At 36.1% G+C, this 72,089-nt stretch overlaps 2 protein-coding genes, 3 long non-coding RNA genes and 2 pseudogenes across 7 annotated transcripts in view; 5 read left to right on the top strand and 2 right to left on the bottom strand.

Moving 5' to 3' along the window:
* Positions 1–1,029, bottom strand: part of LOC145800318 (UPF0481 protein At3g47200-like) — a 15,094-nt gene extending 14,065 nt beyond the window's left edge. Inside the window, exon 1 of the mRNA XM_082889973.1 lies at positions 626–1,029. Coding sequence (XP_082746099.1) covers positions 626–1,029 — 404 coding nt within the window. The remainder of the gene's footprint in view (positions 1–625) is intronic.
* Positions 1,030–16,737: 15,708 nt separating this feature from the next.
* Positions 16,738–34,550, top strand: LOC145801075 (uncharacterized). Of its 2 annotated transcripts, XR_014341955.1 has the most exons (4): positions 16,744–16,925; positions 27,011–27,102; positions 33,955–34,094; positions 34,421–34,550. It is a non-coding gene; the product is annotated as an uncharacterized LOC145801075 (long non-coding RNA). The 2 variants fall into 2 exon arrangements; XR_014341954.1 differs by lacking the exon at positions 27,011–27,102 and having other exon boundaries at positions 16,738–16,925; positions 34,421–34,548.
* Positions 27,804–32,145, top strand: LOC114257231 (DExH-box ATP-dependent RNA helicase DExH3). Its single transcript, XM_082891281.1, has 4 exons — positions 27,804–27,999; positions 29,184–30,523; positions 30,658–30,768; positions 31,206–32,145. The coding sequence occupies exons 2-4, from the start codon at positions 30,338–30,340 to the stop codon at positions 31,686–31,688; spliced, it is 780 nt and encodes a 259-aa protein (XP_082747407.1). The 5' UTR covers positions 27,804–27,999; positions 29,184–30,337; the 3' UTR covers positions 31,689–32,145.
* A 4,708-nt stretch (positions 34,551–39,258) lies between the features above and the next one.
* LOC114276435 (uncharacterized) lies at positions 39,259–39,864 on the bottom strand. Its single transcript, XR_014341953.1, has 3 exons — positions 39,776–39,864; positions 39,582–39,666; positions 39,259–39,384 (listed from the first exon to the last, which is right to left on the bottom strand). It is a non-coding gene; the product is annotated as an uncharacterized LOC114276435 (long non-coding RNA).
* A 14,875-nt stretch (positions 39,865–54,739) lies between these two features.
* LOC145801603 (uncharacterized) lies at positions 54,740–55,291 on the top strand. The gene is made up of 3 exons (XR_014343230.1): positions 54,740–54,810; positions 54,924–55,014; positions 55,217–55,291. It is a non-coding gene; the product is annotated as an uncharacterized LOC145801603 (long non-coding RNA).
* A 307-nt stretch (positions 55,292–55,598) lies between these two features.
* Positions 55,599–57,841, top strand: LOC145800317 (protein argonaute 16-like; annotated as a pseudogene). The gene is made up of 5 exons (XR_014341453.1): positions 55,599–55,810; positions 55,938–56,137; positions 56,239–56,375; positions 56,484–56,581; positions 56,667–57,841. The product of XR_014341453.1 is annotated as a protein argonaute 16-like (transcript).
* LOC114305753 (galactinol synthase 1-like) lies at positions 57,047–62,256 on the top strand (annotated as a pseudogene).
* Positions 62,257–72,089: the final 9,833 nt, after the last annotated feature.

Below are 72,089 nucleotides of genomic sequence, written 5' to 3'. Positions count from 1 at the left end.
CCGGCGGGTGTGTGCTGGAAACCTCTCCGATGCCTAAGTCAGAAAACTTGACAAATAGACAAAGCCTAATGTTCTCAGGAAGCAAAATTATGTTGTGTTCTGTTACCTCTTCCAAGTTGATGTTTGTGAGCTTTTATAAGTTTCGAATGGCACAATCCTAGTAGGACTTTTATTCCTCCATGCAGAGTCCTCCTAGGATTCATACTCCTAAGGATAATGCTTATCCTTTTACACCCCCCCTGCTTAAACCAAGTGGGATGGTTTTTACTACGACCGAACTACCATTTGACCGTAGTAAACTGGCTAAGCTTAGCCGCGAGATAGTTCGGCCCTTCTTTTTACCTCTTATCTCGGTTCTCCCTTGCATGAACCATGATGTGTTGGGACCGGTCTACCGAATAGCAAGGTCTTGACCGACCTATCTAGAATACGCTGCGACCGGACTAACTCTGAGACCGGCTTAACTCCAAGTTGCCTCCGGACCGGAGTAGCTTTACTCCTCCTCGGGCCGGAGTAACGATACCTCCCTGGGCCGAAGTAACATTTCGGCCTTTTCACCTAGTCCTTGGCAATTTGGGCCACAAAGCCCATCACATAGCTCGGCCCAGCTTTTACCAAAAATTACCCTCTCAGTAATGGTTGTGGCACATTGTCTTTTATAATGTCTAACAGAGTCTCCAGAATAGAAAATGGAATCTGGTTCTCAAGTAATGCCAAATCATGTTGAAGAGTTGCAATAGTCCGAGCATTATTGATAAGGGGGTCCTCAACTTTGTCCTCCTCGTGGTTCTCAATATCTGAATATCTCAAAAACAGTTCGAGTAAGAAGCAGCCATTAGCTAGCAATATTTCAGCTAACTCATACTCGTCCAAGCCTTTTTTTTCTGAATAGCATCTTCGAGCTTCTTCTTGCAATTCTAGTATGGCAGTGGCACAACCCTGGAGGGTAGATTTGACTTTTTCAGCTCCAGATATTCTCATAAAAAGATGTAGCATGTACCGCCGTTTGTGCTCTTCAAAAGCTTGCATCGCTTTGTTGTTATGATGAAAAGGTCCGATGGACACAACACAATACTAGGTGTATAGGCATCTTCCTTCAGTTTAAAAAGTTTGTTCGGAACTTTATCTATACTCAACTTCGACTTTTTCATTGTAGCTAGCGTATTGTTAGTCGAAATTATCCAATTGCGTTTCTTTTCGACTTTTACATTCTCGTTGGCTTGGTTATCATTCGACATCGTGCAGAATAGTACTGCATATTCAAAACCAAGAACAAGAAAAGACAAAGAAATGAAAGGAGTCACATGAAAAATCATAAGTGAAACTTGGCGCGTCACATGAAAAATCGCATAAGAGGTAAAAAATTTCAGTGAATATATTCGTGGGATGATTACATGTCAGGGATATCAATACAAAAACATATATAAATTTATGAAAAAAATTATAAATTTTATTATTAATATATATCAAATTTATGTTTTTTTTTTTTTTTGAAAAGTTACAATGTTTTGTAATTTTCTCAATATTCATCCTTCCAAGTTCTAAAAGCACTATAAAGGCTACTCCAATCCTAACCATCACAAATTCTCATAAGGAAAATGTTTGAGGGCCACAATTTTTGTGGTCACAATGGCTCAAAACTGCCAAAACGACGCCGTTTTGGGTGCAAAACATGCCAAAACGACGTCGTTTTGACAGTTTTGAGCCATTGTGGCCACAAAAATTGTGGACCTCTAGCATTGTTGTTCTCATAATTTGCAACCAAAATAGCAAAGTTTCACAATTAGAGCATATGAAACACACATTTTAAGGAATATGCAGTATAAGATTTTTTCACATTGAAAACTTTGGAAACTTACATATCTTATCACGAGAAATTATTTAGTAATCTCGAAACACCACGTGGTTATAGTCCATGTCAATCATCAATTACTTAACTCTCATGTTGTTCTCTTATCCCCAACATAAATCGTGGGCCTCTATCCCTCTCTATCAATCAAAACCTTATGGAGCACCACGTGTTCATACTCCGGAAATATTGGCCTATTTTGGGAAGTGGGTTAAAAGCCACTTCCCAGCTTTTAACTCACTTCCCTCTCTCACAAAAAAATCAAAAAAAAAAAAATCAAAAATCAACTTTTAACCATCTTCCCAAAACATCTCACTGAACAATCACCCTCTTACACCTGGGCCATGTTTGGCATAAGATTTTTGAGCTAAAAAGTTAATAAGACAAAGGCCCATTTTGGAAACATGGGTTAAAAGTCAAAATCCAGCTTTTAACTCATTTGGGTCACATCACCTCTCACAAAAAAATAAAAAATAAAAACTTAAAAAGTCAGTTTTTAACGATTTTCTGAAAACACCTCAAAATATCATATCCAAATTATAATTATTTTTTTGTCTCACAAAAGTAAAAAAGCCAAAAAGTCCAAGGCATTTTAGCCTCCGGTTAAAATAACCAAAAATTCAAAAAATTAACACACATCCCAAATGATTTCTTATTTTTAAATGAATACCTTTGTCGATTCTAAAGAATTCTGAGCAAAATAATATCACCAATGCTATGTACTTAACAAAATATTCAGAATTTTTTCAAAAATTTTATACATTGATGTAGCTTTAGAGTGTGGGCCACAAAAAGAATGAATTTAATTCATAAATTTTAAATTTTAAACTTAAAATTATATTTTTTTGATAGGTAATAATATACAAATAATATAACAACATAATTTTTATAAAATAATCTTATTTAACATGATATAACAGCAACATTCATCACACTTTAAAATTATGAATCCCAAAAGTTTTTTTATTTTTAAATAAGTGGTCCACAACAACAAGACACATCCATCATTTTATCTTGAATAAATTTGATGATTTGTTGACTTTAAGAATTGCACATATCTATCTTATAATACACGAGATGCGTGTCAAATTTTAAAAATCTGTATGGCGGAGAGTACACTAGGGTGTAAATATTTTATATTAGAAATGCTTTGTAATTGAAATAATAAATTATCAAGTTAATTAATAGTTCTTAATAATATTAAAAATGTATTTTAATTAATAATTAATGTAATTTTATTGTTATAGTTTTTAGAAGATTTACTTTTTCGGTTAATTTTTGCTAAAGTAAAAAATTCTAATATGAGAGTATTTGTAATTTTCCTAATCACATGGAGCAATCTGCATTTTAAACAAATCTCATGAGTTATATTTGTAATTTACCGATATTATTATTATTTGGGATATTTTTAAGGGAAATTCTATGCACACCCTCTTTAGATAGTGTATCATATGTCCAAGTTATGGCATTTGTAGCTTCTGATTTTGACCTATTGCGATGCTAGTTATAACTTGATATGTCGATTATAACTTGGTTATGGCTTACTTATACATATTGTGATGTTAGTTATGACTCATTTTCATATTGGGTATAATATTAGTTTGATTACACTACAAGAAAAGTGGGCTTAAAAGACAGAACTATTTGCGACGGCACATTTGCCGTCTCAAAAAAGCAGAGTATTTGCAATGGCACCATTTGCCTTCTTAAAAAAGTAGAGCATTTGCGACTGCACCATTTTCCGTCTCAAAAATGCAAAGCATTTGCGACAGCACAATTTGCTGTCTCAAAAAATGAGAGTATTTGCGACGGTATTTTTTGCCGTCGCAAATACTTTCTTTTTTTGAGACGGTATTTTTTGCCGTTGCAAATACTCTGTTTTTTCACGACGGCATTTTCTGGCGTCGCAAAACGTGACTTTCGTGTGTGTTTTTTTTTTTAGTGAATATTTTTAAAATTTTAAATTTTTTTTTAGATGCACCTTACTTAGATGTATCTAAAAAATAAAAAATTTATGAAAAAATATTTTTAAAAATTAATAAATACATAAAAATATAAAAAAAATGTATTGAATTATTATATTTTTGGTATTTAGTGAATTTTTAAAAGATTTTTTTTACAATTTTTTTACTTTTTAGGTGTATTTATGTTAGGTGTGTCTAAAAATTAAAAAAAAAATTTTAAAATATTAAAAAAATTTAGTAAAAACAATATAACATGGAAAACAAGAAAGTATAATTTTCTCAAAAGAGTTTTTGAAAAACTCTAACCTAGCATAGTGATTGTGGTTTTGAGACAGCTTCATATACATACAGTCACAAAATGATTTGAATAAATTCAACAATATTTTTCTGTTGCAAAAAAAAATTAAAAAAAACGATGTCGTCTTACTCTTTTGATATAACATATCTCTTTTCATTCATTTTTTCATCTTCCTGTCTCTCTGTCTCTGTCTCTGTCTCTTCTCTTTATCTCTTTCACTCATCACCCTTCTTTCTTTGTCTGTCTATTTCTCTCTCTCCTTTTTCTCTCTGTCTCTCTCGCTCATCTCTCTTCTCTCTATCTCTCTCATCTGTCTTTTCTCCCTGTCTCTCTCGCTCATCTCTCTTCTCTCTATCTCTCTCATTTCTTTTTTCTCTCTCTCTCTTATTTTTCTATCTCTCTTTATCTCTCGCGCCATTTCTCTTCTTTCTCTGTCTCTCTCTTTTTCTGTGTCTCTCTCTCGTTCATCTCTTTTCGCTCTATTTCTCTATCTTTTTGTCTATCTCTCGGTCATCTCTTGTTTCTCTCTCTTTTTCTATCTCTCTCTCTCTCTCTCTTTCTCTCTCTATCTCTCTCTCTCTCTCCCTATCTCTCTCTCACTCTCTCTCACTCATCACTCTTCTCTCTCTCTCTCTCTGTCTACTTGTCTATTTGTCTATTTCTCCCTCACTATGTTGGCCTTGCTCACTCTCTCCCTCTCATCTTCTCTATTTATCGAGCTCCTTCTCGATTTATCGATCCACTATAAGAAAATACACTTCTAGCAACCACTTTGTCTCTCTCTCGCTCATCACTCTGTCTTTGTCTCTCTCCCTATCTCTCTTCTTTATCTGTTTCTCACAAAATTAAAATATTTAACTATGACCACCACCACTACTGCCACTACTACTACCATTACCTCTCATCCACCATCGCCACTCCATCTCCTCTACCACTACCACAACTTCACCACTAATCTCCTTCACTACCATCACCACCACCACCACCACAACCATCACCTTTTATCCACCACCTTCACTGTCACTCTCTTTCCTCTACCACAAAAAATTAGTTCCTGGTTTTTAGTAACGAATAGAAAAATGAGCCGCGGAAAAATTTTTTTTATTAAAATATTACCCCTACTTCTTCAAAATAAAAAAATAATAATTTTTTTTCATTAAAATAAAAATGAAACAAATAAATTTTCAACCTTAGTAATTAAAAAAAATGGAAAATAAAAAAAGTTCATTAACTACAAAAAATAAATTTATTTTAACCAAAAAAATTTCATTTTCCCACTCTTTAATTCCCTCATTTCTTTTCCCCCTTTTGTTTCTCACGATCTCAAATCATCAATCTCCAATCCCTTAAATAAAAAATTCTCAATTTCAACAATTCCCCAAAAATTACCCCTACTTCTATCAAATAAAATAATAATAATAATTCTTGCTTGTTTTCATTTTTCAGAAAACACTTTTCAGAAAATTCTACATTCTTATTTTCCGTGTTTTTTTGTTTTTACTGACTTTTTTTAATATTTTAAACAATTTTTTTACTTTTTAGACACACCTAACATAAATACACCTAAAAAATAAAAAAATTGTAAAAAAAATCGTTTAAAAATTCACTAAATACCAAAAATACAAAAAAAAAACAAGAATTCAGTACATTTTTTATATTTTTATGTATTTATTAATTTTTAAAATATTTTTTTACAAATTTTGTACTTTTTAGACAGATATAACTAAGATGCATCTAAAAATGTAAAAAAAAATGTTTAAAATTTAAAAAATATTCACTAAAAACAAAAGAATACAAAAATCAAAAAAGTCAATTTTCAAAAAACTTAATCCAGAAAACTCAAACCAAACACACTGAATTTTTTTTTATTAAAGCAAAAATTAACCCTACATCTACCAAATCCCCCTCTTCTTTTTCTTTTTCGTTTCCCGCTCTTTCTAATTCCCCCCTTTCTTTTCCCCCCTTTTGTTTCTCAGTCACGATCCCCAATCCCCAATCCCCAACCCCTTAAACAAAAATATCCCCAATTTCAAAAATTCCCAAATACTCTTTCTCTCTCTCTCTCTCTCTCTCTCTCTCTCTCTCTCGACTGCAAGCAGCGGCAATGGGGGGCGACTATGGGCAACGAGGTGAAGGTCATTCAAATGGCTGGAGAAAGTACAGAAGCTGTTGGTGCTGGTGTTGGAGGGGGATCTACTAGTGGCAATAAGATGACAACACTGGAGGAGTATGGCACTAACTTGACAAAACTGGCAGAAGAGGTAGTTTGAGATTAAATTTTGTTAGGTTTTTATTCTTGGCAATCCCGGTTGACAAAACTCCTTTCAGTTGTACTTGCTTTCGCACTTTTTATTTCAGTGAGGCTATGAGTTTTTAGATGCGAATCCAACCCGAATTATGCCTTGTAGAGAAGTTTGTGATGTTAATACTTTCAAGATTGTCACTTCGCTGATTATGACGGGGATCGAGCTGCCTGGTCAACTCACGGGGGTCGAGGGGGTAGCGCCCCTTGACGGGTCCGGGGCAGCGCCCAGTTGGGGTCGAGGGGCAGCGCCCCCGAAGCAAAATGCAAAATTGCATTCGAAGTTGCCTGTCCGCCCTTGCACGCTCGAGCGAAGGAGTTCTCGCTCGAGCGAAGAGTGCGTCTGTACAATAACCTGAAAGTGATGAATGTATGCTAGAGCGCAAGTTGTTTTGCTCGAGCGAAGCCGCTTATGGAAAACACGCGTTTTTTGTTCCTCGAGAGAGAGAGAGAATCTTCGCTCGAGCGGGCTTCGCAGTCCCAGATTTCTATAAGTATTTGTTTTAGTCCGAAACTAGGATTACTGCTCCAGATCTACTTTTTGGATGTTAAGGTTTATATCTGGGGATATTTTGCTAGTTTTTCTTTGATGTTTAATTGAGTATTCAACTCATGGGTTAAGAAGAATACATCAAAGGTTTGTTTGTTCATTCTATACAAAAGAGAGAGTTGTTCTTTGGTGGATTCTGAAGAATTTGAGCCTGAAGCTTTGGTGGATTCTAGAGTAGCTCATCGTCAAGACAATTTCGAGGTGAAGACGGGGTTGGAAGAGACACATAGCGGTGGGTTCAATTTGGGCGTGGATTCGCTAGGTAATTGAGAGTATACCCATGTAATTCCTTTATGTCTGTTTAGTAGATTGTTTTGTGACTTTTGCCCGTGATTTTTTTTTATCACAATTGGAGGTGTCCAATTATGGTTTTTTCACGTAAAATCGTTGTGTCGACTTATCTTGATTATTTTATTGGGATTGTTGTTTACTGCTTAAAATTGATACATAATCACAAATTAACATCTAGGGGATTTCTAGATTTTTCAATTGGTATCAGACCAGGTCGCTCTATTTTTTTTTGTTTTACAAATCTATTAGAGCGAGATCTTGTTTGATTTGTGATAATGGATACAATTCGTGAGGAAAATTCTATGGTTCGACCACCCCTACTTGACGGATCCAATTATTCTTTTTGGAAAGCTCGGATGAGATCGTTTTTAAAATCTATTGATGAAAAAGTTTGGCAATCTGTCATGTATGGGTGGACTGAACCAACGTTTACCGTTGATAGAGTAACTTTCCCCAAACCAATTGATAAGTGGGACACAATTGATTACCAAAATAGTAGCTGGAATAGTAAAGCTATCAATTCTCTTTTTTGCGCTATCACACCTGAAGAGATTCGTCGTATTTGAAATTGTGAAGTCGCAAAAGAGGCTTGGGATATCTTGCAAACTATTCACGAGGGCACTCCTTCTGTTAAACGCTCAAAACTTCAAAGGCTCACGTCTAGTTTCGAAAACCTTTCAATGGAAGATGGTGAGACCTTTGATGAATTTTATGCAAAGTTGAGTGACATTGTTAATTCCAGCTTCGATTTAGGTGAAAAAAATACCAAAATCCAAAGTTGTGGGAAAAATTTTGAGATCCTTGCCTGATCAGTTCCAACCAAAAGTTATGGCTATTGAGGAGGCTCAAGATGTTAACAACCTCAAGCTGGATCACTTGGTTGGAAATCTCCAAACTTATGAGGCATATAGGAATTTCAAAAAGAAACAAAAAGATGCTATTGCTTTTAGTAGTGCTCATAGAGTTGGAGAGGTTCTGATGAGGATTGTGAGATAGATTCCAAGATTACGGCTGCTTTTGTTAAACAATTTAACAAATCTTTTTTGAAAAAGAATCCTAATCTTTTGGAATCTACTCATACTTATAAATCTAAAGGCAGAGATAAACTCAAAATTAATTCTATAGCCAAGAAGGAGAAAGGAAAGATACAAGGGAACTCTGAAAGAGTCCAATGCTATGAATGCCAAGGATTTGGCCACTTTGCTTCAGACTGCCCCACTCGTTTGAGGAAGAAGAAAGCCCTCGCTATCACGTGGGATGATGAATCAGAATCGGATGAAGATAAAAGTGACAATGAACATCAAGGTGAAGAGGGACATAAACAATTCCTTGCTTTCATGGCAGCTTCCGAAACTGAAGGATGAATAGAGTATCCGAAGAGGTCAGTTGAGAATGCCACTGATGGTGAATCCTCGGAGAGTGATGATGAAGAGCTTGAGCAAGCTTATGAAAAGTTGTATAAGGAGTGTCTTAACTTATCCAAATTGAATGACAAACTCACTACGAAACTCAAAGCATGTGAAAGTGAGAATGTCAAATTAAAGAAAGAGATTTTCGAGGCTAGGAATGATGCCCTTAAGATTTCTAATGATCGACAAGCTCTTTGTGCAAAACTCTTGACTTGTGAGACAGAGAGGAATGAGCTACAACAAATCTATGCAACATATGAAGAAAAGATTGAAACTCTCGAGATGTCTCAAGTTGCTTTGGAAGAACTAATGATCAAGAAAGAGGAAGAACTCAAGTGTGCTATGGCTACTATTGGTCTTTGGAACAGAGGATCAAAGACTTTGGACAATATCATTGGGTCTCAACAAATTTGTTATCACAAGAGTGGCATTGGCTTTGTTGGTAAGAAAGAGCAAAATAGAGTGCTTCCACATCTCATGATATAAGAACTCAAGGAAATGGAGAACAAAAAATTCAACATAAGGATGGACTTCTCAAACTTCCTAGAGTTGGTAAGGTAAAAGAAAAGAAGGTACACCCTGTACACCCTGTTTTTATTTGTCATCATTGTGGTATGCATGGTCATATTCGCCCTTATTGTTACAAGTTACATGGGAGAGTGTATTTGCCTAGACCTAAAAATAGGAAGTTGGAAACCAAGTCGAGACGGGTTCCCATTGCAGGGAAAAGGAACCACAACGTCAAGACACCACCCAAGAACCGTAATTCTTACAACTTTGTTCATACTAAAGCGGTTTGGGTGAGAAAACTTGACTTGTGCTAATTTGTTTATTTATTTTAGTTTTTAGGTTTCTGTGTGTTTTTTTTTTTTTTTGAGGGGGGGTTCATTTAATGTGTGCCTATTCATTTTCTGTATTACTTTGTTTAGAAAAAAAAAATCCAAAAAGATTTTCTTAGTATGGTTTTACAAGCTTGAAACTTTTGAGTGGTCCTTGGTGCATATTGGAATTGATAAGAATATCCATTACATGTTAATATGTGTGTGCTTTCTTTGGTCATTACTCATTTCGGAGTGTGTGTTCTTTGATTAGTATGTCTCATTCTGTACACACTCTTGAATTAGCAAATATCGGAGTCTTCTGCCTTAGTGATTTTTTTTTCTATGGACTTCTAGCATTACATCTTTTGCTTTTCTAGAGGAATTGACCTATACTAGTATATCATGGGTGATGTTGAGTCTCTTAACCACCTTCCATCCTTTTGCACCTCCATGGCTTTCCCCTCAATTCTTTGCAGTCTAGCCATGAGGAAAAGGCTACCTTAGAGTCACCAACCAGGCCATCCTTATTATATCCATGCTTCTCTGGTTCGGTTTCCATACTCTTGAGCGTGTCAGCCGCCAATGAGTATGCAAAAGAAAGAAAAAAATGTGAAAAAGAAAGAAAAAATGTGCAAAAGAAAGAAAAGAAAAAAAAACAAGAAAAAAATTCATTAATTGAGGGGGAACATCCGCTTTTACTCACCAAATACCCCGTGATTCCTAGTAGTTTGACTTTCCTGTGTTGTGCTTAAATTCTCTAGTCGGAGGTCCAGCTTTCATATCACTACTAGGATTTGAATCTTGTGTTTGTCGAACTCCAAGAGTCACACACACACTTTTATCATGGGATCTATGTCTTTCACATAATGCATCACTTTCTTTTATGAGGAATCTTCTAGAGACTGTGCACATTGTGTTTTCAAGTAATTATGCTTCTTGGATAATCTTATGTGTTCTAAGGTACAAATCTAAGATTTCTTGCTTGCTCCACCATATTATTTTTGTCGGTTTCTTCTTGGTCATTGTTTTCTGTTCAGTGTTTGTAGGTGCTTTTAGTGCGGGGGAGTGTAGACGTCCCCGAACGTCCCGGGAGGAAAATCCCGTTCTGTTCATTTGGGCTCACTACAGCTCAGGACTCAATGTCATGGTCATGTATCTAATCTCGCAGAGTGCAATGCAAGACCAACGAATCATCAAAGAGTCCAAATCCGGCAAATCGTTTTGAAAACAGATTTTTGAAAGAACTGCCAAACATGGACTACTTTGCCAAATACAGAGTCGCCACCTAAATATTTTATTTTGGGGGAATTTAGGAAACCCTGACTCGTGCCTAAGGCCATGTGTCCGTCATCACCAAAGTTGCCTCGGCTCGGGAACTTGGGTACAATTGGGGAAGGTCACTTCGTGAGCACTCCCGCTCGCCCGATCAAAGATCGACCTCTACTAACCATGATATCGAGTTTTGAAAACATTATGTGCTCTTATTCCGGTTATTAGCCTAGAATTACTATGTGATGCGCACAGTATACAAGTATAGACTGGGTCGCCTGAATTGGAACAAAACATCTCATGTTCGTTTTGAAAAATGGTTTGAAGGTGCTATTCGCAAGTAGGCTAAGATGTGGATTTTGCCACCCTCGGGTGTGCTTAAAAGACATGATTTTGCCACTCTCAAGTGGGCTTAAAACTCTCATCCAATGCATTATTCCTATTCAAATAACCCAACCTCCACCTACAGGCATTCAGGCAGTTATATCACATAAGCAAATAGCCTCATGGTAAGCATGCTATCATGGCAGTCACTCACACGCATGCAAGGATGCTAAAGCATAAACACTTACCGAGTACTCCGAGCCAAAGAAAAAAGCTAATTAGAAATCATGCATGAATCCTAACTATGCTAAGAATGCCTAATGCAACACATGCAAAAATACAACTACAATAGGCTCGACTATTCTAAGATGGCATATGAGATGCAACAATCGATACATGTATTCAACTTGGAATTGAAATACAATACAGTTAGCATGATGCACCGAGCCCGGTGCATGCAATACAGATGAATGAATGCAAACATGCGAACATATAGATGCTAATTGACACATGCCCTAATCTAACCATCATAAACTGGTAAATAAAAGGGAAAAAGACGTGGGGTTGGAAGACATACATCACACACACGCACACTTATTACAATTGTGCCCTCGCTCAGAGGGTCCGAAAGAATATTACACAACCAAAATAAATAACGAATTATTACACAATACTAATTACTTAACAAATGAATTAAGTAAGCAAAGCAAACTAGCATGCTATGCTACGTGCAATGGACTGCCTCAGCTCTGTTCCGAATGATGAAGGATGCATGCATACTCGGGTCACCTTGTCGAGAAATTCCATCGCGACGCCTCGTCTCGCCTTTGTTTGCAATTGATCTCAGAAACTTGCACAAAGCTCCAGAAGGCTGAAACTCCACCTTGGGAAGGCCACCAACCAGTTATTAGCACGGGAGACCACCTGCCGACCACCCTTTGTGGTGGAGACCAAAGAGGGTGGTCGGCCTGCCAGAAAATCTGGTCGGCCGACTAGTTTCCACCTCTGGTTTCTGGTTTTTCTACAACAAAGGCAAGAGGGAGAAAAGGCAATGTATTTTCAACAAATGTGTGCATGACCACTCTCTCCGTCCTTGCACAAGCTCAAGGGAGTGTAGTCCTCGATCCTCGCGCCACCAATCACGCATCTCGATGTATGATGGCTGAGAAGTCGAATTGCATGACTCGATGTGAAATGAATGCACATATAAGCAAGTAAAGCCAACAACTCTATCATGGACAGTCAAGAGTATCGGCAACCGAGAATCGAGGCACGTTTTGTCACTTGGAGTACGAAACGTCTCTTGTTTCCTGTGCTCGGACTAAACCCTACTCCAAACACAATGCAATGAGATGGCATACACAATGCGACTAACATGCAACCTAGCATACGCAATGCTATGGGCTAAAATGGCATACACAATGCACGTGACATAACATGACATACACAATGCACTTACGAAGACTATCATGTGCACATGAACTAAATGGCATATACAAATGTAAGATGGACTTACACCAATATGAGTATACCTCAGCCACACTCACATCAGTGGCCATATAATGGAAATGAGACAACCGAAATACATGCAAACATGCACGGATGCAAAGGACCGATCCTAAGGCACAACATGCAACTCTAACTAAGCATGCCAAAGGATGAAGTACGGCATGCAAACACACATTTTCCAGCTCTGAAACATATGTACAATGGTCCCGAATCATGCAAATATGTCACACAATGCATGCAAGATGGCTCGAATACCGAAACTAGTGAAACGAGTTACACTAGAGGTACACAAAGCAATGTATAAATGGAAAAACTAGCCCCAAACAGACCCTAGGCAGGTCTGAAATAGTGGGAAAATGGCCCAAAATGATGACTCAACATGCAAAGAAACGAAGCTCATGCAATGGTCCGAAAACAAGGCATTTATGCACAACTCTCAAACACGTTTAAAGAGTGGAAATCATGGAAATACGGCATTCATATAAGCTCTGAAATATGATGTATAATGACCCCAAAGCATGAAAACACCTCAGCATATGCATGCAATAGACCTCAAATCTCAAAGCTAGGCATAGATATTGAACAACAAGCATGCAAAACAAGCATCATTCAACCATGAGACCCAAAAATAGAGTTAAGGCAATCCAAAACATGCACAAAATCAGTTTAAGGCATGGCCAAAAAGTGCTAACATGAAGGGCCAAAACAACATGCAGCATAGGCTAGTAAGCATAGTTTACATTACATGTATATGAAGCACATGAGGGACCACCAAACTAGCCAAAAAAAGAAACATGGCATGCCAAAATATGGTCAAAAACCCACTGAAACTCGGCCAACACATGTTAGAATGAAGTGTTCCCTTGAAAGGACAATAAGAGGGTTGTTCTACACATGTATGATGGACAAACAAAATGGCAAAACTACCTCTGGACAGAGGTTATGAGGGCCCTAAAACTCACTGAAAATGGCCTGAAATGAGTCTAGGAAGCATGCAAGTAAAGGCCCCTTTAGAAGGCCTTGAAGGGGATTACTCTACACATGCATAATAGACATTCAACATGGCAGAAAGGGCTCTGGACAGAGCCTACACAGGTCACAAAACTCACAAAATGTGGCCTAAAACATGGCTTTGAAACATGCAAATAAGACCAACAAAGCTAGTAAACAAAACAAGGGGTGAGAGGGTCACCCCTCTCTGATTTTGAGGCTCAAAAACACATGTTAGTCATTGAAAATCTACTGGATTTCAGTGGCTAAAAGGCCAAACCAAGGCCAACACAAATGCTCTAATGCATAGCTCAAAACGAGAGGAAATGAAGCATGCATGGAGGTAGATGACCCCCAACAGAAAAATGACCTTAAACAAACATGTTTAAAAGCTCAAAACAAGAATTTTTCATTTTATGATGAAGCCCAAAAATGCTTGCAAACGAGGCTAAGAGATGAAGCAAAATGAAGACAAAAGGAGGGAAAAAAGTGTTACCCTTGTAGAGAAGAGAACCAGCAGTTTCTGGACCAATGTAGTAAGCTTTCAACCTCTGAAAAATAGCTCCAAGGTGCTTAGGTTGATAGTGGAGGTGTTGTGCTAAGGGTTGGTGTGCAAAGGGCCAAGAAAAATGGAGTTTTGAAGCTTGGATTTAGAGATATAGAGGGAGAGTGTATGTATGCCTTAAACCAGGTTCTGAACCCTTGCAATGGGAGAGGGGCTCTTCCTTTATAGAGGAGAAGGTCTAAAGCTTCTCAAAGAAGCTTCAAAGCTAGGCCAAACATCCTTCATACACATGTATGGAGGATGCACCATATGCCTCCCAGCTGGCACAGCTGGAACACACTCAAAGAGACAAAAAAGCAGATGGCTAGCCGACCAGTTCAGGTGGTCGGCCGACCAGGGGTCCAAAGGTTCAAGTTGAAATGGTGGTCGGCCTACCCATATTGGTGGTCTCCCAGGTGAATGCAACTCAATGGTGGTATGGGAGACCAGAAATTGTGGCTCAAAAGTGAGGGAGACCACTTACCTGTCAAGAAAAATTGGCCGACCGGGGAAAGGTGGTCTCCAAGAAGAAAAGGTGGTCTCCCACCCTACCACCACCTTCCTAACAATGAAACTAGGGTCCATGCCAAAAATGAACCCACACCGATGCAAAACGAAGGTTCGGGGGCCAAAACGCGCAGCCAAGGGCCCCGAAAACTGACTATTAAGCATCGAAAGTGGCGTGCGACCACGAAGGTGGTCTCCCAGGCCACAGTGTCCCTCTAAGGAGAGAAAACAAGGTGTGTACCAAAAACCGGAGCAAAAGGAGGTAGTTAAGCAGTCCCGAACCAAGGCGCACGGCCGACGGCTCCGAAAATCAGAAACTGGTCTCCAAACGGGAAAAATGGCCTACGACCACGAAACGTAGCCTACGGCCACTGAGAGATGGTCTACGAGACCTCTCCCTCCCTTCAAGAAGAGAAAACAAAGAAAACAGGATCTGGTTCACAAACCGAGGCAAGGTACGAAAAGGTTTTGAAGCCTAGAGGCAAGGCTCTCAGCCGAGACGAGCACAATATGCAACATCACTGAGCGCTCAGTTGGTGACGTCTGAGTCTTAAGGTCAGTCAAAAATGGGGTGTCTGCAGGGAGTTTGGTTTTTCATTGTAAGCGTTTGTTAGCATGAACTTTTTGATTATTTCCTTCTTGCATGCTATAGTTGTTTGAGCTTCCTTTGTCAATTCGTGACAAAAAGGGGGAGTTATGTTGTGTCGGGTGCGGGTGCATGTGTCTTAGTTTCCATCTAGTCATGCTACATGTTCTTAAAATCTCCAAGTCACATTTATTCATGTTTTTCATCTAATGCTTGAAGATAATCTAGTCATATGCTTATTGCTTTTTCATATACTCTTGTGGCACTAATAGCTGTTTTGCTGATCATGACCTTGAGAAAGAAGTTTGTTTTTTTTGGCTGTAATAGGTTGGGGTGATTAGGATTTTATTTGTTAGGTGTGTTTTGTCATGACATTGCCAAAGGGGGAGATTGTTAGGTTTTATTCCTGGCAATCCCGGTTGACAAAACTCCTTTCAGTTGTACTTGCTTTCGCACTTTTTATTTCAGTGAGGCTATGAGTTTTTAGATGTGAATCTAACCCGAATTATGCCTTGCAGAGAAGTTTGTGATGTTAATACTGTCAAGATTGCCACTTCGCTAATTATAACGGGGATTAAGCTGCCCGGTCAGCTCGCGGGGGTCCAGGGGGTAGCGCTCTTTGGCGGTCCGGGGCAGCGCCCAGGCGAGGTCGAGGGGTAGCGCCCCCGAAGTAAAATGCAAAATTGCATTCGAAGTTTCCTGTCCGCCCTTGCTCGCTCGAGCGAAGGAGTTCTCGCTCGAGTGAAGAGTGCGTCTGTACAAAAACCTGAAAGTGATGAATGTATGCTCGAGGGTAGGTTGTTTGGCTCGAGCGAAGCCGCTTATGGAAAACACGTGTTTTTGGTTCCTCGCTCAAGCGAGAGTGTCTTCGCTCGAGCGGGCTTCGCAGTCCCAGATTTCTATAAGTATTTGTTTTAGTCCAAAACTAGGATTACTGCTCCAGATCTAGTTTTTGGATGTTAAGGTTTATATCTAGGGATATTTTACTAGTTTTTCTTTGATGTTTAATTGAGTATTCAACTCATGGGTTAATAAGAATACATCAAAGGTTTGTTTGTTTATTCTATACAAAAGAGAGAGTTGTTCTTCGGTGGATTCTGAAGAATTTGAGCCCGAAGCTTTGGTGGATTCTAGAGTGGCTCATCGTCAAGACAATTCTGAGGTGAAGATGGGGTTGGAAGAGACACATAGGGGTTGGTTCAATTTGGGCATGGATTCGCTAGGTAATTGAGAGTATACCCATGTAATTCCTTTATGTCTTGTTAGTGGATTTTTTTGTGGCTTTTGCCCGTGGTTTTTTTTATCACAATTGGAGGTGTCCAATTGTGATTTTTCCATGTAAAATTGTCATGTCGATTTGTCTTGATTGTTTGATTGGGACTGTTGTTTACTGCTTAAAATTGATACATAATCACAAATCAACATCTAGGGGATTTCTAGATTTTTCAAATTTATATGTTATTCGTATGAATGAATTTGCTCCTATTCATGAGTAGTTTAGTTAGCCAATTCTCTTACATTGTTAGGGTAAATTGGATCCAGTTGTTGAAAGACAGCCGCAAATAGAATGTGTGACTCAAATTTTGGGTCGACGGACGAAAAATAACCCCTGCCTTATCGGAGAGCCTGGTGTGGGGAAAACCGCTGTTGCAGAAGGCCTCGCACAACGAATTGCAAATGGTGATGTTCCAGAAACAATTGAGGGGAAGAAGGTGAGTGGGCGTTTGTATTGATTTTAAGGCAAAGAGATTGATATACTATTTTCTGTTATAAATGGTGTTACACAGGGTTCAATGTCATGACCCAAACCCGCCCCCGTGGGTTAAAGACATAACTGGTCAGTACTCATGGGATTACCTACGGCCTCAAACCAAACCAAACGTATTTTAACAGAGTTAATGGGGGCCAAACGGAAGTAATTAAAAACTTTGTCCATAGAGCTGTGCTTACATGGCACATCATACAAACCACACATATGCATATTAATAACTCACAACAAAATATGTACTACATAAGGTTCTGTACATACAGGATCATATAAGTCTAAGTAAACTCATCACGACTATATACAACAGATGCAAAGTCTTCGCCAACATGACAGAATATAAATACATAACAAAAGGGCGAAGACGGGTCTCGTGCGTGAGACACAAGGGCTGACTCTCCCAAAACCTGTACTGTTCCACATAAACTTCTCTGGGGCTGGGTTTGGACTTCTCTTAGCTCACCTACAAACACATGAATGAGCGTGAGCAAAAGCCCAGTGAAAATATCAATTAAAGAAGCTATACAGACGATATGTAAAACAATGTGCTTCAAACGGCCTTGGGCCCAATTCATATTTCTATTTAACATATATACACAATTTAGGTCAAGTGACTGCGGCTCCAAACAAACTGGCCTATGGCCCATTTTGTGTCAAAACGGCCTTTGGCCCATTCAGATGACAAAATGGCCTTTGGCCCATTCATTCGTTCATGTCGAAACGGCCTCTAGCCCATTCATTCATGTCAAAACGGCCTTCAGCCCATTCATTCATGTCAAAATGGCCTCTGGCCCATCCATTCATGTCGAAACGGCCTCTGGCCCATCCATTCATGGCAAAATGGCCTCTGGCCCATCCATTCATGTCAAAACGGCCTCTGGCCCATCCATTTGGTATAAAAAACATTGTCCACCAATTGAATCAATGAACTTATAACACTTACATAGAAGTAAGCAATTGGAAAACAACATATTTCAGATATCTCTGTTAAGATATTACTCACAGTGATCGGTTGGTTGGTTTGCCCTGAAGCTCGACCATACACATTCCATGAACACAAAAGGGTCACAAACAATTCTATCCGTTCTAAATTTACATTTTTCTCTTTAGGCTTCATTCTTATCTCTTTAACTCAATTACAATGCTCAATGCATGCCTAAGAGTACTTGGAAGTGAAAGAGAACAGAAAATGAAACACAGAATGTCTTTTCAAAATTTCTAAAAACAAGGTCCCCGCTCGAGCGTGGACTTCCCCGCTCGAGCGGGCCCACGAGGCCTGCAAAAGTACTGGATATGTCAAATTTACGCTCGATCGCGAACACTGGCGCTCGAGCGGAAGGCCTCTCTACATGGCTTCCCGCTCGAGCAGACACCATGTCTGCAGAAAATACTGGGAACACGAATTTCACGCTCGAGCGGCGGTTTCCCTGCTCGAGCGGACACCAAAATTCTGGAAAATCCAGAACATGTTCTTAAGCTTCAATTTGATGTTCAAAGGTTCCAAATGCACGATTTTGGCTCAAACTTCACATATACATATTCTAACATGGTGTAAACACCAAATTACAACACAATGAAGCTCAATTTCACAATTTAATCACATGCATGTCTCAAATTAACTCAAACTCATCAGCAACACACTAGATTCAAACATGCAAGGCTCAAACTTCTATGATTTGCACTTGTATGTAAAATATACACTATAACCTCAACTTAATTGGTGAAGAAATGATCAAATACATGGTCATTAATCAAAACTCAACATGGATTACATACTTTATGCTCAAACATGGAAATTTATGGCAATTTCTTACATTCATGTGTTCTAAGACTTCAAATTCAACAAAACTAACCCAATTTCATCATAATCAATCTAACTCATGTTCTTAACCATTAATCAAACTTGAATTCACAATTTACAACATTAAACTCATGAATTCCCTTACCTAGGAGCTCAATCTTCCAAACTATAGCAAATCCTTGAGTTTAATCTTCAAATTCCCCAAACCTTGAGCCAAGATTACACAATTCCTTCCCCTCCTCTCTCTATAGTCGGCCCTCTCTCTTGTTTGAGTTCAAATCAGCCAAATGAAGCTATAAAGAGAGAGTTGAGGGTATAGTGCCTAATTACAACAAACCCCACTAATTCCAATTTAATAATAATAAAGTAATTAGGCACCAATTCATCAATGTAATCTGATCCGAATCAATTTCCAACCAAATTTCACCGTAGGCTCTAAAAATTACGCTAATCACAATGGTGCAATCAATTTTGGTTTCGGTGGCCGATAGGGCCCTCAATTTAGTTCCCAAAGCAGATAATCAAACAGATATTCCTACGGTGAACAGATAGAAATTCAAAACCACATATTTTCACATAATGGCACACAAAATCATATTAAACACATAATCATACTCATATTAAGGACCAATTAACATATTATGGAACAGGAATATCACAGTCTTTCCCCCTTTAGGAAGTTTGGTCCTCTAAACTTATTTTACCTTCGTCGGAAAACAAATGTGGATATCGCAGGCGCATTTCATCCTCTTTTTCCCACGTGGCATCCGTCCCATAGTGTTCCTTTCATTCAACTTTCACCATTGGGATGGACTTGCTTCTCAATTGTTTCACTTGCCGGTCAACGATTCGTTCCGGCCATTCGGCGTATTCCATATTTTCATCAATAGCTATCCGGTGATAATCAATCACACGGAACGGGTCTCGGAGGTAACCCCTCAACATTGACACATGAAACACATTATAGATTTGTTCGAATCCCGGTGGCAAAGCAACTCTGTAGGCAACTGGGCCAAGCCTTTCCAGGATCTGAAACGGCCCAATGTAACGGGGCGACAACTTGCCCTTCTTTCCAAACCTGACTTGGCCCTTCATCGGAAATACACGGATGAACACATGGTCACCAACCTCATACTCAAGAGGCCTTCTCTAAACATCTGCATAATTCTTTTGTCGGTCCTGAGCTGTTTTGAGCCTTTGCCGAATAATCTTGATTTTCTCAGAAGTGTCTTGCACAATTTCAGGCCCAAGTAAAGCTCTATCCTGGACTTCTGTCCAACAAATAGGTGATCTACACCTTCTACCATACAAAGCCTCGTATGGTGCCATACCGATGCTGGAGTGGAAGCTGTTATTGTATGCAAACTCTGTAAGTGGCAAATAGTCTTCCCAACTCCCTTGAAAGTCCAAAGCACACATCCGAAGCATATCTTCCAAAGTCTGTATTGTTCGTTCTGATTGTCCATCGGTCTGTGGGTGGAATGCAGTACTGAATCTTAGTTCTATCCCCATAGCTTCCTGCAAACTCTTCCACAATCTAGATACAAATTTCGGATCTCCATCCGACACAATGGATACCGGAACTCCGTGTAAACGGACAATCTCATCAACATAAATGGTAGCCAGTCTATAAGCATTAAACGTGGTTCTAACTGGTAGAAAATGTGCAGATTTAGTCATTCTATCAACTACAACCCAAATAGAATCCATACCTCGAGAAGCCTGAGGTAGGCCAACAACGAAATCCATAGTCACATGCTTCCACTTCCATTCAGGAATAAGGAGAGGTTGAAGTAGACCGCCTGGTTTCTGATGTTCAGCTTTGACTTGCTGACATTAAAGACACTTGGACACATATTCTGCAATCTCTTTCTTCATTTTAGGCCACCAATAGGTTTATTTCAAATCCCGATATATTTTATTATTACCCGGATGCATAGCAAATACGGATCTGTGGGCTTCATCTAAAACCCTCTTCTTTAGTTCCGGAATGTCTAGGACACACATTTTGTTCTGAAATCTCAACACTTCATTTACAACGCCAAACTCTGCTTTCGGACTTGTCTCAAATTCATCTATCACCTTCTTGAGGAATTCATCTTCTTTCTGTTTCTATTTGATTACATTAATGATTGCCGGCTCTACTGTAATAGCTGCTATCAATCCGTCCTGTTCACACAGTACCACTTCAGTTTCAGAATTCTCAAAATCTTGCAAGATCTTTTTCTGTTCAGTAAGCAAACAAGCCATACTCCCCGTTGGTTTTATGCTCAAGGCATCAGCAACCGTGTTAGCTTTCTCGGGGGGATACTGAATCTCTAAATCATAATCCTTTATCAGTTCCAGCCATCTCCTCTGTCGCATATTCAACTCCTTCTGCGTGAAGAAGTATTTCAGACTTTTGTGATCCGTGTAGACTTCACACTTTGCTCCATACAGATAATGCCGCCAGATTTTCAAAGCAAAAACAACTGCGGCCAATTCTAAGTCATGTGTTGGATAATTCTTCTCGTGTGGCCTCAACTATTGGGAAGCGTAAGTAATAACCTTTTCGTTCTGCATTAACACACAACCCAAACCCTTATAAGACGCATCACTAAAAATTACAAAATTCTCCATACCTGAAGGTAGTGTCAAAATTGGTGAGGTGGTCAATCTTGTTTTCAGCTCATGAAAGACAGATTCTCTTTCTTCGTTCCATTCAAACGGTTTCCCTTTTCGTGTCAATTGGGTAAGAGGGACAACTAATTTCGAAAAGTCCTTCACAAACCTCCTGTAGTACCCAGCTAAGCCCATGAAACTACGGACTTCTGTCACATTGGTCGGTGTAGGCCAACTGACAACCGCCTCTATTTTCTGCAGGTCCACTGAAATTCCTTCCTTGTTGATTACATGCCCTAAGAAAACAACTTCATCCAACCAAAACTCACATTTCTTTAGTTTAGCAAATAATTTCCTCTCCCGACGTATTTGTAGGACAGTTCTCAAATGATGTTCGTGTTTAAGTCTATCTTTAGAATATATCAAAATGTCATCGATAAAAACCACAACGAATTCGTCAAGGTAGGTTTTAAAAATTCGATTCATTAAGTCCATAAATACTGCCGGAGCATTAGTCACTCCAAATGGCATAACAAAAAACTCAAAATGCCCATAGCTCGTTCTGAATGCGGTTTTCTCAACATCCTCTGCCTTAACTTTCAGCTGACGATACTCGGATCTCAAATCAATCTTAGAAAACACCTGTGATCCCTGCAACTGGTCAAATAAGTCATCAATACGGGGTAGGGGATATTTATTCTTTGTTGTTACCTTGTTCAATTCCCGATAATCGATACACAAGCGTAGGGTTCCATCTTTCTTTTTCACAAACAGCACTGGTGCACCCCAAGGTGAAGTGCTAGGTTAAATAAACCCCTTGTCAAGCAGGTATTGCAACTGTTCTTTCAATTCTTTCATTTCAGCAGTAGCCATTCTGTAGGGAGTTTTAGAAATGGACTGGGTGCCTGGCATAGTAAACTCTATTTCCCTATCTAGCAATTCCGCTAGTAATTCATTTGGAAACACATCTAGAAATTCTCTAACAATAGGGATATCATTCAATTCATCATTTGCAGATGGTTCAGACAACACATAGCACAAATAACCCTGGCACCCTTTCCTGATCAGTTTACATGCTTTCATTGTAGATATCAAATAAGGTGGAGGCACTACCCAATTACCCACAAACACAATCTCTTTCTGTTCTGATGGTTTAAATACAACCCGTTTTGTCACACAATCAATGGTGTCACAATATTTGGTCAACCAATCCATGCCCAAAATTACATCAAAATGTCTAAAATTCAAGGGCAACAAATCCACATATAGGATAGCATCCTCAATACGCATATCACAAAATCGGTATATAGATTCACACAATACAGATTCCCAAGATGGAGCAGACACACATAGCAGATATGGCAGTAATTCTAAAGGTCTATTCAGTCTAGATGCAAATGCACATGTCACAAAAGACTGTGTGGACCCGGAGTCAATTAACACGAAAGCATCCTGATTACATATAGAAATAGTACCTGAGACAACTGCGTTGGCATTCCGTGTATCGCCCGGAACAAGCGTAAAAACTTTCCCTTGTCTCACGGTATCCCCGGTGATGGCAGGTCTCATAGTATTTCCCGGCTTCGGGATTGATGCAGTTGAGCTAGCAGCTAGTTTCCCACTGTTCTAATTACAATCTCGGGCCATATGCCCTTGTTTCCCACATTTGAAACAGGCTCCTGATGCATGGTAACAAACTCCACATTTCCTTTTGCTACAAATGTTGCACATGGAAGCCGTGTCTCGAGAAGAATTCGAAGTATTTGAGGAGCCCATGTTTTGCTTTTTTGAAAATTTCTTCTTTGACAAAAAGCCTTGCCTTTTGTTACTTTTCCAGTCAGTCGTTGACTTAGTCTGTCTAGCTATGTTAGCCTCTGATATGATGGCCCTGTCTAGCACCCCAATGTAGGTCTCTAGCTTCAAGATATTCACCCTTTTTAAAATGTCACTTCGAAGCCCACCTTCAAAATACCTAGCTTTCTTGTAATCGGTATCAATCACATGAGGTGCAAACCTGGCCAATTCCATGAATTTGGCTTCATACTCAGCTACAGTCATATTGTCTTGCCTTAGTTCCATGAACTCTGCTACTTTTCTGTCCCGAACACGCTGCGAGAAGTACTTGTCATAGAAAATTTCCAAAAATTTCACCCAATCAACATTCTTGTGATTTTCTCGCATTAACATCCACCATCTTCTTGCCTCGTCTTCTAGCATAAAAGTGGCTAGAAGTATTTTCTGTGTCTCTGAACACGGGAACACTTCAAACAGTTTCTCAATCCCGAGGACCCATGCTTCGGCTTTTAACGGATCTAGTCCCCCGTGAAACTGTGGTGGTTTCATTTTCTTGAATTCTTTAGTGAGTGCTATTATCCAGTTGTCATTCTGATTATCTGGCACCGGAGGTGCCGGAGGTGGAGGTGGAGGGTGTGGTTGTTGCCACTCTTGTTGTTGCCTCAACATTTCTGCCATTTCCTGAATCAATCTTTTCATTCTGTCTATTCTATCAGTAGAGGACTCCTCTATCTCATCACCTCTTGTTCTCACCATCTGATTAAATTTACATTATACTTTATACAAAAATTCCACAAGTATGTATATACTAGAGAGCATATGTAGTCAAATAATTTGCAATGCAAGTAAATCACAACTCATAGCACATAATTGTTCAAATCAAAACACTTGAGCATATTCTTGATGCTTCCAAATTCATACTTATCACATGAATGCATCCTAGATCTTTCCTAGACGCTTATTGCTCTTTTGGACAAGTGTGAGTTATTAACCCGTGCTCTGATACCACTCTGTCATGACCCGAACCCGAACCCGCCCCTGTGGGTTAAGGACATACCCAACCAGTAATCATGAGATTACCTACGGCCTCAAACCAAACCAAATTAATAGAGTTAATGGGGGCCAAACGGAAGCAATTAAAACTTTGTCCATAAAGCTGTGCTTACATGGCACATCATACAAACCATACATATGCATATTAATAACTCACAACAAAATATGTACTACATAAGGTTCTATACATACAGGATCATATAAGTCTAAGTCAACTCATCACGACTATATACAACAAATGCAAAGTCTTCGCCAACATGACAGAATATAAATACATAACAAAAGGGCGATGATGGGTCCCGTGCGTGAGACACAAGGGCTGACTCTCCCAAAAATTTTGCTGTTCCACATAGACTTCTCTAGGGCTGGGTTTGGACTTCTCTTGCCTCACCTACAAACACATGAATGAGTGTGAGCGAAAGCCCAGTGAATAATATCAATTAAAGAAGCTATACAGACGATATGTAGAACAATGTGCTTCAAATAGCCTTGGGCCCAATTCATATTTCCATTTAACATATATACACAATTTAGGTCAAGTGACTACGGTTCCAAACAAACTGGCCTATGGCCCATTTTGTGTCAAAACGGCCTTTGGGCCATTCAGATGACAAAATGGCCTTTGGCCCATTCATTCGTTCATGTCGAAACAGCCTCTGGCCCATTCATTCATGTCAAAACGGTCTTCGACCCATTCATTCATGTCAAAACAACCTCTGGCCCATCCATTCATGTCGAAACGGCCTCTGGCCCATCCATTCATGGCAAAATGGCCTCTGGCCCATCCATTCATGGCAAAACGGCCTCTGGCCCATCAATTTGGTATAACAAACATTGTCCACCAATCGAATCAATGAACTTATAACACTTACATAGAAGTAAGCAATTAGACAACAACATATTTCAAATATCTCTGTTAAGATATTACTCACGGTGATCGGTTGGTTGGTTTGCCCTGAAGCTCGACCCTACACATTCCATGAACACAAAAGGGTCACAAACAATTCGATCCGTTCTAAATTCACATTTTCCTCTTTAGGCTTCATTCTTATCTCTTTAACTCAATTACAATGCTCAATGCATGCCTAAGAGTACTTGGAAGTGAAACAGAACAGAAAATGAAACACAGAATGTCTTTTCAAAATTTCAGAAAACAGGGTCCCCACTCGAGCGTGGACTTCCCCGCTCGAGCAGACCCACGAGGCCTGCAAAAGTACTGGATATGTCAAATTTACGCTCGATCGTGAACACTGACGCTCGAGCGGAAGGCCTCTCTACATGGCTTCCCGCTCGAGCGTGAACTTCCCTGCTCGAGCGGACACCATGTCTGCAGAAAATACTGGGAACACGAATTTCATACTCAAGCGGCGGTTTTCCCACTCGAGTGGACACCAAAATTCTAGAAAATCAAGAACAAGTTCTTGAGCATCAATTTGATGTTCAAAGGTTCCAAATGGACAATTTTGTCTCAAACTTCACATATACATATTCTAACATGGTGTAAACACCAAATTACAACACAATGAAGCTCAATTTCACAATTTAATCACATGCATGTCTCAAATTAACTCAAACTCATTACCAACACACTAGATTCAAACATGCAAGGCTCAAACTCCCATGATTTGCACTTGCATGTGAAATATACACAATAACCTCAACTTAATTGGTGAAGAGATAATCAAATACAAGGTCATTAATCAAAACTCAACATGGATTACATACTTTATGCTCAAACATGAAAATTTATGGCAATTTCTTACATGCATGTGTTCTAAGACTTCAAATTCAACAAAACTAACCCCATTTCATCATAATCAATCTAACTCATGTTCTTAACCATTAATCAAACTTGAATTCACAATTTACAACATTAAACTCATGAATTCCCTAACCTAGGAGCTCAATCTTCCCAACTATAGCAAATCCTTGAGTTTAATCCTCAAATTCCCCTAACCTTGAGCCAAGATTACACAATTCTCTCCCTCTCTCTCTCTCTCTATAGCCGGCCCTCTCTCTTCTTTGAGTTCAAATCAGCCAAATGAAGCTATAAAGAGAGAATTGAGGGTATAGTGCCTTATTACAACAAATCCCACTAATTCCAATTTAATAACAATAAAATAATTAGGCACCAATTCATCAATTTAATCAATTTAATCTGATCCGAATCAATTTCCAACCAAATTTCATCGTAGGCTCTAAAAATTACGCTAATCACAATGGCGCAATCAATTTTGGTTTCGGTGGCCGATAGGGCCCTCAATTTAATTCCCAAAGCAGATAATCAAACAAATATTCCTACGGTGAACAGATAGAAATTCAAAACCACATATTTTCACATAATGGCACACAAAATCATATTAAACACATAATCATACTCATATTAAGGACCAATTAACATATTACGGAACAGGAATATAACATTCCAGTTTCATGTGTGGGACATGATAGACACTATATATATAATATGTTTTATAGGCAACATTCTAGACTCTATTGAAGTTATATGAAATCACTTTATTTCAGTCTGCAACGTTGGTGTTTTGCTAATAGAAAGTCCCTCTAGCATTGATTTTTTTAGGATAGCGTTGAGGTAGGAGCCCAACGTATTCAACATAGATAGTGTCCTGTTTTTTAATAAGTTCAGATTGATGTAAAGCAAGGTGCATTGTTGTAGGCGTGTAGAACTTGGGAAATGTGATAAAAAAAAATGTTGTGGAAATGTGGGATTTGATGACTAACAAAAAAAATGTTAATTATGTGTGAACCTTGTAATGGAACAGGGTGGTTGCTTTGTGATTTTTGTGAAGGGCAGAAAACCAATGTGAAAGCTGCTAACAATCGGATCTATCGTCGGTGTCCATCTTGTAGAGCTGTAAGTGGCTCATTAGTTTACCTTTTTGATTTACTTCACCTATGCAAATTTCTACCAATGCTTAATTTTATTCATCAAAGCTCACCCAATCTCCATCGAGATAACTGCCTTACACTACAGGCAATATATGATTTAACGGCGTTTATTTAATGGCGCTTTTTAAAACGTCATTTTTTTAATATTTAATGGCATTTTATAAATGTCATATTTTATTTTAATTAAAACAGTGTCGTTTAAGTAATGAAGTCGTTTGAAAATCGCCTTCAAATGTGTTAACAGTGTTTCTCTCTTTCTCTATTCAAACCCTCAAATCTCTCACTCACTTATTTTAATCTAAGAAACCCTAGAGTCTCAGAGAAACTGATCCCTCAAATCTCTCACTCTCTCTCTCTAAACCCTTCAACTCGATTCAACCTTCTTCAGCTCGGTGATTTATCATTTGGTCGATTCAATCTCAGAATGATTTTGATTTCGAAGCTCCACCGCCATTGCCACCGCCACCGCCACCACCATCTGCCTCTGCATCTGCATCGTCTACTAACCATCTGCACGATTTCAATTTCAATCCAATCTCAGTTTTGTCGATTCTTCTCTCTCTCTCTCTCTCTCTCTCTCAATCTCTATCTCTTTCTCTATCTCTATCTCCCTCTCTCTGGATCTCTCAATCTCTCTCAGAATGATTTTGGTTCTGTTGACAAATTTTGTAACAAAAATTGGGGATTTGTGGCTTTCATCATCTATTAGCACAAGATTGTGGAGCTTTAACTCCCATCTTTGCATTCGATTGCTGGTTAGATGGTGATTTGCTGTGGTTTTTTATTTTGTTTATTTGTTTATTTTTTGTAGTGGTATTTTCTGGTAGATTGAAGATACTTATACATTTGTCAAAGAAGATAGGTATATTTTAGCTTTTGCAATTGTATTTTTGCTATATATTCAATGTCATTACTTGTAAACATGTATTCAGGATTGTTCTTTGAATTTTTTAACTTATAAATAGAGGAAAATCTTCCTAAATCATTTCTTTAAATTTTTGCTAAAGTTTATCATTGATACTATATTCTTTGTTCAGTCTTGTATAGGGAAAACCTTTGTTCAGTCGTTTCGAGCATGGATGCTATGCCATTCTGCTTCATTTGTTGTGAATTGAGATCTGTGTATATAGATAGTGTTGAGTATAATACATCATTACTATCGGTGCTATCTCCTGTCTTTTTGTATTCTTTTGCATCGTCTTGATGCGCTCTCAATAAAGTTGCTTATTTATAAAAATAAATAAATAAATACATTTAAAAACTATTGGGTTACATGTGGAGATAGTATTTTCTTATATTCTTTCCAATTCGTTGATGAAATTACATGTCGTGTTACCGACCTACTTCATTTGATGAGTTGTTCCTCTAGTTCGCAATATGAGGCTGACTACTTTATTTAAAATTCTTGCTACTGTTACTGAAGGATGCCAGCCATTACCCTTGTTTCAATAGTGTCATTAGTCAATGGGTTTAGTGGCAGTTTGGCTTAGCTGATTGTATCCAGATCAAATAGATATTCAATAATTATTAACCTCGAGGCTGTGGGTTCGAACTTGAGGGCAACTAATTTGTGCAAATTATGAGAAGGTTTAGGTTAGGACTCAATATATCCCTTCCAGACCCATATCCAATGGGGACTAAACTAGTCATACACACAATCATCAGGTGATATGGTGATCATTGCTCATAAATGAACATCTAGCACTGGATTTGATTTTGCCCTGGCCATCATTTTGTCAACTGTTACATATGATGTCCACTGTTATTTTGATGGTGTGAGTAAGCCCTGCTTTGGAAGCAATCAGTGGTTCAACAAGCATAATTGAAATATAAACCACTGATTTTGAGTTCTTTGTTGCTAGTAAATGCTAAATAGTAAATATAGTCACTCTTTAATAGTTTGTGTTTTTGCATGTGCATGTGTTTGCTAGCATTTAAATTAGAGTTTTTCCCATTTGTTTTGCAGAATAAAACATAGTACATAATTTTCTTTTATTGAGCAATATATACATTTGATTTTGATATATTTTGCCTTGATAATTTTAGGTCTCCAACAATTATTTCCATTCCAAAGTCATCTGACAGTGTCTCCTCTAGTTCATCACGAAGCAAGACTCGGGGGAGGTTAACTCGCAAGTTAGTATATGTTCTTGAAGTTGTTAAGTTGTGTCATGGGTGGATGTATCTTCGTCATCTTTTCTGGTTTGATTGATTAAGTTGGCTGATTTAGTGGACTAAATACTTGATTTTTGTCTTTTTCTCAAGAGATCTGCGGTTGCACAAGTTGGTATTTCAGGATGATGCACTGCTTGATGGAACTGAACTAGCTTATTTTGTTCGTGGGCAGGTTGTTAAGATGAGCACATACACATTATTATTTTGGTTTAAGGAAATGTTTATGTTGCTTTTTATAAAGATCAAATGTATTAAACAGTTAACATATTTTTTTTATTTTTGTGGAAGCAATGCTTTCCCAATGAAGCACCTTGTTGTGATATGTATTTGTTTTTTGATTACTTGTCATCTACAGAAATGCGCAGAAGGTTATAAGAAATTCTTAATAGTTTCTCTTTAGAAGCTTAAGCTGTCTCTTAATAGTTTACATAAGCCTTCACCAATAGAAGGCTCTTGAAAATGGTTCCACTAAATGGAAACATTTTTCAATTTGGTTATAGAAATTCTTGCCTCCCATGGACCAAATGCATGCAAAAACTTTGTTGTGTGGTGTCTTTTTGCTAAATTCTGCAATTCAGTTTTGTCTCTTTCTCTTTAATTTATTTTTTTATTTCGTAATCAGCATTTGTGAGCTTATAGTTTTCTACACATTGATGATGCATGCAGGGGCCATGGTTTCAAAACTGTTAGTTTCCATTCTAGCTTTTATTTTCATTCTTCAAACAGTTCTTTTTTTTCTTTTTCTTTTTTTAAAGTTTTTTGCTTTGGTCAATTAAGTGTCCCTGGAGTTCCATCTAAATAGTGCTCTCTTAATATGTCAATTAACTAGCTAGAACTGATTGGTATTTATCATTACAGAACAAAGAGAAGTCTACATCATTGAAAACAATGGAGGATGGTCAGGTACTTCTGTACTCGGTAAGTTTCTCATCTTTTTTGGTATGGTGTTTAGCAAGGCATCATCCATAAACATGTTTTAATATTAAAACAATCATCAGATTCAGGTATTCTATTTTTGAGTTCTAATGTGGATAGCATTATCTTTTTCTTTCTCCCAAAATTCTGTGAACGCCCAAGAACCCAAAATTCCATACCCTTGGTTGGTTTTCAATGACAAGGTTAAAGTGAATTCAGTATTTCTCCAGGATTCAACTGCGGTATCTGATTCCGTGCTTCTCTTATTTGGAGGAAAGATTTCTAGAGGCGGCCTGGTAAGTTTCTTTCTCCATCTGTAGTCAATACTATCAGCAATATCGGTTCTTGCAACATATATCCATGATAATTAATTTTCTTTCATTTTATTGTGCCATATATTTTACTGGGATCATTTCCTGCTTTTGCATAGGATGGACACTTGAAAATGTTGGGAGGATACTTGGAGTTTTTCATGAAACCTTCCTTGGCAGATACATATCTAAGATTGAACGCTAAGCTTGAAGAACTTATTCAAATGAAAGTAAGTATTTTGCAACACAGTTATGTTTGGCACAAGGGATGGATAAATATGGGCAAAGAGAAAGAGGGATGACAGAAGCATCCCCTAAGGAATATGTTTAATGTCGTTTTAATACCCTTATTTTGGAAAACGAACGAAAACCTATTAAAAAAGTGAAGTGCATTTTACATATTAAAATAGACGAGTTCTTAGTTCCCTCTTGCCTGTACGGTTTTTGGTGGCCTGGGCAGATTTGTATCCTCTTCCTTTCCCTTCATTTTCTTATTTCTTCCCTTTCCATCATTCTCTAATCTTTCCTTGTACTAAACATGATGTGGCCAAGTTTTCAAGGCTGAATCTTTCTCTCACTCACACTTAATTTGAAGTGAGAAATACCCGCAATTTGATGTTGATTGTTTTATTTATTTGATTTATCGTTCTGTATTTTGTTGATGCAGCTTTTGAATTCCAAGCTGGAAATAAAAAATCACAATGAGCTCCTGTCAGCGGTAAGACTATTGGTATCAGAGGATCAATGTGAAGGTAGATTTGTTTTTGGTCGCCAGGTTCCAACATCTTCAAAAAAGATCACAAAAGAGATGCTGCCAAGCACGCCCTTGAGAAGTATTGATGGCGGTGGTGATAATTCCAAGAACGAGCTCCAAACATTGCTTGCCAAGGCTGGACACGGAGCACCCACCTACAAGACAACCCAACTGAAAAACAACAAGTTTCGTTCTACTGTGATTTTTAACGGATTGAACTTTGTTGGCCAGCCTTCCAACAATAAGAAACTTGTAGAAAAGGGTGCAGCGGCTCAAGCTCTACAATGGTTGACAGGTGATGAAACTCGGTCACCTCAGGAAGCTGTTGATCATATGGCAATGCTTTTAAAGAAGAGCAAAAAGAAACGTCAAGTCAATGCTACTAAGTGGAGGTAGTTGCTGCAAAGAATTAGAACAAACAATATAATGTCATGATTGCTTTGCGAAGAAAGATGAGTTGTGGAAGTCAATATTTCTCGTCATTTATTTATAAGCCAGAAGGGAAGTACTAGATCAGATGTAAGATTGTTCCCGGTCCTTTCCAACCCTGGACAAAACCACCCTTCTAGAGAGGAAACTCGGATTTTTACCTTTGCCATTACAGACATGGAAGTCAATGTTTGGATGCAGGCGGCACCTATTTCAGCTCGAGGATGAACTTGGTCCAGAATTACTGCCGCGTCAGGTAGTTACTGTTACTTCTTGTATCATATATTTATTCTTACTATGAAAAAATAGAAGATAGGCCCTCACAGAAGAGAAGAGTTAGCTAGATATTGTTTTTGTATAGAATGATTGCTAGCATTCTGCAAAGATTGTTGCATTTTATATAGCATTTCTTGCTTCTAAGAAACCTTTGTCATCAATTTATGGATTTCAGCAATTGAAATTTTCACTTATCAACTGAGTTAATGTTGGGGACAGTTGGTAGCTGCCGTTTTTCTAGGCCTTCCATGATTTTTGTTGATGTTTCACTGTCTTGAACATGAAAGAAATATTGTCACAGGAGCACTAATAAGTTCTTTTATTTCATGGTTGGACTTTAGGATCGGTTTGACCCAATAGACAATGAATGAGGCTTGCCAAATTGGTTGGGTTAATTTGGAATCAAATATTCCTGGGAACTTTTTTTAAAAAATGGAATGCCCTTTTATACTTTTTTTTTTTCTTCAGGTAGGTCTCCATGTGATACCCTTTTAGCATATCTTTTCTGTGTGTGTGGGGGTGGGTGTGCATGTATGTATTTACTTGTCTGCGGTTTCTGATTTATGAATGAACAAGAGTTATGTACAATAAGAAAATGACTTGGGACTGGATGTAGTAGATGCTACAACTTACTCTTTATATGCAACCAATGCTGTTATGACTATGTATATTCATTATTCATATACCTATTGTAGGGATGAATCACTACTATGTTAAGGACTTGCACTAAATGATGACTTGCAGCGACTAGTAGCCAAACATGAATACATCACCTCAAGAATTTCTGTGAAAACAGAGAAACCGAAGCTCAGACCTGTTCAAGCACTGGTGAATCTGGATACTCCTCTAATTTTTATTCTTTGCAATATTCGTGTTGGCTAATATCCTTGATACATCAGTTATTGTTGGAATTGGTCTTTTAAAAATTTATATTGGGTATAGTTCATAGATGTCAAAACATTAGTGTTTATGTTTTGCATAATTTTTTTAGAAAGCCAATGTCTAGACAATTGGGAAATTAGAATTAACTTTGGAAGACTTATGCAATGGATATCTAGAACTTGAGTGAGTTTATTCTCATTCTAGAAGAGATGCTTTGACTTTCTATTTTGTTGAATTAGTGGGGTTCTTTCCAGGGATTTTTGTATTTATCTACTGCTCTATTCAGGAACTTATATTCTACAAGAGAGAGTCAATTTGTATTTTAAGACAATTTTAATTGCCTTCTATATTAGATTGTTGTTGGATGATGTTAAACTGTGCATGAGATGGCTGCTTGGTTTCTTGGGATTGAACTTATTGGATTTTTTTCTTGAAGGATGTTGTATTTGGTACTATTATAGATGTGAGAGAATAGTAATCTCACCGAAATATGTCTATACAAAGTTTTATTGGGTACAAAATTAGTAGTTTAAATAAATAAATAAAATAAAAATTCTATTGCGGCGTTTTTCAAAATGCCACTATAGTTATATTTTTAAAAAAACAAAAAGCTATTACGACGTTTTTGAAGCGTCGCTGAATGCCTGTGTGACGTCATGTTACCGCTGGTTGCCACATTTAGCGGCGTTTATAAAAACGCCGCCTATACTAATTTTACAACGTTTTTAAAGCGTCATAAACTTACAGCGACGGCCGCGTCCTCGGCGTTTGGTGGTAAGCGTCACTAAAGGAATTAGCGGCGTTTTTCAAACATATAGCGGCGTTGCTAAAAGTCATTTTTCCAGCAATGTTAGCCCTGTCCTATCATTCGTATGATGGAGTTTGTTATTTTAATTCATTGAAAAAGGCAATTATTTTAAAAATACAATAGCTGGAAACTTTTCAGTCTTCGTGATCAAATATAAGTGGGTAGTCCTAATATTTCTTCATTCACAATATTCTAATGACATGGACCCCTTTCACAAAAACATGAAGTCAAGAATGCTAACTATTTTACCTTATCTTTTGGCCGCAGATTGGATACATCCTGTGTTCGAAGTGCAAATTTTTCAAATGCGTTACCTTTCCTAATTATAGTGACGGTGAGGATGTAACCTTTTAAGTCTACTGTTAGATGCGACTGGCATTCAACTATTCTCCTGTTGGATGCAGCAGGTCAGTTTTTTTATCCGGGTGTATTTTGAAACCAATGAAGGTGTTCTTTGAGAGGCATTTATGTACTTGCATATTTCGAGTGATAGATGCTTAGCTTATGTGTCATATGACCTATATTAATTCTTTGTTATTCTAATTAGAGCAATATGCAATTGGAAAAAGTATAGAATGGCTTCTGTTCTTGATTGCTGAATTTATTTTCTTGTACTTAACAAGGACTATTGGTGTAGAAAAAAACAACAGACCTATAATTCAAGCTTAGCACTCTCATTTTCAGCTTTGAACTCCCTCATTTTTAACTAATGCTTTCTGGTCCCATTTCTTAGTTTTTGCCCAAGACTAAAGGAGGAATTGCAAATGAAACAAGTGGAAATAATTGCAAAAATATAGATGTGCAATTAGATCTGTGCTCTGGTGTAAGTGAAAATTGTGACCTTATGTAGGACTTAGACTATGCATTTTGTGTTATTATGTTGCTCAATAGTTAATTGTGTCAATTTCATTCTCCAAGTATTACATGAGTTAAATTGGTCTCTATGAATAATGTCATAGTATTTATCATTAGAATAAAAACAAAAAATTACCGTTTTTGAAAAAAGTAGCCTTTTACAGATTGACTTAATTAAAATATTATGGATCAAAATGACCCAAGATACATTTTGAACCAAAAGTGTAATTAACATTCTTTTGTTGCAATGTAATTTCTTTATTTGATGCTAACAAAAAAAATGTTGATGTGGGATTTGATGACTAACAAAAAAAAATTTGTATTTGATGTTATAGTAGTTAAACTTTTATGTTTTTTTGTAATTAACATTAACACATAATTATATTGTCATTAATTATTTTTATTTTTATTTTTCAAATATTTCCCATGTAGAAGTGTGCTTCTTGTGGAATGCATGCCTGTGGAGAATGTGGCTAACTTTTGTTTTTGTTATCTACGAAGAATGATGAGAAAAACATTTAATTTTGGTTTATGTTATTTTGAATTAAGAACAAAATCATGTATTTAAACATTACATATGTATTATGGAACATTATGTAGTGGAATAATTTTGTTGATGTGTAATTATGAATGGAAGAATATTTTATTATGGAGATTATTATTTTTATACAGGAATTTTTATATTATTATGCAATTAGTATGGAGAAATTTTAATATTTTTAATAATTTTATCGCATGATGTTTTTTTCTTTTTTGTGACGGACTACACCATTGTAAAAAACAGAAAATTTTAATATTTTTATTGATTTTGTTACAGGTTTTACTTTTTGCGACGACACTAAACTGTCGCAAAAAGTAAAAATTTTATTATTTTTCTAATATTTTTTGCCACGGCACCACACCGTCGCAAAAACAGTGTTCTCGCCGTTGCAAAAAAAGACTATTAGCGACGACATTTTTTGCTGTCTCAAATAACATTTTTAGTGACGGTAAAATAGTGCCATCGCAAAAAGTCAAGAAATTTTAAACATTATTAGTGACTGCAAAGTGCCGTCGCAAAAGGCAAAAATGCCTTCGCAAAAGGCAAAAATGCCTTCACAAAACATTAGCGACGGTATTGTGCCGTCGCAAAAACTCTTTTGCAGTGCCTCCAGTTGCGACCCCCCGCTTGCCGTCGCAAAAAGTCATTTGCTATCGCAAAAAGTTTTTTGCCACGGCATTAGGAGTATTAGCGACGGCATTTTACCGTCGCAAAAAACTGAAATTTTAGTAGTGTTAGATTGGTTATATCTTATATGGTGTTTGTTTATGATTTTTTTTTCTTAATTATGATTGAAAAAATTTAATTATGATATTTATGATCATTAACTCCTAAATAAATGTCATAACTTACCTATGATAATTTAATCAGTAATGATAGAGACCCCCACAACCCCAAAATGATCTTAACCATTCTAGGAAAAGAAAAATTTCAAATGCAGCAATGGTTCATACATCAATAAGGGTCGTAAAAGTCCTCCTTGTGGGGTCCCAAACATTTTCTTAATTTTTGATCATCTTTTTAACACTTCTAAGTTAGGATAATGTGGGGGAGATTGGCGCAAGCACTGCTGGAAAATCTGCTTTTAGCGGCGTTTACAAAACGCCGCTATAGGTACAACAAACGTCGTTAATTCTTTTTGTGACGTTTAATGTCAAGCACCGATGCTGCGGCCGTCGCTATAGCTTTATGACGTTTAAAAAACGTCGTTATATGACTATAGGCGGCGTTTTTAAAAACGCCGCCGAATATCCCACCAAAGGTACTATGACGTCACTATCATTTTAACGACGTTTTCAAAACGCCGCCATATCTTTTTAAAAAAACTTACCGTTAACTTTTAGAGTTTTAGGTGGCGTTTTCAGAAACGCCGTGATATCCCCTTTTTTTAATTTTCTTAAATTTTAAATTTAATATGAACAAGGACCTATTGATGTAATAATGCATATGTACGGTTTTAGAAACACACAAATGAAGAAATATAAGCTCAAAGCATTAATCTTTACATGCTTACAAACTCCAAAGGCCTTGTTACATAAAGATTTAAAAAACAAAAAACAAAAAGTTGGGTCAAGAGGGTCTCATCAGAGAGTAAAATCAATTTTTCTGGTGTAGCCAATTTTGGGGTCGGGTAGTTATCTGCTGTGGGAATCCTGATGATGCTGCAGCAGTTGCAAACAGTTGCGGAGGATTGATGAACGGCCTTTGCTGATTGTTGCTCATTGACAGGGAGAGGTGATTGCCTTCAGTGGTGGCTCCAATTTGACCTCCATTGCTGCTGCTGCTGCTGCTAAGATACTGAACCTACAACCACACGATTAAAACAATTTATTAGCCGGTCTAATTAATTAACCCAGTTATACCCAACTCATGAAATGGGTTTCAATACAGACTTCGCTCAGTATTAATTTATCTCTGTTCACCCTTAAGAGCCTGAGACCAGAACAACAATTATATCATGTTTAAAATCTATTATATCTTCACTTCTCTCCAATCTTATACAGAACAAGGATCTAATATGAAATCTATATTGGTATCACAATCAATAGTGCATTGAGCCATTAAATATTAAAAGCAGAAGTACTGAATAATAAATGTTAAACAAATAAAGCTCCAAAAACAAACAAACAAACAAACAAAAAATAAAAAATTTGAAAAGAGTTGTAAACAAGGCAATATCGCTTTACCGATACTCCATCATACCGGTTTTTCTACATACTCAAAACCTAATTTCAAGCTAGAATTATCAAAGCCGCCATTACGGTATCTTGAGTATGACAATAGTATCTATACCAGATCCCAACAAATTAAGCTGAAATTTTAACAACTAAATACAAAAATTCGCAGTTTCGATTTCAGTAAACAAACCACAAACAAGTGCAAAGAGCAAGAGACATTTCAAGGACGCAAAAACAACCGATTTTAAGCAAGTAAAGCTGTGAAGTGAAAAATAGAACTAACCTTTTCTTGCTGGAGACCGTTCGTCGGAATTAAGCTGTAAAGTTAAAGCCGCTAGAATACCATACTGGAATTGGAATTGGAAAGTAATTTCATAGCTCAATAGAAGTTAACAACTATCATAAAACCATAAATGTAATTTCATACCTACCTGTAAAACTCAATTAACTTATTGTAAAATTCTTCAAAACTATATTTTGAAAACACTATTTCATACTTTAAGTTGTGTTGTCAAAATACGCTTTCCTAATTTCCTTGACTTATTTTTCTTTTTTATTTTATGTTTTTATTCCAAGGTTGGTTTCATAGCAAATATCTCTTTCTTCGACTCATCAAAACAATTATCTACTAACCACCCAAGGACAGATTTTCGTTCCTTGTACTTTTGGCCCTTTTCATGGGCAGTCTCCTGAAAATAAAAACCTAAATTAATTAAGCACCACAGTCAACTAAACACGTGTAAACCATAATCTCAAGAACTCTGCCTCATGCTCTTACGTATTTCCATCCCAAAATTGATCCCACCCAATGCAAAAAACATCAGCAACAGTGTGCAATCCGGTCATCATCATTCTTTCTTCTCGCTCTTCAACCCCACGAGAGAGAGAGAGAGAGAGAGAGAGAGAGTCGCACATGAGGAAAGGAAGAAGGGGGGAGTGGCAACGGTTTGCAGATCTTCAGTCTTGTTCAAGGAGGTAGCAGCCAAACAGATTTATCTATTGTACCATATTTTAAAGCATGTAGTGTATTGTGTTATGGTTCCCAGTCCTTGTACAGAAATGATTGTGTTCCAGGTAACATAGGTCGAGCATATTGTATTGTATAATGAAGCTGAAGTGAAGAGATAATTTTGTTATTTATCTATATAACTCTCCTCAGTCCTTCAATTTCTGCTCTGACAATTCAAGGGCGTAGAAAAGAAAATAAGAGAAGCTGAATAATTTCCCTCATGAGAGGTAGGGACTGATAGAAGAAGTGTAATATTATTTGCTCGTGTTAGTGGCTCAACCATAGGATCATCTTACATGATGTTTTTATGTTCATTACTCATACCCAAAGTTCTTGACTTGTTGGGTTTAAAAAAAAAAAAAAATTGAATGAGCAAATTTCCCAATAAAAACTAAAATACTGAAATTGTCAAAACAAGAAGAAAAGAACATTTCTGTAATTTGAGTGACAGATAAAAGTCCACTCACCGATTAATAGCGTAATCAACACCGGCTGCATCAGCTCCATCAAAACTGAACCCATTTGGTTCAAGACCTTGAGCTTCTGCTCTCTCTTTATCATTGTCAACATCAAATACAGTATCGTAAAGTCCTACAGGAGGAACCAAGGGTTGTAATAAAATGAGTGTTAGCACTGAAAATCATTGGTGAAACTGAAGTTTAACCAAAATTTTTGGCACTATAGCAACAGTTTATTGTGCTTGATCTTTAATTAATTTCAAAATATTGTGGTGTTTCATGTAACAAATACAGTGATTTGTAATGTTCTAGGCCATGAAAACACAAGATATGAGAAACCTCACCTGTTTGTAAGTATGGAAGCAAAAACTAGCCAGGAGAGCTCTCACACACACACAACTCTCTAACATTCAACCCTTGACTTGCCTGAAACCAGGTACATAGAAATGTGTATCATGTTGGGATACAAAAACTGATCTATAAACACTATGTATAACAAATTAAGGCAATCCATCTTGTTAGACACATATCACTTACAGCGAACTGCACGTATGATGGACTAAACTTCACGCCTTCCATGAGAATAGCAATAGGGGCCAGCAGTACAAAAGAGATAATTGTTATGATTGAGAAGAGATTGATGTTGTCCAAAGCTTCCTGTTTATGGTAGATTGTTGGTTAAAATTAAGAGGAGAAAAAAAACAACAACAACAACAATGTTGTGACAAGTTTGCATGAATCAAGAAAATGAACTGTCATTTTCCAAATGTGCAAGCAAAGAAAGGTCTTTGTGGAACTTTGATGATTAGACAGCATGGAAAATTAGAACTTGTATCTAAGTTATGAATTTTTACCTCTTTATTGACCATGAACTTTTTGCTAAGTACATTGCGTGATTGGTTGGTCAAATTGGAAGCCATTGCACCACTGAAACCTATCCTGTCTCAAAACAAAAGAAAGCATCACATGTGAGAACCAAACTTCAAAATTTCAAGGGTTTTGATTTGTTAATTTCTTTGTTTAAGAGAATTTTCAGTTAGTGTCATACCAATTGAAAGATGCCTCGGTGAATGATGCCAATGCCACTCCCCCTACAATTGGTACAAGGGAAGAAACTACCCAAAGAGTGGGCCTCTGTATGCACATGATGATCAAAGAAAAAGTTAAAAGAATATCAGAGGTTCATTGATTTATCTTCAAATCAACGATGTTAGACAAAATATTTACATCAATAATTTCAGTGAGCGAATTTTTACTCTATTGGTACACTTTTAACAGGGGTCTCCAAGGCAAAAAATTTGCTTCAAATATTGCAATATCGAAACAAAACAATGGCAATTACACCCCCTAATGCTGGCAATATGTAGGGGAAAAAATTCAAGAAGTTTCAATTTGAAGTTAATAACAACTCACAAAACAAAATGAAGGAAGTTAAGACACGTTGAAAATAGCCAACTTCCTGCAAATGAACAAATAACCTTTCTCTCATTATTTGAACCAGTTTTGTATGTATCTCATCTCTGTGGATTTTATAATCCCAAAAGTTTGAAAGAAATAAAAACTGTGAGATACCTTGTATGAAGTGAAGTACTAAAAAATTACAGTATATGTCATTCACTGTCAAAAACATGATCCTCATATTATAAATGGCTCAAAAAATAAAATTAAATTAAAGCCCAATGCTAATGATGCCAGCAGAAGCACAAGACATTTAACTTGTAGTTGCATTGTTTTTCTTATCATTACTTTTATTGTGGCTAAAGCAATATATAGTGTATTCCTTCCAAAAAAATGTCCTTTATTGAAAGGGAAAGAACCTTGAACAAGCTCATAAGCAAGTTACATATGAACTTTTTATCGATTGCTCAATTCATGTGCAGCTCCAAATAATATAATATTTAAGTTATGCAGGAACAGATGACACTCGAACATATATATATATATATATAAAAGTAGCAAGTTATTTTACCAGAGCTACTCGATCAATCTTAGACAGTAGCAATGCCTTTCGTGTCTCAGGTACTTTCATAAAGAGAATCCTCCTGATTTCTCAGTTCCACATGCAAAAACAAAATGTCAGCAAACTATTTAGGAAATTTAGCAATTACAAATCATAGATGTAGAACACAGTTTCTATGTGCACTATATTTCGACTTTTTAATTAACATATATATAGCCTACATCAAGTAAAAGGATAAAAGGTAGGAGAATATGCACAGTGACAACTAAAAAATGATACAAAAGATTCATGATACCTTCCCCAAGCAAACGAGAGAGAGAGAGAGAGAGAGAGAGAGAGAGAGGGTGGAGCAGCTCAAATTAAGCCACTGAAAAAAGCAACAAACAGCCCCAAAATTAGTTCAGTTCAACTAACTCCCTTATTTCCAAGTGAAGTTGGTGGAGTCATGGAGACAAATATTGGAGAGTTAAAACAACAAATTGATAATCAAAACAAAACACGGAGAAGAAGCGATTGCCGATGAAAATCAACAATATAAATGGAACCAGCGTGAGTGCCAAGAGAGAAATCAATACCTCGCTGGTGTAGATGGTGGTGGTGGTGGTGCTTCGAAATCGAGAGAGAGACATCGAAATCGCTCTGAGATGAAATCAAAGATGAATCTTTGAGAGAGAGATCTAGAGTGAGAATCGAAATCGCAGATCGATCTGAATCGAAATCGCGGTGGCGGATGAATCTCTAAGAGAGAGATCTAGAGTGAGAATCGAAATCGCAGATCGATCTGAATCGAAATCGCGGTGGCGTTGTAGACCGATCTGAAATCGATGAATCTATGAGATTTGAATCGATGAATCTATGAGATTTGAATCGGTGAATCTCGCTACGTCGCGGGTGAAGATGGTGGTGGCGGTGGAGCTTCGAAATCGGTGAATCTGTGAGATTTGAAGGTGAGATTCAAAATAAGGATTTAGAGAGGATTGAGAGAGAGAGAGAGGCGAGGCGAAGATTCAATGTTTGTTTATGTCTGAAGGCTTGAGGGTTTACAAAAGGCTTATATTCTCAGATTCCAAATAGCGCGTGTGGGGTACCGCAATTGGAGGCGGTTTTAAACGCCCTTTATTATAAAACGGTGTCGTTTTAATTGTAGAAATATACGACGTTTTTAAAGCGCCGTTAAATATTAACAAAAATGACATTTAAAAAAACGCCGTTAAAAAAACGCCGCAAAAACCCTCATTTCCTGTAGTGAAGTCAGCGTATTGGTGCGTCTGCTCCCATTTCTCGGCAAAGGTTGCAACGCAAACCAATTATGTTGGGTGAGTTAGCATCATGATTTTTCTAAGAATTTAATTTTTAGGAGAGACTATGGGTTGAATTAAATAGATAAGCACTTATTGATTTGTGAAGAGTGAAAATGCTAACTTCATATCGGTTAATTAATAACTGACTTTTGCCAACTAAAAATTAAAAAAAAAATTACAGCACATTACTTGAAAATGAAAATTAATGGTCTATAATTATTAAGTAAATTTAAATCTTAACATTTTTCTTTTAAGTGTTTTTCAATTTGAATTTAAAATATGTTGTTATAGTTATTTCACAACTATTAAACATCTTCTATGAGGAGTTCCAGAAAATTGAAGCAGAAAGTTCTTCCTTTGTCGCTTATTTAGGGATGAATGCATGCGTAAGCATGAATTTACCTCGAGTCAAGGTCTTGCTCCTAAATTTTTGAGCGATTGATGCAAATATTATCATGTGGGTCTAAAACATTGCGTAATCATGTTCCTATTTAATGATGTTTTGTGACCATTTAATCCCTTACTAATTAAGCAATCACACAAAGGTTTGCAGAACAAAAGAATAGTCACTAGTTATTCCTCGCTTGTACTGCTATCCCAAACTCATCTCTAGAACAATAGAATAAAAGATTCGGATCTGAAAAGTATGATACATGGCCATATTACAAAATATTAAACATCTTAGAATCATATATGTCAAGCTCTAAAACCAATATAAGCGCCAAATCATGCACAAAATCTCAACCCAACATGCTAGCTATAATCTGTTCCCAAAAAAAAGAAGAAAAAAAAAAAAAAAAAAAAAAACATGCTAGCTATAATGAAAGAAAGGGAAATGTCAGACAAACAAAAAATTTATTAAAAAAAATAAAAATTATTCAAAATGATGTGATAAAATCTTTTCATTTAAAATACTAAAGTCCATATCTATATGATTTATATTTTTCATAAAAATCACTGCCACATCATTCTAATTCAGAATTTGTATAAAATTTATGTTTGTGAAAAACATGGAAAGAGTACTTCCAACAACTATTTTAACGCAAGACTAGATTTACATCAAGAAGTTAATGATAAGTATTAATAACAAGTTGGCAAAAATGAAATATGGAAATCCAACTCATGAAGTCAAGAAGGCATGCTATGAATCAAGGAATATTGTTGCAAGACATCCTTAAACAGCGAAACCAAGTAAACAAGAACATAATAAACCTACCTCAAAAGTGTTTCATTTCAATCCTTGGTTTGAAGTCGTCTTGTTATATAAAAATTCTTTGAGTTCAGCCTCAAAGTATCTTGTGTGATCACAAAAATTCAAGAATGTTGGAAGTTATATTGAGTGTAATTGAATAAGATTGTGAAAAGGGTGGTTGGATGGTGGAGGGATGAAGAGAGAGTGGTGGACTGGTATGGCTTGGTTTGGTATAGTAGCCTAATTTTATTTCTTGCTCTTCCTTCTTAGTGCACTATATATAGACTTAGATGAATTTAAATAGAAAAAAGATAAAGAAGTTGACTTGGATGTCAAGATAAGACATATTGGGCAGACACAATATAATTTTTTGAAAGATTGGATAATTGCACGTGCTATTTAGATTTTGATTCCTTTCGTTTCACAAATGGAATGGATACTTCTATTTTATTTCTTAGGATTAGGACACTTTATTATATTTAAAAACTAACGATTTATGACTACCATGTCCGTATGAGTTTTAAATTTTTCAATAACCATTTTGATTTGAAATTGAAAGGCAAAAATGAAATTGAAAGGCAAAAATGAAAAATCTCACCCGTAATAAATAAAGTCACAAAGGAAACTGCCCAGTCACCAAGTGCTACGCGGAATTGACCCCTCATTCACGGAAAATTTTTACTATAATGTAAAGAAAAACGTTATTAGGTCTTTAGAGTTCAAACTCTTCTCAAATGCATTTTTTTTTTCATTTTTTTGAATTTAAAAAATATAAAAGATACGTCATGCAACTATTGACCTTTAGTCATTATTTATTTTATTTTATTTTTTGGTGTTTTAAAAACACCTAAAAAATACCCCCCAAAAAAAAATAATAAAATAAAATACAAAGCAATTTAGATTCAACTCTTATATGATAAAGTTCATAATTATAATAATTTGACCTAGATATTACTTTTTTTAATTTTTTTTCTATGTCTAAATTTTTAATCCTTAACATTTCTATTTTTGTAAGTTTTTAACTTTTTACGAAAAAATGTATAATGTGATAGAGAAATAATATGACCAAAATAATAGATGATATAACTCCAATAAGATAATATATATATGTCACTTCAAAAAATTTGACTTTTTGCGATCATTTCAATCGTTCCAAAATTGAACTTTTGGTTTTCTTGTCATTAGAAACGCTTGAAAAGAGAAGTTCAATACATAAATGTAATTTTAAAGTACTTTTTAAAATACAATGACACTATAAATTCATAATTTATTCCAAAAAAATAAAATTAATTGTTTAAATTTATTTTACTCATGAACCCTAAAAATGCATCTGGTATAAATTATGAATCAATAAGGTGCACTACAATAAAAACATACTTTAGTGGCACTACACTAGTGGCATATTTTTAGAAAATGCCACAAAAAATGATATTTAGTGGCACGTTTTTTTAAAATGCCACAAAACGACAAACATAAAAGGCTCTAGTGACATTTCAATGAACAAGTGTCACAAAACTACAACAAAAACATACTTTAGTGGCACTACACTAGTGGCATATTTTTAGAAAATGCCACAAAAATGATATTTAGTGGCACGTTTTTGAAAAATGCCACAAAACGACAAACATAAAAGGCTCTAGTGACATTTCAATGAACAAGTGTCACAACACTACAACAAAAACATATTTTAGTGACACCATACTAGTGGCATGTTCTTAAAAAATGTCACAAAAAAAATATTTGGTGGCATTTTTTAGAAAAATGTCATAGAGCCACAAACATACAAGGCTCTAGTGGCATTTCAATTAAAAAAAGTGTCACTTCACTACAACAAAAATGTCACTACAAAAACTTTTTATGAATATTTGCAATGGCATTTTTTTAAAAATGTCAGGACACTAGGTAGATGCAAATTACTTTTTCCGGCACTTAGGTGAAAAGTGTCATAAACAAATATTTTATAGCATTTTGAGAAATGCCACTAAGCCAAAAACTTTCCAAGCTTGTAATGACATTTTTGAAAAAATAAAAAATGCCAATATATTTTCTAAATTTTTAAAATGCAGTAAATGATTATAAATAAATGAATTAAACTCAATATACACTACAGGAAAAAGCATATTCGGCGACTAAATTTCTTAACCAAAAAAATTTGGTTGCTGAAAGTATAGCTTTCAGCGACCAAAACAGCATTAGTTGCCAAAAGTAAAGCTTTTTGGGGACTAAACAATTTTAGTAGCCAAAAGTCTACAATTGGCGACTAAAACTAAGTTTGGTCGCTGATTATATGGGTTTTAGTGACTAAAAAATTTTTAGTAGACCAAAGTAAAGCTTTTTGGCGATTAAAAAAATTTAGTAGCCAAAAGTCTACAATTGGCGACAAAAAATAAGTTTGGTCGCTGATTATATAGGTTTTACCGACTAAAAAAATTTTAGTAGCCAAAAGTAAAGTTTTTTGGTGCAAAAAAAAAATTTAGTAGTCAAAAGTCTACAGTTGGCGACTAAAAAATAAGTTTAGTCGCCAAAAGTGGTCATTTTTAGCGCGGGAGAACTAAAATCCTAAGGCGGGAATAAAATTTTTTGGTGACCAAAATTTTGTTAGCTGAAAGTGCATCTTCGGCGACCAAATCCGATTTTGGTTGACAAAAGTTAAGTTTTTTAGCAACTAAAAAATAATTAGTAGCCAAAAGTATAGAATTGGTGACTAAAAATATTTTTAGTCACCAAAAGCGGTCTTTTTTTTTATTTTGGTAGTAAATAGTTTATTTTACATAAATTATGTTCAATAAAATAATTATGTTTATACATATACTTTTATATTAATAAGGATGTATGTATTATATAAATAATATATGTTGCATATATAATCATGTGGTGCTATAGAGGTGTAGTGGGAAGAGTGTGGTGTATAAGGTTTATAGTGCGGAAGGTTGGCGGTTTGAGTCTCCGCAAGAGCAGATCAAATTGTTCTACAACGAATTATCGTCATGAATGGCACTTGATAGCGTCACGAATAATGCCTACAATGATATTAAAGTGTCACTGAAAGGTTTTAGTCTTAATGGTGTAATGACACTTACAAGTGTCACTAACTCTTTTTTTAATGGCGCTTGATAGTGCCACAAATAATATCTACCATGACATTAAAATATCATTGAAAGTTTTCAGTCATGATGGTGCAGTGGCACTTGCAAGTATCTACCGTGGCACCGATAGAAGTGGCACTTGTTCAAAATGCCACAAGACCAAAAAATATCATTAGAAGAATAGTTTTGTAATACTTTCAAATGTCACTAAACTAAGAAAATGTTGTAGTGGTGGTTCATAGCATTTTTGTTTAAAATATTTTCTTGACCATGTGGTAATTTTATTGTTGAAATTCTAGCTCAATTACTTGGGTTTAGGCTATAAGTACTAAAGCCAGAGCAAAGACAAAACTTTTATTGTTGGAAGGAAAGAAAGAATTTAATTGGTTCGCAAATGAATATAATTGAGTCACAAAAGAATAGGTCCTCGAATTGTATGACTTCAAATGTTTTGGTTGTTGAAAGAGTGATCGTCATTTTCGCATCATGAGGCTGTTTAGAATAATTTAAATAAATATATTTTTTAACTTTTTACAAAAATATATATATAAAAAATAAAAAAATATAACTCAAAAAAAAATAAATAAATAAAAATTATACTATTTTAGTTCACCACAAACCAGCTCTATGATTATTAAATCACATTATAAATCCTACACAACTCTTGCTATGTAAATAAATTTTATTATACACACGGAATCATGCGATCATTATAATATTCTCGCTTTACCAATTTGTCATCAGTCAACTACATGTAATTTGTCATCAGCCAAAATGTATATATATATATATATATTGGTACGAGGAATATAAAAATAAAAATATCAATTTTAAGGTAATGACAAAATCATGATTGTTAGATGAAAATAATTTTTCTTATTTGGCCTCTTTTGGGAAAAAAATAAAAAAAGTTAATTTATTAACTTATTAACTTATTTGAGTCATATCGCCTCTTTACTTTTTAAATTATTTTTTTTTATAATAAATTAAAAAATCAACTTATAAGTCATTTCTTAAAATAACCCTTAAAACAAATGAAAAGAAAAACCTACATGAAGCTGGAGATGACTTTTCGTCGTTCTCACCTTTAATTTTTGATTAATTACATTGTTATCTTTGTAATTTTAGAAAAAAAAAATTTACTTAGGGTCATAAAATTTTAATTTTATCATTTTTAACATCATTTTCATTTTTGTTTAAATGTATTTATTTGTCATTATCAATTATTATTTTAGATGAAAAAATAATACATTTAACTCACATTTTCATTTTACCGATTCTCCCTCAAGAAATAAAATTGAAGATAGTGTCTATAATTTCACTCAATTTGCACTTGGGGCCAATTCACAACAGGAAGTTTAAAGAGTGCAAAGGTGTTCTTTTAACGAACAACAATTTGGCAACACTTTCACCTTTTTTTTTTTTTTTTTTTTTTCTTCTTCTTTTAAATGTAGTTATTTGACACCACTTTCAAATTTTTCAGGCACAAAGTTTGATCATTGTCAAAATTTGACAGGCTATTGATGACCTACAACTTTGATCTTTTTATGTCACATTAACTTTGACAATTTTTTCAAGGGGAAATTACATCTCAATATATGTATATATTTTTAAAATCAAATCAATAGTGTTAGGTTTTTATTCTTGGTAATTTTAATTGACAAAATTTCTTTCAGTTGTATTTATTTTCGCACTTTCTATTTCAGCGAGGCTATGAGTTTTTAGATGCGAATCCAACCCGAATTATGCCTTGCAGAGAAGTTTGTGATGTTAATACTTTCAAGATTGCCACTTCGCTGATTATGATGGGGATCGAGTTGCCCGGTCTTGCATTCGAAGTTGCATGTCCGCCCTTGCTCGCTCGAGCGAAGGAGTTCTCGCTCAATCGAAGGCTGCGACTGGCAAAAAAACCTGAGAAGAATGAATGTACGCTCGAGCAAAGGTTTTGTGGCTCGAGCAAAGCCACTTATGGAAAACACGCGTTTTTGGTTCCTCGCTCGAGCGAGAGAGTCTTCGCTCGAGCGAGCTTCGCAGTCCCAGATTTCTAAAAGTACGTTTTTCTGTCAGATTTTAGGATTACTTCTTCAGATCTTCTTTTTGGATGTTAAGGTTTATATCTGCGGATATTTTGCTAGTTTTTTTTTTTTTTATGTTTAATTGAGTATTCAACTCATGGGTTAAGAAGAATATATCAAAGGTTTGTTTGTTTGTTCATTCTATACAAAAGAGAGAGTTATTCTTGGGTGGATTCTGAAGAATTTGAGCCTGATGCTTTGGTAGATTCTGAAGTGGCTCATCGTCAAGACAATTTCGAAGTGAAGACGGGGTTGGAAGAGACATATAGGGGTTGGTTCAATTCGGGTGTGAATTCGCAAGGTAATTGAGAGTATACCTGCGTAATTCCTTTATGTCTTTTTAGTGGATTGTTTTGTGACTTTTGCCTGTGATTTTTTTATCACAATTGGAGGTGTCCAACTGTGATTTTTTCACGTAAAATCGTTGTGTCGATTTGTCTTGATTGTTTGATTGGGATTGTTATATACTGCTTAAAATTGATACATAATCACAGATCAACATCTAGGGGATTTTTAGATTTTTCAATTGGTATCAGAGTGGGTCGCTCTATTGTTTTTTAAAACTTTTGAGCGAGATGTTGTTTGATTTGTGATAATGGATTCAATTCGTGAGGAAAATTCAATGGTTCGACCACCCCTACTTGGCAGATCCAATTATTCATTTTGGAAAGCTCAGATGAGATCGTTTTTAAAATCTATTGATGAAAAAGTTTGGCAATCTGTCATGTATGGGTGGACTGAACCGACGATTACCATTGATGAAGTAACTTTCCCCAAACCAATTGATAAGTGGGACACAACTGATTACCAAAATAGTAGCTGGAATAGTAAAGCTATCAATTCTCTCTTTTGCGATATCATACCTGAAGAGTTTAGTCGTATTTGCAATTGTGAAGTCGCAAAAGAGGCTTGGGATATCTTACAAACTATTCATGAGGGCACTCCTTCTGTTAAACGCTCAAATCTTCAAAGGCTCACGTCTACTTTCGAAAACCTTTCAATGAAAGATAGTGAGACCTTTGATGAATTTTATGCAAAGTTGAGTGACACTGTAAATTCCAACTTCAATTTAGTTGAAAAAATACCAGAATCCAAGATTATAGAAAAATTTTTGAGGTAATCGGTTCCAACCAAAAGTTACGGCTATTGAGGAGGCTCAAGATGTTGATAATCTCAAACTAGATCGTTTGGTTGGAAATCTCCAAACTTATGAGGCATATAGGAATTTCAAAAAGAAACAAAAAAATGTTGCTTTTAGTAGTGCTCATAGAGCTGGAGAGGATTCTGATAAGGATTGTGAAATAGATTCCAAGATTACGGATGCTTTTGTAAAACAATTTAAAAAATCTTTTTTGAAAAAGAATCCTAATCTTTTGGACTCCACTCATACTCATAAATCCAAAGACAAAGATAAACTCAAAATTAATTCTATAGCCAAGAAGGAAAAAGGAAAGATACAAGGGAACTCTTAAAGAGTCCAATGCTATGAATGCCAAGGATTTGGCCACTTTGCTCAAGAATGCCCCACTCGTTTGAAAAAGAAGAAAGCCATCGCTATCACTTGGGATGATGAATCAAAATCTGATAAAGATGAAAGTGACAATGAAGATTAAGGCGAAGAGGGACATAAACAATTCCTTGCCTTCATGGTAGCTTCTGAAACTGATGGATGAACAGAGTATCCAAAGAACCCGATTAAAAATGCCACTGATGATGAATCCTCAGAGAGTGATGATGAAGAGCTTGAGCAAGCTTATGAAAAATTGTATAAGGAATCTTTTAACTTATCCAAATTGAATGACAAACTCACTATGAAACTCATAGCATGTGAAAGTGAGAATGTCAAACTAAATGAGGAGATTTCCGAGGCTAGGATTGATGCCATCAAGATAGCTAATGATCGATAGGCTCTTTGTGCAAAACTCTTGACTTATGAGACAGAGAAAAATGAGCTACAGCAAATCTATGCAATGTATGAAGAAAAGATTGAATCTCTCGAGATGTCTCAAGTTGCTTTGGAAGAACTAATGATCAAGAAAGATGAAGAGCTCAACTGTGCCATGGCTACCATTGGTCTTTGGAACAAAGGATCAAAGACTTTGGAGGATATCATTGGGTCTCAACAAATGTGTTGTGACAAGAGTGGCATTGGCTTTGGTAATAACAAAGAGCAAAAACGGAGTGCATCTACATCTCATAATATAAGAACTCAAGGAAAGGGAAAACAAAAAAGTTCAACATAAGGATAGACTTCTCAAGCTTCCTAGAGTTGGTAACGTAAAAGAAAAGAAGGTACACCCTGTACACCCTATTTTTATTTGTCATCATTGTGGTATGCATGGTCATATTCACCCTTATTGTTATGAGTTGCATGGGAGAGTGTCTCATAGAGATGGAAGAAATTCCAACATCTCGTGGGATAGGAGACACTTCATTGGTCGTAATGAGGTTAAAGGTCATAATATACCTTGCTATTTTGATGTGCTTGAGACCAAACATGGAGCGAGTTTGTATTTGCCTAGACCTAGAAATAGGAAGTTGGAAACCAAGTCGAGACGAGTTCCCATTGAAAGAAAAGGGAACCACAATGTCACGACACCATCCAAGAACCGCAATTCTCACAACTTTCTTCATACTAAAGCGGTTTGGGTGAGAAAACTTGACTTGTGTTAATTTGTTTATTTGTTTTAGTTTTTGGGTTTATGTGTGCTTGATTGCTTTCTGACATATTTTGTTTAAAAAAAAAAAAAAATGTGTGCATGTTCGTTTTTTGTCTTTCTTTGGTTAAGAAAAAAAAAATTAAAAAAAAATCCAAAAAGATTTTCTTAGTATAGTTTTGCAAGCTTGAAATTTTTGAGTGATCGTTGATGCATATTGGAATTGATGAGAATATCCATTACATGTTAATATGTATGTGCTTTCTGTGGTCATTACTCATTTCAGAGTGTGTGTTCTTTGATTAGTATGTCTCATTCTGTACACACTCTTGGATTAGCAAATATTGGATTCTTCCACCTTAGTGATTTTTTTCTCTATGAGTTTCTGGCATGGTATCTTTTGTTTTTTTACAGGAATTGACCGATACTAGCATATCTTGGGTGATGTTGAGTCTCTTAACCACCTTCTATCTTTTTGCATCTCCACGACTTTCCCCCTCTATTCTTTGTAGTCCAGCCATGAGGAAAAGGCTACCTCAGAGTCACTAATCAGGCCATCCTTATTATATCCATGCTTTTCTGGTTCGATTTCCATACTCTTGAGCGTGTTAGCCGCCAATGAGTGTACAAAAGAAAGAAAAAAAAAAGAGGGGGATGTGCAAAAGAAAGAAAAGAAAGAGATGTGAAAAAAAAAGAAGAAATAAAGGATTCATTGATTGAGGGGGAGCCTCCGCCTTTACTCACCAAATACCCCTTGATTCCTAGTGGTTTGACTTTCCGTAGTTGTGCTTAAATTCTCTTGATGGAGGTTCAGCTATCTGATCACTACTAGGATTTGAATCTAGTGTTTGTCAAACTCCAAGAGTCACACATACACTTTTATCATGGGATCTATGCTTGTCATATATTGCATCACTTTCTTTTATGAGGAATCTTCTACAGGCTGTGCACATTGTGTTTTCAAGTGTCACGACCCAAACCCGGCCCTATGGGTTTAGCACCGTAACCGGCTAGTAATCCGAGATTACCGAAGGCCTACAGAATGGTAGTACAGTAAAACAGAGTACAGGGCCTGGCGGAAGCCAATACAGTAAATGAATAATATCCATTGAGCTGTGTCAGTCTGTATGCCAAAAAGATTTTTCATGCATTCACATATACAAACAGTACAGTCTATACAAAATTTACAGTCACACTGTACAGGGACCTAATCCCTTGATAACAGTACGGTTGGCAGTTAACAGTCTATACAGTAATCCAAACAATATGGAGACAGACGGGGGAAAAACAAGACACCCCAAAGCCATAGCATGGCAACTCGGAACCTCTCAGTGAGGCACAAAGGCTGGCTTGACAAAACTAGAGTCTAACCCACGCTCCTAGCTCGGATCTGGTGGCTGAGCACCTACATATGTATATAAACAGTGAGCTAAAGCCCAGTGAATAACATAATGCGTAAAGGGGTTAAGAATGAAATGTCCTTACAGTATTGAAATCAGTTCATTAAACAATACTTCAGTCTTTCAGTCAGAACAGTTATTCAGTTATATGTGGTACATCCATTAGCATAGCAGTAAACAGTAGGTCTTAAAGACCGAACAGTAATGATGACCATCAATCAGTAAACAGTAGTGGTCCCACGAGGGAACCGACAGCGATCTCTGTAACAGTAACAGTAAACAGTAGGTGCTAAGGATGCCACAATACAGTTCAGAAGATAGGACATACATTCATTCAGTAAACAATATCAGTTCAGTAAACAGTTCAGTTTAATATTCAGAAGATAATCATTTGAACATATCTTTACACAATTGTTACTCACAGAGTTTGGGCTACAGTATGCTAGAGCGTGTCTCCCCAGTCGCCAGCCCTACACAGTTCACAGGTTGAACGCACACTAAGCTACACAGTTGGGAAAGATAACAACTTAATCCCTAATTTGCCTCGGTGTGTTCTACATCTATATTCTCAAGAAGATGTCTTAAACTAGGCCTAGGAATGCCTAGAATGGGATGAGGATGCAAAGATGTACTCAAAAAGCAGTTTCAGAATTTAGCAGAAAAACAGAGTCCCGCTCGAGCGCAGGTTTCCCCGCTCGAGCGGTCATGCAACAAAGGTACACGCTCGAGCGTCAACTTTCCCGCTCGAGCGTACTGTAAAAGTACTGGATGGGTGAAATCTCCGCTCGACGCCCGCTCGAGCTTGAGACACAATCCTCCGCTCGAGCGCCCAATCCTCCGCTCGAGCGTACTGTAAAACAATTTCGAAGCTCCGTTGAAGATTCAGTGATTTCCAGCGAAGATTCAGATATTCGAACCTCCATCGAAGCAATTTCGAAGCTCCATCGAAGCTCCAGATCCAACCGATTTCGAAGCTCCGTTGAAGATTCAGTGATTTCCAGCGAAGGTTCAAATATTCGAAGCTCCATCGAAGCAATTTCGAAGCTCCATCGAAGCTCCAGATCCAACCGATTTCGAAGCTCCGTTGAAGATTCAGTGATTTCCATCGAAGATTCAGATATTCGAACCTCCATCGAAGCAATTTCGAAGCTCCATTGAAGCTCCAGATCGAACCGATTTTGAAGCTCCATCGAAGCTTACAGAGCGAGACCACTTCATCATTCTTGGCTGTGATGGCCTATGGGGGTATATCATTTGTCCACTATCTCTTTTGCCTTCATTTTAAAACTATTTTGTCAACACACTTTCCGAGTTCTATTATAAAGTTGATGTTGTTAACAACTGTCAGGTTTTTGGACCAAGTGATGCTATTCAATTCGTTCACAAGCTGCTTAAGGTCAGAATGCATCTTTAACTTCCCAACTTTTGCCCGTTTCATTAGGATTGATGTGGAGTTTATTCTTTTAATTGTCGTTGAATATGTATATTCTCTTCCTGGTTACATAACAGTGAATTTGTCCATTCTCCTCCTAATTGCATTTAAGTGAATGTGCACATAAGTGTTGCCCCAACGGTATTCTAGAATAAGGGCCCTGGATGACTAAATTTTTTTTTATGCTTAGAATATCACTCTCCTTTTTTTTTTGTTATTTAAAATTCAATGTAAATCAAATGGACCGATTCAATTACCAACCTGTTTATTATCTGAGTAGTACACTTGTTTCCTTTCATTCTGACCAAATGCTTTAATACCGTGAGTGATATCAGGCCCTGTTTAAAGCAGGGGCAACACCTACTTTTATTGTAAGAGTGATTCATTTAGTAACCTAAAAGATGAGGCAAAGGGGATGGTAGCCTAGTTTCTCAATTTTGACATTCCAGAGAGAAAGAAAATGGCTTCTTTTATGCTCTCTACAGTTTCAATCTACTGGTTGGTTAAGATTCTTCAGGTCCTTATGCCTTTAGTATGATCAAGATGAAACTCCTAAAAGTAAAGGGCCATATTCTTGGCAAAATCTATTCTTTCGGGGGAGACTCTTGGCCCTTGATCGTTTCCTTTTCAACCAGTTTACATTTTGTAGCATGTTTCCCATGAGTGGGAGGTTCCTTTTCTATTTGTGCATCTCCTCCTTGCGTGATTTCATATGATTTGGGGAGGGTTTATATAAAAAGGACACCTCCTTTTGGTGCTACCCCTTTTTAAAATATGTTTTTGGTGGTTATTTTTTGCCAAAACTAATTTTCATGTTTTCAAAAAGAATTCTGAAAGCAAATTCTGAAAATCAAACCAAACAAAAGTGTTCTTGATCATTATTGCCAAGATTAATGTATTTGTAACCTTGTTGCAGTGTGTCTGTTGAGAAATTTCCTAAAAACCGAATGCTCGGTGAGCGCGAGATTGTTAATGGGAAGGTGCATTGTCCTATAATCCTCTGCTATTGTTTCACTCATGTTTCTCTTCTTTTTGTGTTGTATGTATACATATGCTTATGTGAATGTAATTTTAGTTTTCCAATTCTCTACAGGCTGGTAAATATGTGTGGTTAACTTATGAAGTAGTTATATGAAATAGTATTGAAGGTTGGAGCTTCCATCCGTAGTTGTGGTATCAAGCAAGTAAGTTTATTTTGCTTTGTCGCAATTCAGAAGTTACATTAGCTAGTGCAAGCAATTATAGATGTTAGCTCTTGTAATTGAGGCTAAATTTGAGCTTCGCCATACCATGGCGCAATTTCATTCCAACTAATTCTTCATTGGTTTAAATTGATACTTTGCTTCAAAGTTTCATGCTAACTCTACCGTCTAATTACTTATAAAGGGTGCAAGATGTGGAATCTACGGTGCCAACTGCATGAAATGGATCATAAGTATGCAGGTAAAGTACCAATACACCTACCAAAGAGATGGTTTTTGTTCCAAATACAGTGTTGTGACCTGTTACCTTTTTCTTCTTCTGTCTTCCTCTTTATCTGTGTGGAAGTGCTAGGTTATGTATTTCTGTAACAATAGAGTTCTGGATGAGTGAAACTAGAAAATGATTCTTTTGAGTTTTGAGTTCTGGATGAGTGAACCACTTCAAAGTTTCTGTCAAACACCCAGATAAAATATTTTACTAGTATACTATATGCTAGCCATCATCTTTCCTATTCTGTTTTTTTAGTGTCACAAACGTTCAGAGTGAAATTATTGTGCCATATTACATGCAGGTTTCTATTAGTTCAGAGGATAAGAGAGCTGTTGAGAGCAAGGGTTTTGGGAGAAAAGTTGTTGATAAGCTATACAAAACATACTCTTCTGAACTTGCTGGGAAGGGATTTGCATATGATGGAGAAAAATTTTTATACACAGTGGGGCCTCTTCCGCAAAACAACTTCGAGTTCACAGTGGTGCTTGAGGAGTCATTTGCAAAACGGTATGTCATTTATTTGTATTATTAAATTTTTTCTTCTTTCTTATATTTTGTTTGTAGATTAGAATGTGTTGTTCAAAATTCCAATACTTATGTTGCATTCTTCCTTATCTGGTTGTGGTAGTGGGAGTCCTCATGGTGGGAGCCTTAGTGAGTCTGGTAAAAGGTCAAAGCGTTCCTTTCAGTCAAAACTTTCAAGGTAGAACTCAGTTATGCTGCAAAAATACCCCTGAAGGCCATTTCTCTTGTACTCCAAGGATCTGAGCCTGAAAATATTCAAGACACATTGAGAGTGCTTGACATTATATTGAGGCAGCAAGCAGCTAACAGGTATTTTTAGAATTTCACTTTTTGTTTATGTTTCTTAGTTTTTGCGACCCCAATGAGGCTGCTATCTTTGACTAATTGAAATTATTGCTGCTGAAAGCTAGGGGTTGGCTTTTGATTAGGCAGTCATTCTTTCATGATGACTCGAGGAATTTCACTGCTATAGGGGGAGGCGTAACTGGCTGTCGGGGGTTCCATTCTAGCTTCCGTCCTACTCATGGTGGTTTATCCCCGAATATGGGTATAACTCCACTCCGTTGTTTTTATTTTTTTATTTTTTTGGCAGTCAGGGGTTGCACTTTAGCTGTTAGTTGCTCATTGTCAATGCTGCTTACAATTCTTTGTATAGATATATCTACAACTATGATCTTAACACCTGGACCTGTGATTGATTTTCTGCTAGCCAACCAGAATGCATGGGACCCTCGTAATATTGACTGGGCAAAGGTAGTAAAATGTTAACTGCGTCTTATTTTTCATTTGTGTTTGGTTATGTTCTATGTATTGAAATTGTAATTTTTTGAATGGGCAGGCTAAGAGAATGCTAAAAAATATGAGGGTTAAGACAAGGCACAGAAACTTGGAATTTAAGATCACAGGCTTGAGTGAAAAGCCTTGCAATCAGCAATTGTAGGTGCTTGTAAACTGTAAGGAACTCCTCCTATTGATATATTCCAGTTGAGCACTTCTGATGTTTTATTGTGTCTCCTAGTTTTCCTTTGAAAGTGAATAATGGTGATGGTGGACATGATGGAGGGCAGACTCTGGAGATTACTGTGTATGAGTATTTCACCAAGCACCGTAACATTGAACTTACTAATTCAGAGTACATGCCATGCATTGATGTTGGAAAACCAGAACGGCCTAATTATCTTCCGCTGGAGGTACGCAAAATTTGATAGTGTTTGAGCCATGTCTCCTCCCCTTCTGTTTCTGGTTTACTTTCTCCCAGCACCCTTCTATGCTTCTGCAAAATATTCTGATGTTGTTTCCTTCCCTGCATTCCAGCTTTGTACCCTTGTCTCTCTTCAACGCTATACGAAGGCATTATCTTCAATGCAAAGAGCACCTTTAGTTGAAAAGTCGAGGTAAAAACCTCCGGAATGAATACGAGTTGTGACTGATGTAAATTCTCTTTGCCATCTCAATGTATATGTTCTTAGTTTTAATGTTGCAACCTTCATGCTCAATTAATTTGGCAGGCTGTGAGAAACTATCATTATGATGATGACCCTCTTCTTGTTGCTTTGCAGCATTTCAATAGAGAGACAGCTTACTCAAGTTGATGGTCGTGTCCTTGAGGCCCCTAGGGTAAATTTTGAACTGCTGTTGAAGGATGTTATTGTGCAACTTCACTTTCAAATACAATTGACTACCATTGTCTTTTAAATTTATTGACCCCCCACCCCCAAACAATATAAAAAAGGAGAAAAAAAAAGGATGCTTAAACCTCTCAACTCCTCAGGACCAAACACTGGAATAGAAGGGCATCCAATTTTGGTGACTCCTTAATGTAATTCAAACGATTTGTGTGAATGTTTTTCTTTTTTTTTTTTTTTTGCACAATAAATGTGGACTATCATTTGATAAGATTTTACTATGTGAACGGGAGTTATTATTTCATGCTAGTGTTATTTTTGAGTTTTATTATAGGTTTTTTTTGGTTCAATAACCTAAAATTAGCACAATTAAAAAAAGAAAAAAAAGGGGGCTATCACGGCGTTTTTAAAAATATCATTAAATAGCATCAGAGATACGACGGCGTTTTAAAAACGTCACTAAATAGCATGGTGACGTCATGTTACCGTCAGTAGAACTTTTAGCGGCGTTTTTATAAAACGCCGCCTATTGTCATATAGCGACGTTTGTAAAGCGCGACAGAGTTATAGCGACGGCCGCATCTTCGGCGTTTGGTGCTAAACGTCACAAAAAGATTTAACGGCGTTTTTAGGACCTTTTGCGGCGTTTTTTAAACGCCTCTAAAACCTGAATTTCCAGCAGTGATAGCATTACTCTTTTTGTTTATACAAAGTAAAACTTTTGTTGTAAAAAAATATTAGGAAATCAATTTCAATTGTCATAGAGTCATCACAAAAACGTCAATCCCAAAATTTCAAAAAAAAAAAAACAAAATAAAATTTTTTTTCTAATGATAAAATTTTAAAAAAATGTACTTCTAGAAACTAAATAATTTAGTGTCAAAAGATTTATTTTTTAGACATTTTAATTTTTACCTAGTTTTGGTGCCTATTTACGAAGCAGGCTGGTGCCAATTGTGAAGCAAAAGCAATTCTCATTCTTAGCCTCTTTTCCGTAGTCTACGATGGAACTATACTCGTTTGCAAAGGGGATTGGTAAATGTTGTTTCAACACTGAATGGAGGGTACTCAAATAGAGCATACGTGACATTTTTAGTGGGTAATGGTGATTGAAAAATGATTGAGGCCTCGAATTTGCCTCGAAATCCTTTTTTTTTTTCTTTTCTTTTCTTCCAAAGCTGTGTCAGTTTGGTTTTTTTTTTTTTTTAATTTTTTTTTCTCTCTTTTCTTTGTAGGGGTGATTATGTATAGGGGTGTGTTAAAAAATTAGACATTTTGTAAGTGAGTTGGGTTGGATTGATTGGGTAATAAAATTGATTGATCAATTTTTTTTTTTAATCTAATTTTATTTTATTTGTTAGGCTATGTTGGTTTTTTTTTTTTTCAATTTTTTTTAAAGGTGGTTATGTGTAGGGGTGTGCCAAAAAACTAGACATCCTGTACCAACTCATCATACAAAATTATATGGAATTAACGAATTTTAATCAACAGTCTAACTGATCAGTCAATTAAGTTGGATTGGTTAAGTGATAAAATTGACTGATCAATTAAGCTGTTGGTTAAATTTTGTTAATTTCATATAATTTTATATGATGAGTTGGTGCGAAATGTATAATATTTTATATTAGACTTTAAAAAAAAAAAAAAACTAATACACACAACAGTCGGAAAAAAAAAAACCGGCATTCGAGCCAAATTCGAGGCCTCTAGCACTACTGATGGTGATTATGTGAAAGGTGTGGTTGCATCTCGTCTGGAAACAAGCTATTTTAGTAACTTTTTGACTTTTTGTCTAAAATAGTGGTAAAAAAAACTAGTATGTTTTGGGTGACTTTTTAGCTTTTTATGAAAAGATGTGCGAAAAGTAGAGAGAAAAATGAATCTTTGACTTTTTGGTATAGGTTATAAGCTTTTTGATTTTTTTTAGTATAACCTTTTGTCTTTTAGGCTAAAATAGCTACTTGCCAAACGAGGTCACTGAGAAAGGTGAAGAGTGCATACCCACTGGTGGTTGCAGTCATGCAGGATGTGCCGGAGGACCACCGTAAGGCCTTGAGGTGTCAAGGTTGTGTCGTTCATGAGATCATTGAGCTGATCTACCCACCGGAGAGTCAGATTCCGATTGAAAGGATCCATAGTGAAGCGTTGTACTCCAAGCTTTGTGTGTGGACTGTAAGTACTATACTCCACCAAGCCTTGTACTCCTAGCTAGCTTTGGCCATTCATGCTTGTGCCTTTCACAATCTTCTTATGGCTTGTGCTTAGGCTCAGTTTTGAGTTTTTCATTTACTCTCTCTCTCTCTCTCCCTCTCTCTCTCTCTCATATTTGAAAAATTATACCAGTCGTTCATATACTTAGTTCATTGTGTTATTGTGGCTATTACAATTTTAATTTTCTCGATTTTGATCTTAAATTTTGAATTATATCTTAATTTGGTTAATTGCAAACCACAATTAGGATTTTTGACAGAAATATCACTTGTGAGGGTACGTTTGACAATTGGCTAATATAGCCAAAAAATCATTAAAAAAAATAAAAAATAAGAGTCACTATTCCCACTCCACTTTACCTTAAATATACTCTCTTCTTTATTCTTATTATATGTAGTTACATTAATATCCTTTCACACAAAATACAATCTCTGAAAAAATTTAAAATTCAAAGGTTTTAATTCAATTATGTATAGTAAAGACAAATAAAGGAGAGTATTTAGAACAAAGTGAAGTGAGAATAGCGGCTCCCAAAAATAAACCAAAAAAAATCAAGGATTTCCTTTTTATTTTCTCTATTTTATGCATGTTTTCTGTAAAAATCCAACTTTCCCAATCACTAGTTTTTTTTTGTTTTGTTTTTTTGTTTTTTGTTTTTTTAACAAAAAAATAAAAAACGTAATAAAAAAAACCACTTTTCAAATCAACCCTCATTAACACATGCCATTTTTCTAGGGTAAGATAGTAAATTTACCAATATTGCTTATATCCAACAGTAAAAGTTGTCACTGAGTTGATTCCATGTAATTTTGTCCTAAATTCTAAATGTGATTACATTTAATCAGAGAAGCGAGAAAGGGGAGGAAGAGGAGAACAAGAAGCTGAAGGTGGTGGTCTGTCACGTTATTTTTGTAACTAAAAAAACCCACAATAAATTAGTTCTCTCCAATAACATTAATCTACATAATAATATCAAATCTAACATGTTCCAATCCACGTTTCTCAAAATGGTCATTAGAGAGCCAATTACATAACACAAAAATATATGCCTCATTGCTTATGTAAATAGACAGAGATTGGAGCTTTGTTTGAAACATAGTAATTAATAGGTGTTCTTAAATGTCCAGTTGGAGAAGTATAACAAGATGATCTATTTGGATGCAAACATCCTAGTTGTTGACAACATCGACCACCTCTTTGACTTGCCCACCTCTATGCCGTCCCTGACTGTTTCTGTGACAATACATGGAGCCACTCACCTCAGTACTCCATTGGGTACTGCCAACTATGCCTGAATAAGGTCAGATGGCAAACTGAGATGGGTTCACCCCCTCCTTTGTACTTCAATTCTGGGTTTTTTGTGTTCGAACCTAGCCCTGAGACTTACCAAAACATGCTCAAGACTATAAAGATCACTCCACCAGGAATCTTTCCAGATCAGGTGAGTTATAGCATGATTTAAACAATTGTATCGAGATTTGTACAGGTATGTACTATACAAACAATACATATTAGTGAATATTATAGTATTGAATGTTTAAAATTTTAATACGTATCAACTGATAATTAAAATTCTAAATTACACACATGAGTCTCTCCAATTGGGCATTCAACTAGAGGCATTATTGGATTTGGTAGGCCCGTTTCTGGTCCACCTTAGTTGTTTAACTTTCAGTAGTCACATGGTAATATCCCATTAGTATTAAAAATCTAATTAGTTTATTATCAAAATTATACTGATCATGTGATTACTAATCTTCAATTAACTTGATTTCATACATTAATAATCTTTTAACGAGTCGTACAAAATATACGATTTTTAATTAAAACCCAATAGCACTTTTTCAGTTGGATGCACGAGTAGTTGATTCTTATTTTGATATATGGGGAATTGCCAAGTCCCCTGTGGTACTAAGGTTTATTGAAATCATCTCCGTCACTATATATACAACTGTAGAAAGACAATAAAGATCAAAGTGCTTACCTAAAGTTACAAATTTTCTCATCACATCCTATCAAATAGCTTACATGTTTCCTAATATTACATCCATCTTTTGTATAATTTTTTGTTTTTTGGGTGTAAATTACAGGATTTCTTGAACATCTTCTTTAGACACATGTTCAAACCCATTCCTGTGGTATACAACCTGGTTCTTCCAATTTTATGGTACCATCCGGAGATTGTTGAGCTCAAAAAAGTTAAAGTAGTGCACTATTGTGCAGTTGTAAGTATTTCCAACTAATCTAGCAAATCCGTTAATCTTCTTGAACTTCTTCCACAAAGCTGCTTTTAGTCTTGCTAATTTGAATCAGAACCATAGTTTGGTACACAAATCCATTTTGTTAACTTTTTTTCACTTTAATTTCCAAAAATTTAAGGGGTCAAAGCCATGGAAATACACCGAGAAAGAAGCTAACATGGATAGAGAGGATGTCAAAATATTGGTCGCAAAATAGTGGGATATTTATAATGATAAATTGCTTGATTTCAATACCGAAGATTCAATCCCAGTGAAGCAGAAGAACATATTAAGACCCTCAATCATGGCTTTAATGCCTGCATTTCCTGCCCAAGAATCAACTGGCTGTTGAATTAATATTGAATAAGCGGTTATGGAGATCTTTTTCTTCGCCTCAACAAGTAGCTTTTCCAACAATTGAATAAAAAATAAAGATGGTGGATAGATTGTTGTAATTGTATGAGGTTTTTGCAGCAATTGTAGTAAACCACATACCATAAAAGGTTCACCAGATAGCTGGACCGTGGTTGTTTACAAATAAATAAAAGATTAATTTTTTTATTTTATTTTAAAACAAAAGAATAATGATAATAATCATATTTTTTTTTACTATATTTTATTTATTATATGAGTTGTAACATTACATTGAATACCAAAATCACTGATGAGACCCATCAAATTAATATAATGATGTGCATATTGAATCCCGCACTAAATGAAAATGGATCGGAGCTCCGCGACTAAATGGACTATCCAAGAACTGAGGACTTGCAAACACAGAACACCTTCAGAGCTGCCTGGCCGGGGTTGGCCGGAAAACCCCTCCAGCGTGAGAATGAGTAGTCGGAGAAGATGAGGGGCTCTCTTTAGGTGTAGAGAGAGAAAAGGAAAGAGTGTATTCAGTTGTGTTTAAGTGAGTATAGTTTTCATGAGATGAGATTGGATTAGATACCTTCAATGTGAAGAGAGTGAGGCTTTGTATAGAAGACTTTGCTTGTTACCCAAGATGGTTTCATGGAACTTTGGTGCTTCAATGCTCCCTTTAACACTGCTCAAGGTGGGGACCTCAAGTAGTTGACAATGGAGGCATGTGCTCTTTGTAGTCATGCATATAACAGATCAAATTCCCTGTGCTAACTATTTCCCTGATTCTAGAGGGAAGGGACCAACTAAGGTGGCTGCACATGCATATGTTCATAACTTCCACGTTTCTCTGAGAAGTTCCCTTAGCTTGGTATCGTTGTGTTTCTGCTCGGCCTTTCGTAAGACTGCTTGTAGAGATGGGCTGGCCCATTTAGATGTCATTGTGTGGGCTCAACCCACTTTGATTCTGATGATGGGTTCGGCCCATCAGTTCGGTCCACAGATTAAGTTCAGTAGCTCGGCCTAGTCCAGCATCACGGCTGGACAGGCCTTTCCACTGCGAGTTGGGCCCAAGTGCTTAAGGACATAGGAAGACTGTTCTTCATGGAGATGGGCTTAATTGATTGGCCTATACATTCACTTGATCTACGTAGGTTGGCGCTTAGCGGATTGGATCAGCCCAAGGCTTGGATTCGACGCGTTTTATTTTTCGCCTCTTCAAATGGTGATGTATGTAAAGGTAAATAAATGAGCAAAATCCTCTTCTATTAATATCTTTACATATTATCTTTGACAATATAAATGTAGCTTGGCCATATAATATATTGCTAGGGATCTTAAAATATATTTCATGGTTAGTAAAAGTGAATAGAAAGCAAAACCTTCAAAAATAAGTATCATAATAAGCATTCTATAACTTTTGAGTTTGAATCAAATGTTGGAACAATCTTCTGTGTAAAATAAATAACTTGAAACCAAATCAAACAAATAAAATAAATTACTTACAGAATTTATTTATCGAAATGAATAAGTACAAAATTGATCAAGTCGAGTGTGTAACGGTTTGTCCTTAAGACAGATTCGTTCCGCTTCAGTGCTTATGGATAAATGGCGTCTATCTCCCAAGATACAATGATCTTCACAAATTGTAGTAGCACTCCAAAATAAGCTGTACAGCGAACTAGAACCTGTGTTCTACACTCTCAGAAACTTCTCTAAAAAAAACTAGTATGAAGAATAATGCAAAGAGAGAGCAAAACCGAGAGGAGAAATGAATTTTGTGGATAAAGAAATCTATTAGAAAGGTCTTGGTATTTATAGGGCCAAATAGGTATGAATTTTAAACCGAACAAGTGCAAATTCCAACTAAACAGATACAAATTTGAATTGAACCTGTTGAAACAGGTTTGAATCTATTTGGGAACAGTTGAATATGTCCGGGTGCAAACAGTTTGAACCTGCTGGAATTAAATCTGTTCGGTTCAACCTGTTTGAACCTGGACTAAAAAAGGGCACTATTTGGACAAAAAAATTAAATTAATTTTGTTTAGAAATTCAATTAATTTTCCTGTAAGAATTTGGAAAAATTCAAACAAATTTCGCTTAAAAAATTAGTATTAGAACTAACCCGACCGACAACCCATACCTGGGCCCGGCACGACTCGGCTCGGCTCTGCCGGTCGAACGGACGGACGGACGGAGCGCGCACGTGTGTGGTGGTTTGAGCCAAGGCTCATTTTGTCTATAACTCATCCCTTTTACAAACTTGGGGTGCTCCTTAGGCCCCAACCTAAGTATTTCCACCTAGAACTTATATACATACATAAGTTCTTTTAAAGTTTCAATATGGGACAACCATTTCCAAGGAAACCCACATTTTACTTCTTTAATTGTCTATTCCACGAACCCGAAAATGACGTCAACTTTCCATTCACTCATAAATGTTTTTGTCGTCTTCACCGTGTGATTTGCCATGCGGCAAGAAACACATCACCTCTTTGGACCGACCCCAAAAGAAGTGTGGGCCTTACTCAAATTTGGACTCAATGTTGGCCCAAAATAAGCCTATAAAACCATAATTCCAACAATCCCCACATGAATGGAATTTGACGGAGGCAAAATGCAACAACATGATCTAATTACAGAGAGTACAAAAAATTAGAAATATTTTGCAAATGATAGGTAGTTTTTAGCATTGAATCTTCCCTTGTGAGATACTATCGAATTTACTAGCTAACCAGTGAATATGATGTCTTGAACTGTTCAGCCTTTTGTGTAAGCCAAGACAATAGAACTCATACAGTATATTACCAGACACAATTTAGTTCTCACTATTGTGTTCATTTTGGCCCTGAACAACCTGGTCTTTCATGAGTGCTCTAAAAAATTGTAGCCCTTCACAAATCTCATAGAACAGGCTCAGTTCACACTCACATAGGTGATTCTTATAGAGAGTATCCTTCCATACTCCACTAGGTATTCCTAGATATAAGAGTCATTAAAAGTATTACTTAACTTAAAACGTTGCAGACAACACTATTTCATCATAGAAACTGGTAGGAGTCTAACTCTCCAGTGATCCTTCTGAGTCATACACAACATGGTTGTCCTTTTGAACCTAGATCTTGGGATCTCCAGTCAACTAAGTTGGGTTGCCGTTGTGGTAACTCTTATTTAATAGGCTTAAGTCCTATTCCCTTCGATGAATTCTCAACTAACTCTCTTGCTAACCATTTGGTTAGTGGATAAGCTATGTTGTCCTTAGACTTCACATATTCAATGGAAATAATTCTATTAGAGAGTAGTTGTCTCACGGTGTTATGTCGACGATGAATGTGTCGCGACTTACTGTTATACATATGACTCTGTACTCTATCAATTGATGATTGACTATCACAGTGTATGCATATAGCAGGCATCGATTTTGGCCACATACAAGAAAGTGACGAAGTTATTCTGTTTCTTTCCCAACTTTATCTAAAGCTATAAATTCTGATTTCATAGTAGACCTAGCAATGCAAGTCTGTTTGGAAGATTTCCAAGATACAGCCGCCCCACCAAAAGTAAAGACATATCCATTGGTGGATTTTGAGTCTCTAGTATCCGACATCCAATTTGCATCCCAATATCCTTCAAATACTACTGGATATCTAGTATAATTTAGCCCAATGTTACGAGTAAATCTGAGGTATCTTAGAACCCTTATAATAGTTTTCTAGTGTTCTACTCCTGGATTACTCGTATATCTACTTAATTTACTTACTGCATGGGATATATCTAGGCGAGTGTAGTTCATCAAGTACATTAAGCTTCTAATAATTTGGGCATACTCGAATTGAGAAATACTTTCTTGCACATTTTTAGAAAGAAACAAATTAACATCCACAGGTGTTCTAGCAAGATGATCATCATCTTTGCTAAATTTGTCAAGTATTTTCTGAATGTAATGTGATTGTGACAAAGCATAACCTTTTGATGTTTAAGTAATTTTCATATCAAGTATTACATCAGCAATTCCCATGTCCTTCATGTCAAAATATTTATTCAACATTTTCTTGGTAGTTTTAATCATGTCATTATTACTACTTATAATGAGCATATCATCCACATAAAGACATACTATAACATAACTTTTATTTGTGTTTTTAATATAAACACATTTGTCACATTCATTAATTTTAAATCCATTTGACATCATTGCCTTGTCAAATTTTTCATGCCGTTGCTTTGGCGCTTATTTTAAACCATATAATGATTTAATCAATTTACATACTTTCTTTTTTTTTTCCTTTCCTGAAACAGAAAATCCTTTTGGTTGTTCCATGTAAATTTCTTCATTTAACTCACCATTTAAGAAAGCAGTTTTCACATCCATTTGATGGATTTCTAGATTTTACAAAGATGCAATGACGATTAGCATTTTAATGGATATTATTCTACCTACTGGTGAGTATGTGTTAAAATAATCAAGAACTTTGTTTTGTCTAAATCTTTTGACCACAAGTCTTGCCTTGTATTTGTCAATTGATCCATCCGCTTTCATTTTTCTCTTGAAAATCCACTTGTACCCAAGAGGTCTACAACCTACTGGCAAATCCACAAATTCCCAAGTGTGATTTTGCAAGATGGATTCAATTTCGCTATTTGTAGCCTCTTACCATAAAGGAGCCTAAGGACTAGATATAGCTTCTTTAAAAATTAAAGGTTCATTTTCTAACAAAAAAGTTAGAAAATCTGGACCCAAATATTTTGAGGTTCTAGCACGTTTATTATGCCTAAGTTCCTCACTTTGATCTATCACTTACTCTTGTTCTTGATCTTGTTCTTGATCATGACTAGTAATAGCATCATAAGATCTTTTATTAGTACTAGTCTCTTCTCCAGTTTTATTAGGAAACACATGTTCAAAGAAGATGCATTCTGAAATTTAATAATAGTATTTACATGCTTTTTGGAATGTTCTGACTCATGAATCAAAAACCAATATGCACTATTATTTATGGCATAACTAATGAATATACAATCAACAGTTTTTGGACCTATCATAGTCTTTTTAGGACTAGGAATATCCACATTAGCCAAACACCCCCGCACTTTTAAGTATTTGTAGGATGATACTCTCCTATGCCACATTTCATAAAGGGTTTGATTCACTTTCTTTCAGGGTACTTTATTAAGAATATAATTAGCAGAAAGTATTGCTTCCCTCCACAAGTCCTGAGGTAATCCAGAACTTATTAACATGTCATTCATCATTTCTTTTAAAGTCCTATTTTTTCTTTCAGTAATTCCATTTTGTTGCAGCGAGTAAGGAGCAGTGGTTTGATGAATTATTCTATGTTCTTTACAAAACTCACCAAAAAGTGATTCATATTTACCACCTCTATCACTTCTTAGTTTTTTTTAATTTTTTTACTAAATTGATTTTCTACTTCATTCTTAAATTGAATGAAAGTTTCCAAAGCTTCATCATTGGTTTGAATTAAAAAAGCATAACTATATCTAGTATAGTCATTTATGAAAGTGATAAAATATGTTTTCCCACCTCTAGTTTGAATTGATTTAGAATCACAAATGTCACTATGAATTAATTCAAGTGGTCCCGTACTTTTTTCAATTGTATGAAAAGGAGTTTTGGTTAATTTTGCCTCAACACAAATTTCACATTTATGATTTAAATCAATGTCAAATTTTGATAAACATTTCATATTAATTAATCTATGCAAAGATCCATAATTAACATGTCCTAGTCTGTCATGCCATAAATTTGAAGACTCAAGCAAGTACGAAAAAGATGTATTATTACTAATAATAAAGGGTACAACAATCATTACATTTATTTTGAAAAGGCCATTAGACATGTAACATTTTCCTACATACATCCCGTTTTTGGCAAATGCAAATTTGTCACTTTCAAAAACTAGCTTAAACCCATTTTTACTCAACAGAGACTTCCTAGACTAGATTCTTATAATGTCCGGTACATGCAGCACATTGTTGAGAGTGAGTTCCTTTCCAGATGTCATCTTCGGAATAAACTTCCTTTGTCCTTCAACTTTAGAAGTCGAGGAGTTACCAATAAAAAGTTATTCGCCGTTGTCCACAACAGAATAAGATGTGAACATCTCTTTGTCGACACAGATGTGACGAGTAGCACCAGTGTCCACCCACCATTATTTAGGATTTCCAGCAAGGTTTGCCTCGGAAACAACTGCAGAAAGATTTATGTCCTCAACACCATTGAAAATTTTGCCCACTTCGATCATATTGGCTTGAGCAGACTTCTTGCTTGATCTTCTTTTGCCTTTGCCTTTGCTATGGCAATATTTGGCCCGATGTCCCTTTTTGTCACAAATGTAACATTTGCCATTGAACTTGTACTTTTTAATTTCCTCTCCTTTAGAGCCTTGTGCAGAACTATCTCCAAAATACTTTCGTTTCTTTGCTTTTAAAGCATGTTAGACCACATTTGCCTTAGACTCCATTGGATACTTACCAGCCCACTTCTCAGAATTGTAGTTGTCCTCATCAATCCTCAAACGCGCAATCAATTCTTCTAAAGTCATTTCTTTGCGCTTGCGTTTGAGGTAGTTCTTGAATTCCTTCTCGCCTCACGGTAATTTTTCAATTAAGACAACAACTTGGAAGGATTTACTGAGAGACATGCCTTCTGTATGAATGTCATGCAAACTAAGTTGGAGATCTTAAGCTTGGCTGATCGTAGTCTTAGAATCAACCATTACAAAGTCCAAAAATTTGCCTACTACGAATTTCTTCGAGCTAGCATCTTTTGTTTTGTATTTTTTCTCCAAGGACTCCCAAAGTTCCTTTGCCGTCTTGATAGGGCTGTAGATGTTGTACAATGTGTTATCAAGCCCGTTCAAAATGTAGTTCCAGCAAAGGAAATCAGCATGTTTCCGGTCATCGACCGCAGCAACCACTTCCGGTCGGTTTCATCCTCGTTTAGAGTAGGAGCATTTTCACGAAGAAAACAAGCCAGGTTTAGAGTAGTAAGATATAACAACATTTTCTGCTGCCATCTTTTAAAATCAGTTCCTATGAACTTCTCTAGCTTCTTACCGTGATTGACTGGCACAGTCACAATAGAAGGAGGCGTTGAAGCAATTGCAGCCACCATACTAGTATTTGTTTGAGCATTAGTTTCAGTAGCCATGAATTCTAAATTATAAAACAAAACTATAATTAGAATTTTATACTACATAGAAAATTAAACCATAAATACAGGATTTAAATTCTGTAAAAATAAAAGATACAAGAAATGTAACTTTCATTTCCAATTAATTTGAAAAATAAATTTTATTTAAAAAAATTAATTTCACACAAAAAAATATTTCTGTAACACTTCAAAAATTAAAATACTGAAAACAAAATTTTAATTAATGAACAGTCGTAAATTATTTCTGAAAATCAAAATTAATTTCTGACCAACTTTACAAATGAATATTCAGAAATTATTAATGATTACCTGTATATTACTATTAGTTGTCAAAGAAAATAAACAGTATATTACTACTATTTGTCATACAGTATATTACTAGTATTTGTATTGGTATTTCTCAACCAGAATATTATATTGTATAATCACAGAAAAATAATTTCTATAAGAAGAAGAAAGAAAGAATAGGAAACAAACGAAAAATTCTGTGTAAACAGAATAATTTGAATCTGTGTTAAGATTATTGGAACAATCTTTTGGGTAAAATAAATAACTTAAAACCAAATCAAACAAATGAAATAAATTACTTACAAAATTTATTTATTGAAATGAATAAGTACAAAATTGATCAAGTCGAGTGTGTGATACTCTGTCCTTAAGACTGATTTGCCCAGTTTTGGTGCTTACGGATAAACGACGTCTATCTCTCAGGATACAATAATCTTCACAGATTGTAGTAGCACTCCAAAACAATCTATACAGCAAACTAGAACATGTGTTCTATACTCTCAGAAATTTATCTAAAAAAAACTAGTATGAAAAATAATACAAAGAGAGAGAAAAATTGGGAAGAGAAATGAATTTTTTAGATGAAGAAATCTGCTGGAAAGGTCCTGGTATTTATAGGGCTAAACAAGTACAAATTTCAAACTGAACAGGTGCAAATTCAAACTGAACAGATACAAATTTTAATTGAACTTGTTGAAATAGGTTTAAATTTGTTTGGGAACAGATTGAATTTGTCCGGATGAAAACAGTTTAAACCTGCTGGAATTAAATCTGTCTAGTTCAACCTGTTTGGATAGAAAATTAAATTAATTTCGTTTAGAAATTCAAATAATTTCCAAGCAATTTGTCAAAAAAATTAATATTAGAACCAACCCGACCTATAACCTATACCCGGTACGGCTCGGCCGGTCAACGACGGCGACGCCCACACACATGTGGTGGTTTGAGCCAAGGCTCCTTTTGTCCATAACTCCTCCCTTCTGCAAACTTGAGGTGTCCCTTGGGGCCCAACTCAAGTATTTCTACCTAGAACTTATGTACACACATAAGTTCGTTTTTAAGTTTCAATGCGGGACAACCATTTCCAAGAAAACCTACATTTTACTTCTTTGATTGTTTGTTCCACGAATTCGAAAACGATTTCAACTTCCCATTCACTCATAAATGGTTTTGAAAAACCGTCTTCACTGTGTGACTTGCCATGCGACAAGGAACACGTCACCTCTTGGATCCATCCCAAAAGACGTGTGGGCCCCACTCAAATTTGGGTTCAAAATTGGCCTAAAATAAGCCTATAAAACCATAATTTCAACGTCAAAGGGTGTGACAATTGATTTTAAACAAAAAGATGAAACTTTTGAATCTAAAGCACGCAACCCTTAGTTCAAATGACACAAATTCATGCCTATATGAAGTCAGAATGAGTTGGTAATTGGGGATATGAATTTCATGGGTTTTCTCTCGAAGATTTCATATTGTTATTTTCCTCCTCTTTTACTTGGTAGATTAGAAAGTTAAAAGGTATTCAGGATTTCATTTTATTTGTGCATAATGTAATAAGAAATCAGTCTTGAGACTGTGCTTCATTGTATCCTAGAGATTGATTCGTAAGTAATCTCGTGCACACCATATTTGACATAATTTGTGGGGGCAAATATCGTCTTAAGGAAAGTAACGTTGTAACGTACTTTTAAACAATCTTAATTATTTTCTGTTTTATCTTCTTCCATCACATTTACCAAATTTGAACCAACAACTTGGAGGGATAGGATCAAAACATTATTGTTTTTACGAAAAATTGGAGTTTAGCATATCTTGCTACTTTTGTAAGGATGAAATTGAATATGCTAATCATGTATTACTTTTTTGTTCTCTGTGCTGGAGGGTTTGCTCTCATATACTAAAATGGTGGAGGTCTCAATGGGTTATACCAGGATCTGTTGATGGTTTACTTCAATGGTGGATGGGTTTCAGATTTAAAAAATTGGAGAAAAGGATTTGGAAAGTCATCCCCTTTGCTATGTTGTGGTCATTATGGAAACATAGGAATGATTGTGCTTTCAATGGAGCTTAACTAAAGATGGATGATTTATGTGAGCTCATTAAAGTTAGGATAGGACTATGGGTGAAAGCTGCATTAGCAAAGGAGGTACACAAGTCCATTTTTTCAATTTGTTGGGAGTGATATATTGTTGTGGTTGAATGATTGATGCAAAGGAATGATGAACGTAAATGAATGAATGGTTTGGGATTTCGGTTTGTGTTTTGGATTTGAAATGTTTGAAGAACAATATATGAATTGAAATAAATTGGTGTATAATTTCATTAAAGGAATGATCTTGATTCTCATACATAGT

The sequence above is a fragment of the Camellia sinensis genome, chromosome 10 (assembly GCF_055761805.1).
Source record: "Camellia sinensis isolate YWXY chromosome 10, ASM5576180v1, whole genome shotgun sequence".
NCBI classification, from domain to species: Eukaryota; Viridiplantae; Streptophyta; class Magnoliopsida; order Ericales; family Theaceae; genus Camellia; species Camellia sinensis.
Note: the sequence above shows the minus strand (reverse complement) of the source record. Positions and strands in the feature narration are given on the sequence as shown.

Bases quoted from the DNA above. Each gene is read 5' to 3' on its own strand.
- LOC114257231 (XM_082891281.1), top strand. From the start codon at position 30,338: ATGTGGATAGCATTATCTTTTTCTTTCTCCCAAAATTCTGTGAACGCC. The intron at 30,524-30,657 runs GTAAGTTTCTTT...GCTTTTGCATAG, and splicing joins AGATTTCTAGAGGCGGCCTG to GATGGACACTTGAAAATGTT. The intron at 30,769-31,205 runs GTAAGTATTTTG...TTGTTGATGCAG, and splicing joins AAGAACTTATTCAAATGAAA to CTTTTGAATTCCAAGCTGGA.